The 72,089-nt window shown below is 35.6% G+C and overlaps 4 annotated features.

The window, feature by feature from the left end:
* Positions 7,050–7,551: an enhancer, noted in NCBI's record as "H3K4me1 hESC enhancer chr11:81164979-81165480 (GRCh37/hg19 assembly coordinates)". NCBI's record gives its function as "activates a minimal SCP1, AML or CMV promoter by ChIP-STARR-seq in naive H9 embryonic stem cells {active_cell/tissue: H9 hESC(naive)}" and the evidence as "EXISTENCE:reporter gene assay evidence [ECO:0000049][PMID:30033119]".
* Positions 17,747–18,248: an enhancer, noted in NCBI's record as "NANOG hESC enhancer chr11:81154282-81154783 (GRCh37/hg19 assembly coordinates)". NCBI's record gives its function as "activates a minimal SCP1, AML or CMV promoter by ChIP-STARR-seq in primed H9 embryonic stem cells {active_cell/tissue: H9 hESC(primed)}" and the evidence as "EXISTENCE:reporter gene assay evidence [ECO:0000049][PMID:30033119]".
* Positions 39,362–40,173: an enhancer, noted in NCBI's record as "OCT4-NANOG-H3K27ac hESC enhancer chr11:81132357-81133168 (GRCh37/hg19 assembly coordinates)". NCBI's record gives its function as "activates a minimal SCP1, AML or CMV promoter by ChIP-STARR-seq in primed H9 embryonic stem cells {active_cell/tissue: H9 hESC(primed)}" and the evidence as "EXISTENCE:reporter gene assay evidence [ECO:0000049][PMID:30033119]".
* Positions 40,174–40,987: an enhancer, noted in NCBI's record as "OCT4-NANOG-H3K27ac hESC enhancer chr11:81131543-81132356 (GRCh37/hg19 assembly coordinates)". NCBI's record gives its function as "activates a minimal SCP1, AML or CMV promoter by ChIP-STARR-seq in naive and primed H9 embryonic stem cells {active_cell/tissue: H9 hESC(naive and primed)}" and the evidence as "EXISTENCE:reporter gene assay evidence [ECO:0000049][PMID:30033119]".

The raw sequence follows: 72,089 nt of genomic DNA, 5'->3' as shown, positions 1-72,089 counted from the left end.
ATCACATCAACCTCCAGTTATTTAACGTATGTTATATTCTATGAACTCAACCTGTAGGATGGCTGATTCACCCAGTAACCTGACACAATTGCCATTAACTATTTCTCACAGTGAAGAAACCAAAATAAGGAGTTCAGGCTCATCATTGGGTCCCAAGTTACATAGCCAGCAAGTAGCAGAACCCAGAAAAGAACTACAAACTATTTTAATTTCAGTAATGACCACAGCAATATTAATAAAATATAATACTATGAAAAAGAAAACATGTATTGAACACCTTATCTTAATTTAGATACTCTACATGAGTTAACTCATTTACAAAAATTACTTTAAGTTACAAGCTATTATTATTATTGTCCTTTAACAAATGAGAAATGGAAGCCATAAGGGTTTAACTAACAATTCCCAAGCTCTTACAAACAGTGAATAACAGGGCGTATTCATATCCATACATTCTGATTCCAGAGCTTGCACTCTTCGTCAACAAACTTTCTTCAGGTAGATTCAGTAAACCCCTATGTTGTACTTAAAACAAACATTGTACCATTTACATTCTACCCCTATTGTATTTTTTATATCAAACGATTCAGTAAAAGGGGGTGGCAAGAGGTGAAAAGACTTACCCAAGTTCAAAATAATTATTAACTGACAAACCAAAACTAGTACCCAAGTATTCTGACACCCAATCTAGAATTGTCTACCTTGTCTTATATCAGTGATAAAGAAGAAAAGCAAAAAAAAAAATCTGTGCATGAAATTTATATAATTTAATATTTTTCAAGCTTACGGAGCTGTGGTTTTTCTTATTTGAATGTATTTCAGAGAGGCGAAAGAATACAAATTGCTTCAAAATACTTTACTGCTCTGTGTATGAAGCTCATCATTTTCTTATCCTCTATTCTGTATTTCATATGCACTTGGAGAATAATTGCAGCCTGAACTTAGACAATGTTTCTTTTTTCTCTCTTTGTGCTTATATCAAAAATGCCTATCCACTGCCCCTTCATTTTTTAAAATAAGAGTGACAATTTGTCATATCTGTTTGGGCCTGTAAGGCTAGGGTGAGGATTATTTAATCAGCACTTTAGTGTGAAAGATGGCTTAGACAGCCTTCAATTTGTACTATGCCGGTTAGGCACAGTCTGTTCAAACTGGACAGACGCTCTCTGTGAGCTGAAAATTATGAAACCTTTGGTTGGAATCTTATGCATCCAACGGATAAGGAAAACAAACATCTATTTGATTGGCTATGATATGCCAAGAGCTGAACATACAATCAGAATTCACTGGTTTCAATTTTTCTTGCACTGTGGTGATGCTGAAGCACATAATTAAGTTTGCATGGGGTAAGAATACATGTGACGGTAATAGAAGTTGCTGGGGCAGAGTGGAAGGAATGGAAGCTTTGAGACCTGGAGATTTAGTTCTGCTTTAAACATTTGTACTTGGTAACTCTGTGACTATTGGCAAATATTCTGACCCCTTTGATTCTTAGCTCTTTCTTTTGTGAAGTGGGCATAATTTTGGTGTGTGGTGCCACATGACAATGGCTAGAAGGGGGTGCACTACCCCACATGTTAACAGTGCTTCTTCCCATGAGATTAATGCTCATAGCATGCCATTATTTTCAATGCCCATACTCATCAAATATCAAACTGTTGTAGGAAAATTATTTCACAATTTACATAATTGAACCTATGTAAAATCATGTTTGTGTTTATCACATTTTCACCAGCAATTTTTCTCACAATGGTGGTATGTTATGTTGAAAAAAAATAGCAGCATGCATTGTAACTTTATGATAAGAGGGAGCTCATGCTATATTCTTTCCTGTTAAACTCTTTAAAATCTCTTCTGAGGTTTTAAATAAATTAAGACATATCATATTAAGGGACAGTCTAGAGCAGTTGGCACAGAAGTATTCAACGTTTTGCATCTCAATTAACAAATACTGTGCCTCCTTTCTTCCCTGTAATTTACAGTTAAATGTCAGCATGACCATGGAATGCAGATCCTAACCAGTAGTTCCATTTATGTATCCATTTCTTAGTCAGAGGTCAATACAAAGTTGCCACATTAAGTGCATGATTATTTTTCTGGATGTCAGAACAGTTTTCCCAAATATTTATTAATCAAAGATCCAACTATAATTATCAGATGTTATTAAACAAGATAAAAAATAAATCATGTTGGAATAGTTTTCAAAAAATAGGGTTAAATGTATAAAAATCATATTCCAAGGCAACCAGGAAAGTCAGTCAGTCTGAAAATCCTGCTCATTAAGAGGCCGCATCATAAAGAGGATATCACATTTTAGCCATAGTGACTGAATGCATTAAATGCAGAGAACCCATGCATAAGCCTTGTAGTGTTCTAGTCATTCAACAAATATTTACTGAGTACCTACTGACTGCCAGACACTATACTATATACTGGTTGTATTAGTCCGTTCTCGCATTGCTATAAAGAACTACCTGAGACTAGGTAATTTATAAAGAAAAACAGTTTAGCCGGGCACAGTGGCTCACACCTCTAATCCTAGCACTTTGGGAGGCTGAGGTGGGTGGATCACCTGAGATGTAGAGTTTGAGACCAGCTGATCAACATGGTGAAACCCTATCTCTACTAAAAATACAAAAAATTAGCCCGGTGTGGTGGCGCATGCCTGTAATCCCAGCTACTTGGAAGGTTGAGGTAGGAGAATTGCTTGAACCCTGGAGGCGGAGGTTGCAGTGAGCTGAGATAGTGCTTTGCACTCCAGCCTGGGCAGAAAGAGCAAAACTGCATCTCAAAAAAAAAAAAAAAAAAAAAAAAATGCCTACGGTTCTGTAGGCTGTACAGGAAGCATAGCAGGGAGACCTCAGGGAACTTACAATCATGGCAGAAGTTGAAGGGGAAGCCTGCTTTTCCTACATGGATGGAGCAGGAGCAAGAGAGAGAAGGGAGAAGTGCTGTATACTTTTAAACAACCAGATCTCGTGAGAACTCACTATCATGAGAATAGCAAAGGGGAAATCTGCCCCATAATCTAATCACCTCCCAACAGGCCCTTCCTCCAATACTGGGGATTAAAATTCTACATGAGATTTGTGTCCAACAAGGGGGACACAAATCCAAACTATATTACTGGGGATACAGCAGTGAACAAAACATATAAAAAAAAAGTTATGTGGTGAAGCTTCCATTCTAAAAAATTAAATAGAACATAAATAATATATATAAGTACTATATATTATGTTTGATAAAAATGAATATCAATAAGACATTATATATTGTCATATCAAGAAAAAATGATGTAACAAATCATGGAGGTATTGACATTTTAAATGAATAGCTGAGCTGTCACTGAGAAAGGGCCTTTTAAGTCAATAACTGAAGGAAGTGAGGGTTGTGCCTTGAGAACATCTAAAGGAAGACCATTTCAGGCAGAGGGACTAGCAGGTGAAAGGGGCCTGGAGACCATGAGGGCATGCTCAGTGTGTTGAGGGAAATCAGCAAGCACAGCACAGCATGGCAGCAGCAAGAAGGCAGCAGGAGGAGATGAGGTAGGGGGAGGAGGGGTGAAGGGCAGTGAGGACCTTGGGAACATAGTAAGGACATCAGTATTTTCTGTGACTGTGGCAAGAAGTTTCTGAAGGGAGTCAACAAATGCTTCCATATTGACCTTAAGTCAGGTTTGGGCCCCTTAAAGTTAGATTTTTGAGCAGATTAGAGGTATGACCTGACTTTCAGGGGTGCAGACCTAATTTAAGCTCAATATGAAAGCATTTATTTACCCTGTAATGAGTCCTCTAATTGCACTAGTCCTCTAATTCTACATCCACTCTGTCACTTTCAACCTAAAAAGGAAAAAAATAAATAAATAAAAGGAAAGAAAAGAAAAGAATATTACACTGATAGAGCGTCTTTGTTGTAAAACAGATGTGTAGATACTGGCTATCCTAAGTCACCTCCTCAGGGCATTAATGGTCTCTTCTTCCAGATGCCTATCTCTTTCTATTTATTTTGAAGGCGATTTTTATCATCATCATCATTCTCATTAAATTATTTTAGTTTATCTAAGAGCTTGCAGCCACTTGGGAAGAATAGAGTTTTTCACACAATTAAGTTAAAATTCTATAACTGGGACTATAACCTTAATATGATTCCTCTTCCCATGAAATGATATTAGAGATCTGGAAGTGACAGATAAAATATGGTGGACACATTTTCTTTAACATGTTTGGGGTGACTCAAACTGTTTGATTCATCAGATAATTATGTGTTTGTGTGTAAATGTATATATGTATTTCTGCATGTGTGTGTGTATATATATATATGGATAATTCTTAATGAGAAAGAGTGTTAATACTTACTGTCTTTTAAATGTCAGGGACTTGACATATCTTAGAACATTCAGTCTTCCCTTCCCATATGTTACATTTAGATTTATATCCCCATTATCTATATGAGAAAACAGAAGATTACGGAAATGAAAGAACTTACCCAAAGGATTTTAAGCCATATTCTAGTGGACTCTAAATGCAATGATATTTTTTTTCATTTTACTTTCTTTTTTTCATTATTATACTTTAAGTTCTAGGGTACATGTGCACAACATGCAGGTTTGTTGTGCACATGTACCCTAGAACTTAGGGTATACATGTGCCATGTTGGTTTGCTCTACCCATCAACTCATCATTTACATTAGGTATTTCTCCTAATGCTATCCCTCCCCCAGCCTCCCACCCCATGACAGGCCCCCAGTATGTGATGTTCCCCACCCTGTGTCCATGTGTTCTCATTGTTCAACTCCCACCTATGAGTGAGAACATGAGGTGTTTGGTTTTCGATCCTTGTGATAGTTTGCTTAGAATGATGGCTTCCAGCTTCATCCATGTCCCTGCAAAGGACATGAATTCATCCTTTTTTATGGCTGCATAGTATTCCATGGTGTATATGTGCCACATTTTGTAAATCCAGTCTATCACTGATGGACATTTGGGTTGGTTCCAAGTCTTTGCTATTATGAATAGTGCCGCAATAAACATACGTGTGCATGTGTCTTTATAGCAGCATGGTTTATAATCCTTTGGGTATATACCCAGTAATGGGATGGCTGGGTCAAATGGTATTTCTAGTTCTAGATCCTTGAACTAGATCCTTGAACTGTCTTCCACAATGGTTGAACTAATTTACACTCCCACCAATAGTGTAAAATCGTTCCTAATTCTCCACATCCTCTCCAGCATCTGTTGTTCCCTGACTTTTTAATGATCGCTATTCTAACTAACTGGTGTGAGATGGTATCTCATTGTGGTTTTGATTTGCATTTCTCTGATGGTCAGTGATGATGAGCATTTTTTCATGTTTGTTGGCTACATATATGTCTTCTTTTGAGAACTGTCTGTTCGTATCCTTTGTCCACTTTTTGATGGAGTTGTTTGTAAATTTGTTTGAGTTCTTTGTAGATTCTGGCTATTAGCCCTTTGTCAGATGGGTAGATTGCAAAGATTTTCTCCCATTCTGAGGTTGCATCTTCACTCTGATGATAGTTTCTTTTGCTGTGCAGTAGCTCTTTAGTTTAGTTAGATCCCATTTGTCAATTTTGGCTTTTGTTGCCATTGCTTTTGGTGTTTTAGTCAATAGACATGCGCATTTTACTTTCATAGATACCTGAAAGCTATGCCAACCTTTCCCTCCTTATTTTTATTATTGGTCTAGCAAAGTCTCTACATTATTTCCTAATATGTTTTAAGGGCTCCACAATCTTTCCTGCCACAGTGATCCAGACAGCCAGTTCCAGGCAGATGAAATCAGACCGTGAGATGGAACACATTTCCCATAGTAGTGAGTGTTTATAATTGTACGTTCTTTCAGTATCCATTTTTAAATATAAGTTTAGCTTTCTCATACCAGAAGCAGGGCTCTGTCACCCTTGACACAGTTTCTAATACTATACCCCACCCAAGTGGCTGCAGTCACTGGCTGGAGGTAAAACTTAGTGACATCTCTCCTGCCTAGCAAGCTAGGCACCCAGCTTTCTTACCACTTCCTTTAAAAGGATCATGCAGACATTAACCTGTAAACTAAAAGTGACTGGCCCTGTCATAGATGATGTTCTGGAACTAGTGCCTACTTGCTTTAAACCTACCAATTAATTACCTGCAAGAAACCTGTGTGGATAATGTCTTGGACCCAATAAAGCCATTGGCCCATGGTTCCCTAATGTCTCTCTCTCTCTCTCCCTCTCTCTCTTTCTCTCTCTCTCTCTGCCTTTTCTCCCTGACCCTCATGTATGTGGCTTCCACGGTGCATTGTACCCTCTAAGGTCTGTAATTACTAAAAACTCTTAAACTTTCACACCGTGGTTGTGTCACAAAAGCTCCACCAGAAAACTGGCCCCTGACTTTTAAGCAAACTGCTCCAGCCCAGATGGGAGCTATGTTGGTGAATCCACTGGTGAAGCCTCTGGTGGCTGCTGGGGACAGTAGGTACCAGCTGAGTTCATTGAGAGACTTGAATAGTTTCATTCACAACACTCATCTTTCCTTGTACTATCACACATTGCTCTTCATTTTTTTTCCTTTCTAATGATAAGCACTTTTCTCCACAATTAACTGGAGAATATAATGCTATAGCAGGCTCAACATCACTTAGTAATTGCTTTAACAGCCGTCAGAAAGGAGGCCTTTGTTCTCAAGAAATTAACACCATCACCTACAATTTGCAGAAGCTAGTAAATGAAGGATCTTCCTTGATGCCTCTCTTTCCCTTATACCCCACACTCAATCCATCACAATACCCTCTCAACTCTACCTCTAAAATATATTTTGAGTTTGACCCCTTCTCTCTGTCTCCACTGCCACCAACGTATTTCAGCCCATGAGCATATCTAGCCTGAATTACTGCAACAGCCTCCCAACTGGTCTCCATTCTTCTATACTTATCTTTCTCTACAAAAATGTATCTATAACACTGCTAGAATTATCTTCTTTTTTTTTTTTTGAGACGGAGTTTCGCTCTGTCGCCCAGGCTGGAGTGCAGTGGCGCGATCTCGGCTCAACTGCAAGCTCCGCCTCCCGGGTTCACGCCATTCTCCTCCCTCAGCCTCCCGTGTAGCTGGGACTACAGGCGCGCGCCACCACGCCCGGCTAATTTTTTTTTTGTATTTTTAGTAGAGACGGGGTTTCACCGTGTTAGCCAGGATGGTCTCGATCTCCTGACCTCGTGATCCGCCCGTCTCGGCCTCCCAAAGTGCTGGGATTACAGGTGTGAGCCACCGCGCCCGGCCAACACTGCTAGAATTATCTTCTTACAAATATAAATCAAGTCACTGTCTTAGAAAATTTCAAACTTGTTAACCTAGACGCAAAACCTGAACTACCTTGCACCTGCTTGCTTCTGTGAATGTGATTTCTACATTTCTCTCTCTTCCTCTCTATGCTCCCTTGACACAAGCTACCTTTTTGTGATCGCAAAGAGCCAAAAGCTCATTCCTACGTAAGTCTTTCTTCTTGGTGTTTCCTCTGCTATCCAGCTCTTGTCCTGGTCTATTTCTTTCTTTTTTGTCAAGTTTCAGGTCAAATATTTTTATCCAGAGAGCATTCCCTGACTCCTATCTGTTGCAATTCTCTTATTTTCACCCCTTCATATATAACTACTTGAAGTCACCTAATTCACCTGTTCACTTACCTATTGTCTATCTCTTTAAGTCAAGCTCCATTAGAAAAGACTTTCTATATCTCTCAATCAACTTCATACCTCTGGTGCCTGCACCAGATCCACAGCAAGGACTCAATCACTATTTCCTACATGAATGAATAGCAAGTAACAGAGTGGTTAGAGCAACTGGTCGCAATATCTATTCTATCCTTATATGTATGACAGAAGCTTCCTGTCCTCTCTGACCATCACTGCTGAGATAATAGAGCAAACCTGGAGCATGAAGCTGATGTGTAAAGCAGGGTGAATAGATGATAATGTACCATTTTATTTGAAATTATCTGTTTGGTCCATAATTGAAGGAAACTCCTCTATATTAAGACTGTTGTCTGTACATATTAAATCCTGCCCTGGGCACAAGCTTTATTGATGTCATAATGACAGCCTGCCTGGTCCTCCTGGATTCAGTAAGTCCTGCTTTGTCAATATCTTCCCATTTCACCTCTCACTTTAGATAATTGCATATCGTCCCCAAAGACTAGTCCAAGCAGCCTTTACAGTATTTGTGCTTGAGTTTTGCAGCTTAGTTTTCAGAATATCTGCCTTGCAGTTTTCATATAGATTTCATAACTTGATTTGGAAAAAAAAATGTCCTGTGAGACAGGTAGTATTGGACTGTAGATATAAACATGTTTGTAAGAGCAGGCTTTGTCAGCTCCCTCTTTCTAATTTAGTCACCAGACAGGGACTTTCTCCAGCTCATGAGTATTAATACTCCAGCAAGACTCAGATATGCTCAGCTTTCCAAATGCAATTAGCAAATGCACCTAGCTCTTTGTTTCCTCTGGGCCTTTTCAGATGCTTTGGCTTCTGCCTGAAAGAGATTTTATCCTTTATCTCTCCTTCTTGGCTAGCTCTCCTCGAACTTTCGGGTCTTAGTTTCACTGTCATTTTCTTAAAAATCTTTCCCTCTCTTTAGAAAACTTAAGAAACCTCAGCCCCATTCTGATAAAACTAGGATTGCTATTAGTTTGCATGAACTTCCATAACAAACACAATCTCCCTGTCATATATTTTACACTTTAGTCACTTAGTTGAGCTCAATGAGGGCAGGAACAGAATCTGTGTCCTTTGAGCCATCTTCTGCACACAGTAATGATTTAATAAATACTAGATGAATAAATGGATGACTGAGTCATTTCTAGCCATTCCTGCTTCCAATTGACAGTGTAGATGTCATCAAAGGGTGATCTCTATGAAGGCAAGAAGCAATTTTTCAAGGATTTGCTTGCGCCCTTCACAGTGCCCTAAACACTAATCACAAAGCAAGTGTTTAATAAAAGTCACAGTTAATTGCATTGAAAATCAAATAAAGCATGATAGTGTCACTTTGTAAAAAAATGTTCAAGCTCTACAATTTTCTTATGCACACTTTCTTCTGTTTGTTTTATACTTCAAGAAAAAAGTTTAAAAATGTTTCACAATAGCTGAAGAAAAAAATTAGATAAAGGTATTGGTGATTTAGAAGTAATAATTGCTTTTATTGAGCTTCTTGGAAATTGATGTTGAGATTGAGAGACACATGGAAATAGATTAAAAGAACACTGGGGTCATCTCCACTGAGGGATCAATCCTCGCAAGGATCTGAGGGCAGGAGCAAGAAGGTGCAGGGAGATGGGGTGGGTAGAGGGTGGGCGGGGAAAGCCAGGCAGGCAGGTTCAGAGGCAGTGGGCCTGCAAGAGGGTAAAGGCCAGAGGTGAGAGGGCCTGCAGGTCCTGTTGGGAATTTGGTGCTTATCTTACATCAGTAGAAAGCTGCTTGAACGTTATCAAGCTGTGAAAAGAACACTCTGGCTTCATAAAACAGATTTAATGTGGTAGTGGTTTGGAATTGGGGACTAATAATGAAGAAAGAAGAAAGAAAGAGAGAGAGAAAGAAAGAAAAAGAAGAGAGAGAAAAGACAGAAAGAGAAAAGAAAGAAAGAGAGAGAGGAAGGAGGGAGGGAAGGAAGGAAGGAAGGGATAAAAAGAGATGGATTTTTGTGATATATAAGAAGCAAATTGGTAAATGTATTTAGGGTTACCAAGAATATTAATTCCTATTTTCTTGATCAAGCAGAAAATAAACATTTTACTGTTTTTAGTGCTACCATTTTTATCAAGAGATTTCTATGTTCTGGGCCTTTCTTGTTCATTGCTTGGAAGGGATCTGTTCACTCTTTTTCTTATTCTGAGCCTTCTACCCTAATAGTAACAAGTATCTTATGGACTATTAAATTTATTACTATGTCCCCTATTACTTTTGATATGACTAGTATTTTATGGGCCCAGTTTGGATGAAAATGTGACTGAATTATTTAGTACAGTAATAGTGATTGTTATAGAGTGATTGATATTAAAATAAATATGACTGAAGGAGTAGGTAATCATTAAATCTCTCTGCTTCTGAAATTTATTTTTTTCCTTTTTTCTGTTATGAATTTGCCTTCTCATTAGGCACTACTGCGTGACAAGTTTCATAGGGAGACAAGATTCTTTGATGGTAAAAATGGCACTCAAGTCTATAACATCCAGTAAATATAAAAAATGAAATGTAATAGCAAATACACTCATAGATGCCTTTGCATTTTAAACTCTTCATGATCTAACCCCAGCTACCTCTCCATGTTCAGTCCCTATCGTTCTCTCAAATACCATTTTTACAGAGTCATAGCGAAGTGTTTTATAGTTTCTGCATCAAGTAATGTTTATTAGTTCTTTAGTGGCTTAGTACCTGTTCTTCCCATTGTTTTGTGCCCTTTCTACCTTTTGCAAAGTGCCTGGCACACTATCAATACTCAATACCTGTTATTACTATTATTATTATTATTACATTAACAATAACAGAAATTTAAACAGAGTAATATTCACACCTAGAAAGCATTTTAGAAATATCATTTTAGCTGTAACTTGGAGAAGGATGGTTTGTAGACCATGGGAAATCCAGGAAAAAGGTGATGACAATCACAACAAATTTAGGAGCAATAGAAATCAAAATGGAAACACAGATTGGGTTAACTACTAAGTAGAAGCAGAAATAATTAGCGACATCCAGATGAATGAGTTTAGTATGACTCTGATATGGTTTGGATCTGTGTCCCCACCCAAATCTCATGTGGAAATATAATCCCCAATGCTGGAGGTGGGAACTGGTGGGAGGTGATTGGATCATAGGGACAGTTTCTCATAGTCTAACACTGTCCCCATTCCCCCTTGGAACTGTCATCACTATAGTAAGTTCTCATGAGATGTGGTCGTTTAAAAGTGTTTGGCACCTCCTCCCTCTCCCTCTTGTTCCTCCTGCCATGTAAGATGCCTGCTTCCATTTTGCCTTCCGCCATGAGTAAAAGCTCCATGAAGCCTCTCCCGAAGTAGATGCTGCCATGCTTTCTGTATAGCCTGCAGAACCATAAGACAATTAAACATCTTTTTTTTTAATAAATTACCCAGTCTGAGGTATTTCTTTAAAGAGGTGCAAGGAAAGACTAATACAGACTCTCAAGTTTCTAGCTGAAACACTGTGTTGGTGGTGGTATCTTTCATTGGGATAAACTGTGAGTGGTGGAATAGCATGCTCAGTTTTGTATGTATTGGATTTGTGTTGTCTGTGGGGCAGACAACTAAACGCCTAAGGGACAGTTAAACATGAACATTAGTTAATAACAATACTATTAGCGATTTTAGAAATAGGTATATATAAGGTAAGTGACTGTCTAATTCTGCAAAGGAGGAAATCATTGATATGTCTAATGCTAATAATGAAGAGGACAACTGCATTAGTCAGCTTAGGCTGCCGTAACAAAATGACATCGACTGGGTGACTCAAACAGTAGGAATTTATTTCTCACAGTTCTGAAGGCTGGGAAGTCCAAGATTAAGGTGCCAACCAATTCAATTCTCTGGTAAGAAATCTCTTTCTAACCTGCAGATGGCTAATGGTTGCCTTCTTAGAGAGAGAGAGAGAGAGAAAGAGAGAGAGAGGAAGATTTCTGGTATTTCCTCTGAGGGCGTTAATTTCATTATGAGTACCTCATGACCTCATCTAAACCTAATTGACTCCAAAAGTCCCCGTCCATCTCCAAATACTATCTCACTGGAAGTTAGGGCTTAAATATATTAATTTGGTGGGGTGGGACACATAAGTTATTTCATAGCCACAATGTTTATTTTGGTTAGTAAATTGCTCAAGGATACTCAGCTAATAAGTGCCAAGTTTCATTTTAACTCAGCCCCACCTAACCACATTGCCTTTTCTATTGCATTTTATTGTCTTTTATACATGGCAAAGGAGATGAAGTAGAAAACTTCAGCATGAGCAAGATTAGCTACCATGCCTTTTAGCAGATAAAGGGGCTCCACCACCCAACAAAATGTCTTGGACATCTTCTATGTATCAGAAAGTGTGCTCAGTGTTTGGGATAGGACAGCAAACCAGGTAGTCCATTTTCCAGCATTCTGCAAGAAGCATAATGTCCCAAAGAGACTGAGGGTTATGTAGGTTAATTGTAGTTTTATGTAATCCTTGCAGGAGACTTTCAGTGTTTGATAATGGCAATGAAAACACAGGAAAAAATACTTATTACCTTTTATTTTTCTTCTGTTATACAGTGTCATTGCATCTCCTAAACTGCTCTCACCAATTCTTTCATAACTGTGAAAAATTACCAAAACAGAAAAGCAACATTTTTTTTTTTCATATTCTGGAGAGGTTGGGAAAATTTACTGGATTCAGCTAGGAAGCTTTATTGTTCAATTTCCTCCAGATCCTCCTTCTTCCTTTCTTGCAAGAGTGAGCACACAGATCTACTCTGTTGTTCTGTATTTGGGAGTATTTTGACACTGAAATGTTTCAGTTGTTTCACATAAATCTCTCTCACCCTTTTAATACTAGTTCAGAAATGCAACTTCATCAGTCCTGAAGCTGAAAGAAAATAGAAAAAGAAGAATGTCATAGCAAGGATTAGGAAGATAAAGTGTAAAATCAGCTCATTACTGAGTTTCTACAATAGCCTCAGCACAGTTCTAGGTAATGAAAAAGAACAAAAGAGACACATCTATTCAAAAACGGAACAGTGTTAAACGCACTCAGTGTCTTATGCCCTCAAAACTCACAAAGACTCACAAGCTAGGCATTTCTATCTTATTTTAAATATAAGGAAACAAACATTTTGAGAATAGGTAAGTTATTTGTCCTAGGTCATACAGCTCCTGGGATTCATAGTCATGTTTTATCAAATTGGGAATGAGTACATAGGGCGAGGTGATGACAATATTTACCCTGACTTAAAAAAAGTCAGATATATTTCAGTAGTTGAAATGGACGTTCATAATGTAACATTAAATACAAAGTGTTTTATGGTAACAATTGCTAAATTACATAATTTGGACTATAAGTGCTCTTAAAATTAAGAGGGAAGGAGAAGGTATCAGGGATTAATGAGTCTTAAAGTTGGAGTCAGCAAAGTAGTTGTCACTGAGGTCTTGAAAATCAAGGTGATCTTAGGATGAAAACTATGTTGGCAAGCAGAGTATAGGGTGTCTGCAGTGGTTGCAACATCAAGAGGGAATGAAGGGCGTTGAGCATAAGGGTAGCATGTTGGCAATGGAGAGACTTTGCCCCTTAGCCAAAGGGTGGACTCAAGTACCCAGGATCACAGTGAATGAAGTTCTGTGTCTTCTACACAATCCACTTCCAAATAGACTGACATTTTGATATTCTTGCTTCTATAGACACATTCTACCTTAGCTGTGTTCTGGGTCAGTATTCTCTTAACCATTATCTGATCTAGGATGTTAGGACTCCTGGTTGTTACATTTGTATAGTATCAGCCAGCAAAATCTACCTCCTGTAAGAAACAGCTTATTCTTTAAAATAGAGATCATCTTATTCTTTAAAATAGAGATCATCCTTGTTTGCTGATGCATTACTCTCATCGTTCTTCAATAATTACCCATATGTTAAGAAAGATTTTGAGTGCGATTGGCATTCCTGTCTTAATTATTGTCTGTGGCAAATAATTTTTCATTATTCGGATGACACTGTATTTCCGGGTTCTGATGAGTTGTTTGTTCTGGATTGATGCATTGCAATTTTGCAAGAAGTTGCGAAGTTGAATTGCAAATTGATTTTAAAATAACTTAAAAAATGCATTCCAAGCAGCATAATGCTCTTAGGGGATAATATTTACTTGAAAGCGTCATAGGAAAAAAAAATATATATATATATTTGTTGCCATTTAACTATAAATGCTAATTGATTATTCACAAGTAGGTCATCTGTCTTCCAATCCCTACACACTAACTGTTTTGTCAAATTAACTTTCAGAAACTTGTTTTGTTTTAACATTTTATTGACTGTCCATCCAATTCATTGTTTATACTGAAAAAGAAAACTTACCTAACAGGTAGGTAATATTGAAAATAAAATTCTAAGCAGTGTTCCAACAAATATATAATTGTAGTCTCTGAATAGATCTTAATTCCATTGAGAAAACAAGCATGTTTTTTCACATTTGTTTGACTATACTTTTCAGAACCGACCTTTATTTACCTAATCCCTCTGTCCAATGAGATAAAGCAGAGAGGTATATCAATTAAATCAAAACTGGTTTCTAACTTCTTATGCTTATAGACAGTTGTGCCAGATTAAGTTCTGTTCATAAACTCAGTTGATGTTTCTAGGGGGATAGGAAGGATGCCAACCTTTCAAGAGTATACAAAAGCAGAATTTAACTTGCATCCAGTACATAGCCTTCTTTCTCCTCCATGGAGGAGTGTAAAGTGATTTTTGTCAGAATTTCATCATGGAGAAATAGAGAAAACTAAGGAAAAGCAGGATTATAACAATCAGTTTACATAGTCCCAGTTCACCATCTTGTCTTAGGAGCACCTGCTTAGCCAACATATATTTAGCAAGGGCCTGAGATGTAACACACATCTTGCCATAGCTAGAGTGCAAAACCAAAACATGAACTCTCATTACTGTGGCTTCTTCTCTTACTGTAAAGTGGTTGGTGCATACACTTGATCTGGTATTTAAAAAATGGTGGGAGAAATGTTGGTTGAAAATATAGCTTTGAGCCATACTTTATTGCATCTCAAATGCCATTCTAAAGAGAATTATTTATTCTGCAATAGAGATACAGAAAAATATTTATTCTGTTTTACACACATACACACACACACACACACACACACACATGCAAGTCTATTTACTGATCACCTATTATGTGTCATGTCTAAGCTGGGCTCTGTCTGTATAAGATGAATTATAAAAGACCCTGGTCTTCACTGAGCTCATAATCTCAGGTGAGGCAGGAGATAGTATATATATACACATACATAGCAAAAGTTTCAATCTTCCTCTATCTGTACCGCCCCTCCAACCCCACATTCCAACAAATTATCATGCCACATCCATAGAGCTGTTACACCCTCTATCTGGATGGTCTGAATAGATGGATTTTCTTGTAGTCTTTCCCTTTACCAACCTTTCCACGCAGTTCAAGTTATAAAACCAAAATATTTCTCATGTGTTTCAAAATGTTGCCATGGCTTCATATTACACTTTCAGTAAAATCTAAATCATTTGCCTTGGCTTGCAAGGCCTCAGGATATTCAGATCTTGTGAACTTCACCAGACATTTCTGGCCACTTACAATACTCATTTCTTGAGCTACAGTCTCACTGAGATCTCTGTAATTTCTCAACCACATTAAGCTCTTTTCCACCTCCAGTTATTTGTAGGTGGTCTCCTTCTGCATTGAACTCTGTCTCCTTGGTTCTTTGCCCAGGTTCTACTCATATAACAAGCCTTGGGTTCAAAGTCATAGCCTCAGAGAACACGTCTTTGGTTAACACTAATAGGTCCACCTTCTATTCTGTTAATTCTGTCATTGAACTCAGGCCACTTCTTACATGTAGTCATCCCAGTTTATCTTCACACATGTGTGTGTCTATGTTTTCAGTGTTTGTCTGTACCACTAATTTATAAGATTCAGTAGATATGAGCATTTTCTCTTTCATTCCCTAGTTTTTACCCAGGAAAAGCATAGGCACTTAATAAATAACTCTTTTTTTAAAATTATACTTTAAGTTTTAGAGTACATGAGCACAACGTGCAGGTTTTTTACATATGTATACATGTGCCATGTTGGTGTGCTGCACCCATTAACTCGTCATTTAATATTGGGTATATCTCCTAACGCTATCCCTCCCCCCTCCCCCCACCCCACAACAGGCCCCGGTGTGTGATGTTCCTAATAAATAACTCGTAAATTGATTATGTAAAGAAGTGATCATTTAATGAAGTTGCCTTTTTGCAAAACAAGAAAACATAGAACTCTGCTTGTTACATCATCTTTGTTTCTTGCTCTCTCATTCCTATTTTCAACCTTAGGAAAAACCAGGAACCCAGGAAATTTAAAATTTGGTTTAAATCAAGTATATTTAGAGAAGGGTCTAGATAATGTACCACCTAGAAAAGTCCTGCCTAATAGAAATATAATGTCAGAAATATATACAAATTAATTTTTTAGTAGTCACATTAACAAAAATAAAAAGAAACACGAAGAATCAACGTTAACATATTTTAATTTATTATATATAAATATTTTAATATGAAAATTAGTATAAAATTATTAAGATATATAGTTTTTCTTATTAAATCTTTGAAATCCAGTGTGCATTATACATTTATAATATATCTTAATTTGTATGCTAAATTGTCATCACAGATACTTTATCTGCATTAAAATTTTATAAAATTTACAGTTGAAAAAGTAGGTTCACATGTCAAAATTATTCCAAATGCACTCACAAGATTTCTAATAATTAATATGGTAGCAGTCTTTACAGCTAAATTAAAATTAATTAAAATTAAGTTAAATTAAAAATTCATTTTCTTAGTCTCACTAGTCACTTTTCAAGTATTCAGTAGCCACATGTGAGTAACTACTACCATAGCAGATGGCAAGATTGAAAGTAGGAGAGTGCAAATGCATGTGTGTACATTTTTTTTCTGAAGTTATACAGAGTGTAACATTCTAATAAAAGATGTTTATCTTTTACACACTTACAGTAACAGGGCCAGTTTTGTTCTCTGGTAAAATGCCTAATGAAAGTGATTGTGATGATGAACCAGCATTCAGAGAGTTATACTATTTAATAGTAAGAGTCTTGAAAAGACAATTGCTTATTGATTGATTCAAATCAGATGCCTAAGATTCTAACACACCAGATAAGCATTATTTGAGGTTCTGTTCCCCGAATTCTCTGCTGTTGTCTGCTCAACCACCACTGAGTGTCACTGTGGGCTGAGAAGCCCATCAGAAATCAACAACTAAGAGAGCCACCTGAAATGAGAGGAAAAGGGAATGAAATGAATGATGATCTTTTTATTCTCCAGGGTTTCTTTGCTTCTCTCTTCACTTCTGACACTAGTATACTTCTAAATCCATGACAAGTACATGAGGAAAATTAAATCAGAGCACAAAACCACTAAGGAACAGCTCAGTAGATAAATATCACCTATCTTTGAGGAACCTGAAGTTGCCATAATGGTCAATGCGGAGTTGATTAATGTCATGAAAATAAGATTTACTCCTTTAAGGCTATATCATTAGCATCAAAAAGAAGGCCTTACCTTTGATGCCTTTTCTGATAAATGGCTATTATTTTTATTAGTTTGCTTATCTGTTGCGGGAAGTCAGGGACCCCAAATGGAGGGACCTGCTGAAGCCGTGACAGAAGAACATAAATTGTGAAGATTTCATGGACATTTATCACTTCCCCAATCAATACTCTTATAATTTCCTATGCCTGTCTTTACTTTAATCTCTTAATCCTGTCATCTTTGTAAACTGAGGATGTATGTCGCCTCAGGACCCTGTGATGATTGTGTTAACTGCACAAATTGTTTGTAAAGCATGTGTGTTTGAACAATATGAAATCTGGGCACCTTGAAAAAAAGAACAGAATAACAGTGATGTTCAGGGAACAAGGGAGATAACCATTAGGTCTGACTGCCTTGGAGCCAGGCAGGACAGAGCCATATTTCTCTTATTGCCAAAAACGAGTAAGAGAAATATCACTGAATTCTTTCCCCAGTAAGGAATATTAATAATTAACAGCCCTGGGAAAAGAATGCATTCCCGGGGGGGCCCTCTAAAATGGCCACTCTGGGGGTGTCTGCCTTATGCAGTTTCAGATAAGGGATGAAACACGCCCTGGCCTCCTGCAGCACCCCCAGGCTTGCTAGGATTAGGAAATTCCAGCCTGGTGAATTCTAGTCAGACTGGTTGTCTGCTCTTGAACCCTGTTAAGATGTTTATCAATGACAATGTGTGCACAGTGGGACATGGAACTTCATTAGTAATTCTAGTTTCACCCTGACCTTGTGATCTCACCCTGACCTTCGGCCTTGTGAACTTTTGTTGCCCTCGAAGCATGTGATCTCTGTGACCCACACCCTATTTGTACACTCCCTCCCCTTTGAAAATTGCTAATAAAAACTTGCTGGTTTTACGGCTCAGGGGGCATCACGGAGCCTGCCAACATGTGATGTCTCCCCCGGACACCCAGCTTTAAAATTTCTCTCTTTCGTACTCTTTCCCTTTATTTCTCAGACCAGCTGACACTTAGGGAAAATAGAAAAGAACCTACATTGAAATATTGGGGGATGGTTCCCCCTATATCTGGCGCCATTTTGAAGAATAGGACTTCTGATTTTTGATATTGTTGTTATTCCCTTTTTAATGGTAATCATTTATAAATGTAAATTACAGGGCATACATATTTTAATTACTTGGAAAAGAAGATCTGGAAGTTGTACTATATGTATGAAATATATACATTTAATTTAGCACAATTTTTGATTGAAAATTAAATATAATTCTGTACTTTCTGTTAGATTTGGTGAATATGAAAAGCAAAGATTCCATACTCAGCTGTTATTGTTAGACATAGGCAAATATATGCTAGTTTCAAAAGAAGTAAACATCTACAAAATTCAAATGTGTAAGTAATATTTTAATCTGGGGATTTATATATTGGGAAACTATGCAAGGAAGAGTGTCTGATGGTCACTACAGAAATAATCTAGGAATATTCTTCCAGTGGCATTTGCTTATACTGAATCAAAAGGATAACATTAAAATGGAAGTCAAGAAAGGTGCTTTTGTTGGCATTAAAACTCGTAAAATTGAGAAACAGTTTTTTTTTTTATTTGTTTATTGATTTTGTTATAGTTTTGAATATATGCTTCCAGACTTTTGGAGGAGGTACATGATAAATATATTGCTAATCATCAAATATATATTTTCCTTAACCTTTTCAAATAATTGTTTCACTCAAGAGTGATCAAATGAGAAAAGTAGCTGAAATGTATTTCTCTCTCTTTCCTTTAAATCTCAGCAGTTTGAGACCCTGAAAGAGTGAGAATCTATCAATCCAAAATAACCCCACCTTAGGGAGACAAAGTGACACAGAAGCAAACAGACATGCTTCATATGGCAAACACATGGAGACCAAGATTAGTAAATACTCTATCTGGCTATAATTGTATCTGTGTCCACAATGGAGGATGAGGAGAGGTGAATTTCACAATGATAAAATAGAAAGCTTCTAAATTTTGGTTGTTTGGAAAGTGGGGAACATCTTCAAGTATCATCAACTAACTACTGAATACTTACTACATCCTCAGCATCTGAACATCACTTTTTAATCATCCTCACCATAGCTGTGTGAACTAGGGATGGTTAACTCCAATTTATATGTAACAAACCAAGATTCAGAGAGGTTCTGTAATTAATCCAAGGTTTCACAATTAGTAATTGTTGGAACCAGGATTTATTCTTGGGTCTGACACCAAAGATTTTCCTGTTAACCAGTACTCCAATTCTAGTTCCCTATATTAATTTAGATAGTTCCATATAGGAAGGCATTTGCCATCAGCATATGACCATTATCTTAAACAAGTATTAGAAAGATGGACTAACCTACGAAAATAGAAATTTCTGTTGATAGGCTGCAGAAAAGAAACTCCATCAACTTACTTCTCTCATTTCTCTTCAACACTACCTTTAAGCTCAACTTATTGAAACTTCTAAGACAACATTTTCATGTATTATATGAATTTGATAATATACATTTTATAAACTTATTGTGAAAATGAAACTTACTACTTCTAAAGCAACTACCAAGGCTTATCACATCAAGAGTTCTCAATACATGGTACCTTTGATTGTCTTCTTAAATCACTTTCTTAACGGTGCCTTTCTTGAGAATCTAAAATGACTAAGTACAGATATTTTAATTCAGGCATTACCAATTCCTGTCTATAAATCAGTTTTATTTTCCATTTGGAATGTTACAGCTTCATTTTGTTAGAAGCAATTGAACAATTAATTGTCTTTCTATGTATGTATGTGTGTATGTATGTATGTATGTATGTATGTATCTATCTATCTATCTGTCTGTCTGTCTGTCTGTCTGTCTATCTATCTATCTGTCTATCTATCTAACTATCTGTTCTCTTCACCCACCAGTTTTATTCTTCAAGAGATTTCAGAGGGCTTTTGGTTTGGAGATTTAACAGTTTTCCAATAAAGACAAGATTCACTAATTTTGTTGTATATATTTAACATGTATGACAGGGTATTCTGATATATATGTATATAGTGAAATTATTACTACAGTCAAGCAAATTCACATATCCATCACCTCACATAGTTATCTCCATGCGTGTGTGTTTGTGTGCGTGTGTGTGTGTGTAGTAAGAGCACTTAAAAGCTCTCAGCAAATTTCTATTATACAACACATTATTATTGACTACAATCCTCGTGATGTATGTTAGATCGCTATACTGATTTATCCTATATAACTGCAATTTTCTATCCTTTGAAAGATTAGCTAAATTTATTTGTTTGCTTGTTTTTTTCTCAGTATCATGGTGACTAATAGAAAGGTAGAGCCGACCACTTGTAAAAGTTGCAGAGATTGGAAGACACTGGAAAGTAATGATGTGTCTATAGGGTCATGCTGTGGAGTACAGAGAACGGTAATTCCAGAAAGAAATGGAGTGATCGTTACACAGTGTCTTTAACAGCAAGTACTCAAATAAGATAATAAATGGCAAGAGATTAGCAATGAAGTCCTTTCCTTGGAACTGTGAAAGTTCTCGTAAAATATGCTGTATCATCTTTACATCCAATGTGTCTGTAATGTAGAACACATGATAATATAAATAAATTCTAATCTGGATAAACAGTACACTGCACTGTGAGTACATTATCATTAGTGTACACAGGAGGAGTGGGAAGAGCAGGGAGAAATACAGCATTTGTTGAGGAGTTTTCTTCAGAGCTTGGTAATTAATGCATTCTCTCTCAATGTTAATTCCCTTTTACTTAATTCTCTGAATCACTCTGTGATATGGTTTGGCTGTGTCCCCACCCAAATCTCATCTTGAATTGTAGCTCCCATAATCCCCATGTGTTGTGGGAGGGACCCAGTGACAGGTAATGGGAGTGAGTCTTTCCCATGATGTACTCATGATAGTGAATAAGTCTCACATGATCTGATGCTTTTCTAAAGGGCAGTTTCCCTGCACACGCCCTTCCACCTGCTGCCATGTAAGATGTGTCTTTGCTCCTCTTTTGCCTTCTGCCATGATTGTGATACCTTCTCCAGACCTGTGGAATTGTGAGTCCATTAAACCTCTTTTTATTTATAAATTACTCAGTCTTGGGTATTTCTTCATAGCAGTATGAAAATTGACTACTACACTCTATAAAATCAGTGGTAATATTCCCATTTTAGAGATGAGTAAAATAAAGATAAAAAATAAGACATATTCACAGGAATATATCATTAGTAAGTGGTAGAGTTTCAATATAAAGTCTTGGTCCATTTATTCTACAGCCATATTCTTTACAATACTCTAATGGCTTTCAAGTATATGTTTAACTTACAAACTTTTTTTCAAGTAAAATATTTCACAGAAACATTTATAAGACAGATAAAAGCGCTGCTTCTCTGTTTGGTGCAGGGGTGAGGATCCTGATGGGCTGCCCTCTCAAGCCCCATCCCTCACCTCCTCATGACTCTTGATCCACATCTGTAGCTTTTCTGAGAGTTCTGTAGAGCACAGTTTAAAGATGAGGGTATCACATCATATGTACTCTCAAACAGATCACAAATTCTTGAGTTCTTTGCTTACATAGCCATATGACTTTAGATAATTAAATAATGTCTTTGCTTTAGAATTGTGCATCCTAAAATGAAATGATTTTTAAGTGGAAAAGAAGCAGTACAAATAATAAAAAGAAACTTGCCTGAGGGTACATTTGGAATATTATAAAACTTGCACTATGATAGGTGCAAAGACTTCTAGGTAGTTGTCTTTTGGGCCAGGATATAATACAGAAACTATTAAGCCACTCTTCCTCTTTCTTTAGTAGGTGTTCTCTTTTATTTTAAGAACTTCAACTAAACCTTCAAAATACCTTCTTTCTCTTTCTAGTATAATATTAATAGTAGAATGTTGGCTTGTTCCTTACACCTCACAAGTCAACTGAATCATGGAGACATCTAACTTCCCTGAGTACTTTGATTTGCAAAATAATACGTTTCTGGCAATTGAATCTCCAGCTATTTTTTTGTGGAGGAATACTGCATCCCAGCTAGCTGTACCCCACTGCTCATGTTTGATCTTCACGGATTTCTTTGCAGGCTGGAGAAAGGGAGAATTCTCGATGCCCTTTGTGCCCTGAACAAAGGAGATAGCATAGACATCTTCAAACTAGTTTCTAGATCTACAAATATGAGTGTACAGGCTGCCCTTTCTTACTCTTGTCTTCTTCCCAGAGTGTTCAGGGCTGTTCCCAAACAGAAACTGTTTTCCTCAGTCTATTTATTACAGTGTCTCTCCAATTACCAGATATCCAAGAATGTACAGGGATTCGTCTATAGATGCCTCTTTGACATAATACGTTTAATCCTCAATTTGACCAAATCTATTGCAAAACATATTCACTTATTATTACAAGAAAACACGGGTACAATCTAAGGAGACCTCACCCTGGGGTTTTCACGAAGCCATACTCTTTGCCCTAATGTCTATCTGAGAATAAGCAAATCAATGCTGGTCAATGAAAAAAAAAAGTAAAAGGATCAATTTATTAATTGTAATTTAAAAATCTATAAAGAAAGAGAGGGAAAAAGAGAAGAGGTGGGAAACTGAACTGTATTGAATATCTATAATGCATTAGTCATTGTGCTATATATAATAGTCAATAAAAATGGAGAAAGAGTTACGCCTATACAATTGCCACAAAAGTTGTACTAAGTTCCCATCGCCTGTGTCACCATAGCATTACATGCATACATCAATTGCAGTACCTGTTATGCTGAACCTAAACTGACAGTCTTTCCACATTTCTTTTATTTCTTAATTGACACTTAATAATGATACATATTTATGAGGTACATTGTGATATTGTGATGCATATAATGTATAGTGATCAGATCAGTGTAATTAGCTCAGACATTTATCATTTCTTTATGTTGGGAACATTCAATATTCTCCTCCTGGCTATTTGAAACATTATAATATATGCTGTGAGTTCCTCAAGAGCTTATCCACCTATGTTAGCTAAAACCACCTATATTAGCTAAAAACCTATCATTGTACATTCTGTTACCCTGAAGTGAAGTCAGAAGGAAACTAGACAGAAGTGTTTTGCAAACCTCCGTGTTGCATACCCTCCCCCCAAGAACCAGCTACAATTCCAGGTAGACAATTCATAACAATGACAGACGTATCACTTACATTGCAAATTAAGTCTTCTGTACCTCTATCAATAATAGTTAGTAATCAGTTCCTATAGATAACTGCTAAGGTGCTAAGGTCTTCCCTTAATCAGTCTAGATTTTTATCTGTAAAGGTTAAGTTTTTTGCCCTTAACAGAATCTTTTATGGACAAACATTATATGCAATCATCTCTGTTGAAAATCATTCTCATATATCAAAATATATAGAAATATATGTTTATATTCCAGTTAGCCACATTTCTAAAATTTTGTTACTATATTTATTTATTGAATGAGAACTTACTGAGTATAGAATATTATTATTCTCCTCTGCCTTGGGAATATGAGTAAAGGAAAAGGAAGACTAAACTAAAAGACAAGTAAGAGATATGTTCCAGTAAAATGACAATAACAAAATATTGTGCTACAGATATAAAACAGTTGCTTTAGAGACATAGAGTGAAGGAATACTAAATTAGACTAATGACTCAGGAAAGGTCTTGAGGAGGTAAAACTTGAGTGGAACAGAAATTTTCCGTGGTAATTACATAGATATTCTAGATAAATAAAAGTGCCATTGCTCTGAATGACTAGAACCAGGAATCGCCATTTTAGAGAGATTAGTCTAGAAATGTCAGATATGTTTTTAAAATATGCTACTTCAATGATAAAAGCATACCTAAGAATAAGAGTAGTATCATCTTGGAATTAGATATTATTAGCTTTCCATTAGTAACATATATTTTGGGTATTTTCCCCAAGAAAAGGGATTTATTACCCGAGAAAGTAAAACCTAAGAATAAGAGTAGTATCATCTTGGAATTAGATATTATTAGCTTTCCATTAGTAACATATATTTTGGGTATTTTCCCCAAGAAAAGGGATTTATTACCCGAGAAAGTAAAACTCTTGGCTCATCACATAAGAATTTCTAAGATACTCAGAGAAAGACTTGTAATTTGGGAGAGGGGTAGGGTTTTGCTCTGGTTTTTCTTTATTCAATGATTCCATGTTGATGTGTAGAAATTGTGTAGGTTTTCCACAATCTGTTGAGCAAGGAGACAAGCCCTGTAAAGAAATGATAAGAGTCTAATGCAAAAGTACCTATACTAGCATCATGGTGGAAAGTTAAAATTTAGAAAGAGAGGCACTATAGAAAAATGTAAGAATTCAATGAAGTGATTCTTTTTCCCAGTTGTTTATTAATTACTGTTTGTGGAATTGTGAAAACGGCATGTGATTGGCACCGTGGAAACCAGGACGCGGGGGCTGGTGCAACCCCTCACTGTCTGTGAAATCTCGGATTTATCACTTAACCCCCCTCAGCCTCTGTTTCTCATCTATGAAGTGATGGTGATACGTTTACGTGAGCTGTAGATTTGTGAACATTAAACCCATAGGTTAACACTTGGTGAATCAAAGTGCAGTACAAATACCATCTACCACGGCACCAATGACTATATCCTAATATTAATCTAAATAAGCAATTGCTGTGTAAGTATATTCCATACTTGCTATAACCAAAAGAGCTTGAAGTGCATTTACAATATTTAAAAATGATGATGATGACAAAGATAACATTACCACTGCCACTACCAACAACCAGAGAAGACACTAAACAAGTTATATCACAAATTAAAACCAATGAGGAACATGTTGTGGATTAGTGTTAAGCCTATTACTCATCAAACTAAAGAGACTAAGTCTGACTCTGTTACCCAGGCTGGAGTGCAGGGGCACAATCTTGGTTCACTGCAACCTCTGCCTCCTGGGTTCAGACGATTCTCCTGCCTCAGCCTCCCGAGTAGCTAGGACTACAGGCACCCACCACACCTGGCTAATTTTCATTTTTTTAGTAGAGATGGGTGTCACCATGTTGGCTAGTCTGGTCTTGAACTCCTGTGTTCAAGTGATCCACCCGCCTCGGCTTCCCAAAATGCTGGGATTAAGGGCATGAGCCACTGCACCCGGCCTCTTTGTTTTTTAATCTGAACAATGTATTTAGCTACTTAGAGTCTTAGCTACCTCATCAATAAAATGGAAATAAGAATGTATCCCTTATTTCATGTATGCCAATGTGTGTGCAGAGTAAGAGAGAGACAGAGGGCACAGAAGAGAAAAAAGATGGTTAACTGGGCATGGTGGTGCGAGCCTGTGGTCCCAGCTACTTGGGAGGGTGAGGTAGGGGGATTGCTTAAGCCTAGGAAGCAGAGGTTGCAGGGAGCTAATATCATGCCACTGCACTCCAGCCTAGGCAACAGATTGAGAGCCTGTCCCAAAACAAAACAAAACATGAAACAAAGAGAAAGGGGATGGTATGTAATAATATACATGTGATTCACACAGCACCAGCTGAATAAGCCATGTTAAATACAGCAAGTCTTCACTTAACATCGTTGATGGGTTTTTAGAAACACTGAATTTAATTAAATCAACCTATAATCTCGAAAATATTGCTTACTTCAATGTCATTTTATTGTAGTGTTAATGAGAAAAAATTGGTTTTGATAGATATCACCTTATTTAAAGTTAATATTTCCAAGAACCTATCAACAATGGCCAGTGAGAACTCACTATATGTGTACATTTCCGTTGGCCCTTAGAAAATAATCTCATAGTATTGGTCTAATTACAATGCCTTTGTAAAGAAAAAACGAACACATTTTTGTTGCCTGTGACAAAGCTTTTAGAGCATTCATAAGAAGATAGGCTATCCTTCGCCCGAGTGAGAGCAGAAGGCTCTCAGGAGGGCCCCTGATTAAATATGTAGTATAATCATTTGTTTTCAGGTGGCATCAGTGTTGGAAGCACACTTCTTCAGCACTAGGAAATGATTTACATCAAAGCTGTATTGGCCCTGAAGGTTCCTTCCCACATTCCTGAGTTTCAAGACATAATCATTTATTTGAAGGGATCAGAGAGGATGTCCTGTCTCTGACATAGAGGATACTTCTTCCAGGAGTCTCCATGCAAGGCCAAGAGCCCTCACCTCACCCCTGGGCTCACACATGCCTTACAATGAAAAGGCAGTCTTCCAGCCAGAATCTAATGCTTGAGAGATTTGGATGGGTTAAGTGGTTGACTTTTTTTACTTCCATAGATCAACATTAACCTTCATGGATTCCTAAGGAGAAGATGTGCTCCTCCACTTATTCTGATTAATATTTTAAATTCAAGATTTTGAAATTTGAAAACATAGGCTTTAGAGTCACACAGACCTGGTTTAAATTTGGCACTGCCATTTACTAGCTTTATAGATTCAGAGAAGTAATTTATACTCCTTAAACCTTAGTTCTCTAATTGTTAAATTGACACAAGATTAATCTCACATGGCTGTGCAGAGAAGTGACTGCATATTTGTGAAATATCTACATGAATGCCTAGGAACACATATGAAGTCAGAGCTCAAAAATATGTATCTATTGTTGTCAGTAATAATTATAAAACCAGAAACTAACATTTAGACTCTTTCTGTGGGCCACAGATTGTGTAACTTACTTTCATGTATAACTTTACGAAAGTTTAAACACCCAACTTGGAAGACTGAAAACCTACCACCTACTTTGCTAAGTAATTTAACCTTTTAAAAACTCTGTTTCTGGCCAGGTGCAGTGTCACACCTATAGTCCAAGCACTTTGAGAGGCCAAGGTGAGGGGATAGCTTAAGACAAGGAGTTTAAGACCAGCCTGAGAAACATGGCACGTGCCTGTAGTCCCAGCTACTTGGGAGGCTGAGATGGAGGGATTGTTGAGCCCAGGAGTTCAAGGCTGCAGTGAATCATGATCATGCCACTGCACTCCAGTCTTGGCGGCAGAGCAAGACTGTGTCTCAAAACAAACAAACAAACAAACAAAAAAATCTGTTTCTTCATCAAGAGATGAAGAAGGTTTCAGAACCAAATTTAAATTATTGTTAGTGGATATTCAATACAATGGGTAATTAAAAGTGCTTGGCAAAATATCTGGCATATGGCACACATTTAAAAATGTTTTTATTATGTTATTATCTGTGATGATGATTGTCATCTTCACGTATTAGGTGGTATGACAAAATGCGGCAAAGAAGGTGATTTGTCTCACATAATTATCAATTCCTTTTAACTATTGTGTGGTAGAAAAATCAGTTTGGAATCAAAGTTCTACAGTGAAAAATAGTTCCTCGTATAGGGCTGTTTGATCTTAAGCAAATGATCTATTGAGCCTCAGAATCTTCCTCAACCATAAAGTGAGAAAATGTATTAGCTTTCTCAAACCGCTGTGTCAAATTAGTCCTGCATCCCATCATGACATGTCAATCAATAAGGATGGTCCTGCAAGATTATAATGGAGTTGAGAAAATTCTATGGCCTAGTGATCTCATACCTGTTGTGACATTGTAATGCAACACATTACTGGTGTGTATGTGATAATGCTGGTGTAAATGAACTTACTGGGCTGCCAGTCATATAAAAATATAGCACATATAATTATATACAGTACGTAATACTTGACAATGTTAATAAATGTCTCTGTCACTGATTTATGCACTTACTATACTATGCTTTTTATGGTTATTTTGGAGTGTATCCTTTCTGTATGTCTTTCTAAAAAAGTTAACTGTGAAACAGCCTGAGGCAGGTCCTTCAGGAGGTATTCTAGAAAAAGGCATTGTTATCACAGGCAATGCCAGCTCTATGCATGTTACTGTCCCTGGGAGACATTCCAGTGGGACAAGATGTGAAGGTGGAAGACAGTGATATTGATGATCCTGACCCTGGGTAGGCCTCAGCTAACGTGTGTGTCTTTGTTTTTAACAAAAACATTTAAAAAGTAAAAGTAAAAAGTATTAAAAATAGAAAAAAGTTTATAAAATAAGGATGTAAATAAATAAATTATTTTTGTATAGCTGTACAATGTGTTGGTGTTTTAAGCTAAGTATTATTACAAGAGTCAAAACACTTAAAAAATTAAAAAGTCTAGGCCGGGCGCGGTGGCTCACGCCTGTAATCCCAGCACTTTGGGAGGCTGAGGCGGGCGGATCACGAGGTCAGGAGATCGAGACCATCCCGGCTAAAACGGTGAAACCCCGTCTCTACTAAAAATACAAAAAATTAGCCGGGCGTAGTGGCGGGCGCCTGTAGTCCCAGCTACTTGGGAGGCTGAGGCAGGAGAATGGCGTGAACCCGGGAGGCGGAGCTTGCAGTGAGCCGAGATCCCGCCACTGCACTCCAGCCTGGGCGACAGAGCGAGACTCCGTCTCAAAATAAATAAATAAATAAATAAATAAATAAAAATAAAAAAAAATAAAAAGTCTATAAAAATATTATAGTAAGCTAAAGTTAATTATTAAAATAGAAAAAATATAAATGTAATGTAGACTAATTGTACAGTGTTTATAAAGTTTACAGTAGTGCACAGTAATGTCCTAAGGCTTCACAGTCACTCACCACTCAGTGACTCGCCCAGAGAAACTTCCAGTCCTACAAGCTCATTCATGTCAGGTGTTCTATACATGTGTACTATTTTTTAAATATTTCATATTTTATTTTTAGCATATCTTTTCTATGTTTAGATATATTTAGATTTACTGTTGTGTTACAGTTGCCTAAAGTATTTAGTACAGTACATACCATACAGGTTTGTAGCCTAGGTGTGTGGTAGGCTATACCATCTAGGTTTGTGTCAGTACACTCTATGATGTTCACACAAGGACAAACTTGCTTAAGGATGCTGTTTTTCAGAATGTATTCCTGTGATTAAGCTTTGCATCACTGTACCTCCAATTTAGCTGCTTAAACCACCACCTGTTTATTATCTCACAATTGCTGTAGGTCAGGTGTCCAGTGTGGTGTGGCTACATTTCTTATGATCTTGTATGTCTGAAGTCAAAGCGTTGACCTGGCTAAGCCATCTTCTGGAGGCTGGGGAAGTATCTGCTTCCAAATTCACTCAGGATTTTGGCAGAATTCAGTTCCATAAGTTGTAGGATTGAAGTCATTTTTTTTAAAAATTATTTTAATTTTTATGCTGGTTGCCCTTAACATTTAGAGGCCTTTCTCTGGTCCTTTCATGTGGCCTCCTGCATCTCAGAACCAGCAAAGACACATGGAATCCTTATCATGCTTGGAATCTCACTGACTTTCCCTATTACTGCCTCTCTGCCTTCAGCTATAGAAAGCTCTCTGTCTTTAAGGGCTTTTTTATATTACATTTAGCTGTATATTTCAGAGTAATCTCTCACTTTCAAGGCCTATGACCTTAATTAAAGATACAAAGTTTCTTTGCCATATAATACATGATATTCACACTTCCTGCGGATTCAGACATAAGTGTCTTTGGGACAAGATTCTGCCAACTGCAGGAAATAATAATTACCTTACAGTGAGCCATGATGAATCAAGAGATAGCATGTGTAAAATTATTTATTTTATCAACACAAGTAGTTTCTCAATAAATATTTATTTTTATTTTCTTTCCTGTTTACCTAAATTACATTAGATATCTAAAAGATAATGTCTTCATATTTCAACATGGAAGAGAGCATTTTGAAATTTTGTAAGATTTATACACATTAAAGTTGTTATGGTTATTCAATGTATAAGGACATATGCAGCAAACACAATGACTTGATATTGAAGCATTCTGAGATAGACTACTGGATGTGGATATTCCAAATGAAAAATCACCAATGGCAATCATCACATTGAGAACTAAGTATGTGACCCGAGGTTCGTTTCCTTTCCTTTCAGATTTGCCAATATAATAGCCTAGAGAGATGTATAAATGATTCCTGTTTTTCTGTTGTTATTGCTCTTCTGCTTTACTATTTCCCCTCCACTAAAAAGCTATATTTTGTCAGATTTAGAACTTTACCATGTATTATTTATTTTCTCAGAACAGATGTGGAAAGAAATGCATACTATATTCACATTCATAATAATTTTGCCTGTATAAAACAAAGAAATAAAAAATAATCAATTGATGTACTATTAATTTGTATAATATTAAACCTGCAGTATTTACACAGCCAGATTCACAGGTTCATATATAAAAAAGGATAAAAAAGGGCATCTTTCTAAAAATACTTTTTTCTTTTTATTCTTATAAAGTGAGAAACATTCAATGTATTATTTGCAATAAAAAATAAACACTAGGAAAGGAACTAAAATTAAATATAATTCCATTACCTAGAGCAGAGAGAGATAACCGCATATGACAAAGGTTCATTTCATATTTGTGATCACACTCTTTCAGTGTAATACATAATATTATAACCCAATAATTTTCTTCATATTCTCAAAACTCTTGAAAATATGTTTTGTATGACTGCTTAATATCCATTGAAAATATTTTATTTCAGTAATTTTAATTAGCAGTTATTTTCTTAGCTGATGAAGTTTGTTGTGTGGCATTGAGCTGCAGCTGGGGTTAGAAAGATGGGACTAAGATATCCTCCCTCAAAGTACTATGTGGGAACAAACAAACAAACAAAACAGGTAGAGAAGAAAATATACCATGGTTTAAACTTCTAAGCATATCAATTAGGATGACAATGTAAATGTACTTCACTAGTAAGCAGTCATATAATTTTTCCATTCAGATTGCCACTTTAAACTTCAAATATTTTACAAGGAAGCACAACAGTTTTTTAAATTTGCAGCTCTATGGTCAATGTCAATAATTTGTACTAGTTTAGTTGGGTTTATTAATGAATATTAAATTACCTTAGGACCCTTAAGTAATTTAAGAATCCTAAAACGTCAGTTCATTTTACAGTATCAGGATGGTAATGACCATAAATAATAGTCACCTTCTTTGTGAGGACTCTAATCTTAATTACATGTTTGCTCCATACACTTATCTAGCTGGAATTTTATGATCCAAATGTGATTTACAACTATAAATTAAATAATTATGTAAGGCACTCTCAGGGCTGCAGGCACCTGGTGATGTGAAATTTGATCAATCTTGTGGAGCTTAATGTCTCCTATGAATGGAAACCAGCTCAGGAATTCATAGCCTGTTTTATTGTCTCCTGCAGCCTGGACATTTAGAACAGACAAAAAGACAGAAAAATATATTATCTGTCTCAAATCTGTGGCAGCCAAGTGAAAAGATTTAGAAAGTCATATAAGTTACTCTAAAAAGAAGAGTACGGAAACAATTTGGACTGGATGCTTTAGAAGAAATGAACCAGAATAACTCTTGTCCAGTGGTCCATAGAAATATCTGCCTAGCACTTTACCTTCACACAACTGCAGAGGACCATATGTTAATTCAAATCTGCTTACAAACAAAAATATTTAAATTCAGTAGCCATCCACCCCACCTCCAACTGTTCTCTCACATGCGTTTGAATTATAGTCGTGAAGAGAATAAACAAGTACCGTATATGCACAAAGCAAGGGTGAAGGAATGTGGCAAAATTTATTATACAGATACACACAAGATGCAATGGCAAAACAGAGTAAAAAGAATCACCATGTTATTTAAGAGGCTGGAGGTCTTAGAGACCACCTAAAATCTTTTCATGTCAGAGTAAACCAAGGCTCAGAGTGGTTGTGGCTTGCTCCACGAGAGGCTGCTCAGGCTATGACTCCCCTGGCTATTCAGCTGAATTTCAGTTGCTGTTGTCACTGAACTGTCCCTCTCCTTCCCCCCACCACTCCCACTCTTAGCAACGTAGACGATAACTTCCTATTTCCTCCCCAAAGAAATTTTTCTCTGCTGTGAAACCTATCATTTGATCAAGAAAGAAAGTTCCCCCATCTTCTTTTACCTTTCAGCCTATAATCACTGTTTTTTTTTAATAAATATTACCTTAAGTTCTAATGGAAATTAAGATAATCGAAATAGATATGAACAAGTTCAGCATCCTTTGTCCAGTTGAACCAACAAAACACTAGGGCAAAAAGACAATAAGTAAATAAACTAACATAGTGAAAAGTGTTGTGAAGGAAATAAATCAAGCAGTAGACTAGTTGGGAGTGGGGTTACATAGTACATGGGATAGTGTGACCAGGGAAGGCCTCTGGCGGGAGATAGCATTGCAAGAGGTGGCATGAAAGATGAAACTTAAAATGTGAGAGGAAAGGCTGGCTATATAGTATCGTACTCTCATATCCTCAAACTTATTACACAACCTCTATTATTCTCCTCAGATTGAATAATATAGAGGTCCCCAGACGGTAGCTTTGTCTTTATCTTAACACAAAATCTGCAAACTTGAACACAGCTGCAACCATCTTTTCCTCCTTCTGTCATATTACCACGACATGGAGTTCTATCTGCTCTCTTCTATGTGTCATAGATAAATGACTAACATTGTTACTCTGTTACAATATAAAAATTGTAAACGTTGTTACTGAAATGCCAGGGGTTCCATCTAGGTCTCAAATGTTTGCAGCACAGGAAACCAATCACCAAGACAACAAGTATTGCCAGGGAAGCAGGCTTTTCATTTGGGTGACGTCAGCTGTAGAGGTGGGAGCCAAACCTCAAACCTGTGTAACTCAACTGAATATATTGGAGATTTGTACAGCAGGTAAGGAATGTATTAGCTATGTACAGGAAAACAGGAATTACGGAGGGGTAAGGAAGCAATCGTGATGAATGAGGGGTTTTACTTCTCATTGGCTGGATGCGTGAGCTGGTAAGTTTCAGTTCCTGACCTGAGGGTCAGTTTCCTGGGAAATAAACACAAATGTAAGTTTCGAATTTTAAGACTGGGAGGGTCAATTTCTATATTTATTCAAAAAACTATAAACATTAATTCTATGGTATAATATTCCTTTCAATGCGTTGTGTTTTGTCCACTAAGTCTAATATAACACAATTCTTGACACAAATTCCATTGCTTAATGCAGGTCTACTTTTTGTAATATCTTTCCATTTGTCCATCTATTCAAGAAACAAGGCCAGGTTTCATGGCTCACACCTTTAGTCCTAGAATCAAACTCAGATCTGGGCTACTCATTGCATGAAAGCCAAAAACCCAAGAGACGAGCTTTAGTGAAAGGAAAATTAGCATTATGGGAGAAGTCATCAACTTGGGAGAGGCAGTGAAATAGCATTCAAAGACCACTTCTCTAAGTTGTTTCTCTGGATCAGGGATTTTTAAAGGAAATTAGGGAAAATGATGATCAAAACATTATTGTGAAAAATGAGCTGTCTCAAGTGGGCAGTTAATTATTGCTTTCTTGGTCAGTGTTCTGTGACCTTCCACAGTTGCTATTAGCCTATTCTTATCAGACTGGTCAGCCCATTCCCAGAGTTATTGGTAGAGGTGTTTTCTTTATCTCTGTTGAAGGTCCTATTTTCCTGAGGTTGTTTGAAGTGAATAATCTACAAACTCAAGCAAGGCAATAATTACATTCAAGTAAGCAAGTTTTTCTCTAAAATGGAGTCAGTATTGTTACAATCCCAGCACTTTAGAAGGCTGATGTGGGAGAATTGCTTGAGCCCAGGAGTTCCAGACCAGGCTGGGCAACATGACAAGATCTTGTCTCTGCCAAAATAATAATAATAATAATAATAATAATAATAATAATAATAATAAATTAAAAATTAGCTGGGTGATGGTGTGCCCTGTAGTGTTAGTCAGGAGGCTGAGGCAGGAGGATTTCTTCAGCCCAAGAGTTCAAGACCAGTCTGGGCAATGCAGTGAGACCCCATCTCTAAAAAAAAAAAAAAAAAAAGAAAGACATGTATACTAAGCACCTATGGTATGTCTGAAACCAGTGAGGCACTTGAGATTCAATATTGAGAAGAGACCAAAGCTGTACCCTTAGCCATCTTGTCACCTGGTATAGTTTGGATGTTTGTCCCTTCCAAATCTCTTGTTGAAATATGATTCCCAATGTTGGAGGTGGACCTGATGCGAGGTGATTAGATCATGAGGGTGGATCTCCCATGAGTAGTTTAACACCATTCTCTTGGTGACAAATGAGTTATCATTCTGAGTTCATGTGAGAACTCACTATTTAAAAGTGTGTGGCACCTCCCTACTTGCTCTCACTTGCTCCTACTCTCACCATGTGAGATGTCTGCTCCCCCTTTGGTTTTCTCCATGACTGTAAGCTTCCTGAGATCCTCACCGGAAACAGGCAGCACCATGCTTCCTGCAAACCTGCAGAACTGTGAGCCAATTAAACCTCTTTTCTTTGTAAATCACTCAGCCTCAGGTATTTATTTATAGCAAAACAAGAACAGCCGAACACACCATCTACCATGGAAGTTCATGTGGAGCTCTCATCTTGTTTACTAATGAGAGTTGAATCTCTTATTGTGGGCCTTGCACCTGCTGTTTTAAAATATGCAACCTAGTGACTATAATCACTAGTCACTTTCTTCAGGCTTGCTTTTCTCCTTTCCAAGAAGCAGGAGGTAAAGAACATTATTCCTTCCTCAGAGATTTTGGGAGGATTACATTAGACCCATAAATGTAAACATGCCAGTAAATTACAAACTGTTGTATGAGAGTAGTGTAACACTTCTTTCTAATATAATACAGTGGCAAGGACCACTGTTCCTTGTTCCCACTCAGTAGAAAGAATTGATCATCATCCTCATCACTACCAAATATTTACTGAGGGCTTACCACTATCAAGGCTTTGTGTGTAGCCTTCTATCTAGTGGATCAGAGGGAGTACTTTAATAGACTGTACTTTTCAGATTGTTCAGGAGAAACAGAATAATATATTTTGTATCATCAAATAAGCCTAAGATTGCTAGGGTGATCAGAGTCACTAGAATTACAGAAACAGAACATTTTCTATGTCTAAGGGTTCGTTTTATTATACTAGGTATATATATATATATTTCATTTTGCCTTTATGAATTGTTTTCTACAGAAGCAGATTATTAAAAAACAGCTTTTTTCCCTTCTTTTTTCTATTTTTTTCATCTGGGTAAATAATGTATCTTGGGTGATATCATTCTTGCCAAGGAAAAAACAATTGGATTCTTTCTAATAAGAGGAAACAAGATTACACTGGAATGTATGTCACTAAAATTTAAGTTTTATAGACAAGGAAGTTATATCATTGTGTAAAATTCTTTATAACTGTCTCCTAAGATAGCCTAAAGAGAAATAAAATGCAAAGTGGCATGGAAAGTAGGACCTATATCTGTAGCATATTACAAGGCTTGCAATATTGCTTGCTTTCAGTATATGTTTTAGCTTCCAAAAAGCTTCACCAATACTCAATAAAGCTTTCAACAAGTGAAGCCAGTTACTGGACTTCTGAACTATAGGTGCAAAATCTAAGCTAAAATCAACGAATTCATGCTCTGGAGCAATATTTTCTAGACCTTCCTAGAGTTCCACATTCTTAAATTCACCATTCACCATCCTAAAGAACCCAAAACCACACATGACAAGCAAAAGGTTCTCAGCATGGATGAAGTCACACCCAGAAATCTGGAAGCAGCTTATTATTTTGTCTAAAAATTTCTGCTAGAGTAAGGTTAATTAAATAAGTAAAAGATTTACACATTTGAGTTGTGTATGGATTAGCATGGATATTTCCATGCTAAGTATATTAACTCAGTAGGTTTACTAGATTTTCAAAAGTGATTTGTTTTTTGGTTCTAATCTGTAATAATTGTGATAAATGTTTATAGATACCCTTGCTTACCTCTCCTTGGTAATCAGCATATCAGCCAAAAACAGACTAAAAAATGTTCTAATTGTGGACTTTATTACCTGAGTATCTTTCATGGCCCTTTTCTATTCAGTTATCCTAGTTTTGGCCTTTTACAATCTAATTTACCCTCGTGTTACAATTCCTAACTGGTCTCCTTTGACAGGCTTTCTGTCTCTTACTCCGTACAACACAGGACTACCACATCAGTATTAATAAAGCACAGAATACAGTGTCAACTTCCTAGCATAGTTACAATGTACTCAATAATCTAGTCTGATCCCACCTACTAATCTCTGTAATTCATCCATTTCTGTACTGGTGAGCTACTTCCTCTACTCTGCACATATTCACATATTCCTATTTATGCACCTTTATGTGCATTGGCTAGAATGTTCTTGTCATTATCTCCATCTCTGATTATAAGGATTTGAATAGACAGAGTACACGCTGAATGTAGAACAATCCTGCTAAAATCCTTAAGAATAAATTCCATGTATATAAAATACAATATGATTTTATTCTGCCCTTGTCACATTCCTCATTCCCTGACAATATACAATACGCAAAACCATGCTTATCTTTCCAACTTTGATATCATGTGCTTTTTAGGTGTTGTTTGTATGTGATTGGATGAGTAAAGGCTCTTTTATGCCACCCCACCATGCTGACCTACTTGGACTTTGTCTCAGTCTAGAACATCTGTCCTTTTACCATATTTCTCTTCTCACAAAGATTTTACCCCATTAATTAATTTTCTTTCCTTCAAAATTAAGTTTAACTGTTATTTCTTCTGAAAATCACTCTCTAAAAACTCTATGGCAGGGTCAGGTTTTCCATGATGTAAACGGATATATTTGTGTCACTGTAATAACTTCTATACTATTTAATTTCCTGCCTTTCCTTGCATGTTAAATTCCATGAATGCAATAATTATTTTACATGAGAATTTTCAGTGCTAAATATAATATCTGGCATCAAATAAGACATACAATCAATGTTTTTCAATATGTTGGATTTACAAATATGTATTTCCTAAGTTGTGATCTAGATCACATACTAAACTTTCATGAACTCCTTCCTATTTTTATTCATTAGAAGAATTTTCTACCTCCTCTGAGTACCCACATATTTTTTATTGCATTTATAATGTGTCCCACAGTATCTCAATTTATAGACATGTTTATTTTCCCAAACTAGATTGTGAAACATTTTAGTAAGAAGGACTGTGTTTAAATCATCTTTATACTCTCTTATTTCCCTATTCCTGGCACAGAATTTAGAATGTGGCAAGCATTCAATAGTGTTGAATGAATGGATGGTTAGCTAATGAACACCATCTTTAAAAATATGCTCACTATTATTTGCTAGTTATGTATGAGTATTGCCAAACATCATTTAGCCCAAATTCAATTTGATGATGAAGTCTTTACACTGATAATCATAGAGAAACATCTTATAGCGTCAACAGTATTGGTAGTGGTGGTGGTAGAGTTGGTGTGATGCATTGGTGGTGGAAATGCCAATTACATTGGCAAAGAACTTAACGGTTTCTCTAAAATCATTAACTTGTCACTGATCCTGACTAAAGCCTTTGAAAGCAAGCAGTGTGAGGAGTCTTTTTTTTTTTTTCTCCCTATAGGATTTATTTTCAGTTTCTTTAGCAAATCTTTATTCAGTAACTACCACATTCCAGGCATTATATTGAACCCAGGATTGTCCTGTTGACACAGGAACAGAAAACTGGAGACTATTCTTTGAGATATAATCATATTTTAATGATGAAAACATTGTATCTAACAGAAATAATTTTCCTAACCTTGGGTCACAAAGTAGTGCATCAAGATAATTTAGCGGAGGAATTTTCTATCAATTAAGGTACAAAATTAAGAAATAACGGATTCTCATATTTTGTTGCATCATATTCTTTCCTAAATGATTATGTCATCAACCCAGAGGCAGAATATAAGTAAGCAAAATTTTTATAGTATGTGTGAACACTTTCCAGTGAAGATTAGGATTATACTAAGAAAGAAGAAAGATATTTATTTACTGAGATTTGTTGACATTCTGCTACTGACATAAGATCTAACAGACAATTTCAAGACTGTATAATGAAAGTTAGTATCAAATTTGAAAATTTTCCTGATGTTTGAGGAATGAGTCTTCGACTAATTGTCAAGAGGGCTTCATGAAATAACAGCTCTTGAGAGTCAAAACAGACCATTAAGCAAAAGAAAGAGTTCCTATTGTGTAAATACATTATATATAAATTATTTATTTCTTAATGATCCCCATAAGATTTGTATCCACTCAGATGTAATATGTATACTTTATATTATATAAAAGGTTACATAACACATGCTATAATATGTAATGCTTATTTTCTCTTAGTATTTTTTTTTGTTGCTGTTTTTCTGTTAAATAACAATAAGTTTTATGTAGATTCCCTGACTGTGAAGTAGTACCAGGGAAAAAAAAAATCTCACACTTGTGTGGAAATTTGCTATATAGAATACACAAATAGAATAAAACATATGTGGATAATTGGGGAAGAGTTATATTAGAAATGGTGAACATCTGTCTGAAGCACAGATGTTAACTGCTATTTGGAGAAGACAACATATTAATTCATAGCAATTATTTCAAATGGTTGGAGGATTTCAGGTTGACAAGACACATTTTTCTTTTACCTTTTTATTTTTTCATGCCAGCAGGTATTCCACAGAAATATTCAAGCAATTCACTGTGGAAAAATGGCAGGCCCATCATTTAGAACTCTCTCTGTGATTCTGACATGTTGGTGATGTAATAGATGTGAGAGCAGTCAATCTGTCCCAGCCTGACTTAGCTAGTCCTGAAGTATTGTATAAGGATGTACAAAATAGCAAGGAGAAACTGTTAATAATAATAATGATGATGATGATGGCTAACATTTGTATAGTGCTTACTCTTGCTTTATATAAATCAATACATTTCATCTTTACAATATTCCCATGAGGTAACTATTATTATTATCCTCACTTTATAATTTAAGAAACTGAAACACAGATAAGTAAGTGGAATAGGCGGTACCTGGTGGAGCTGGGGACCAACTCAGGCAGTCTGCTTTCAAGTGTCTGTGTTTTTAACCAGTAAGCTGTATCTTGAAATATGTCAATGCATATATGTGCATGCATATAGGCTATGTACATTTCAGTATATGTGTGTACTTCTGTCGGTGTGTATAAATCATAAACTGTTGTGATAAGTCCTCCTTTATGTCTACTTATTAGTACCTTTTCTTAAATGTGCCATCTGACTTTAATTAATATAAATAACTATTTATGTAGTCATTCATGCATCATTTGCGTAATATATGATGTATATTATTGGTGAATATATGCATCAGTAAATTAACGGCTGAAAGGATTAATCAATCAATAGATGCTAGAATGTAAGAATTAAAAATATAAGTAATGAAAAAGTAACTGAAGATTAACTGAATAAATTAATTCCAATTTTCTTTCTTTTTTTTTTTTTTGAGACTGAGTCCCGTTCTGTCGCTCAGGCTGGAGTGCAGTGGCGCGATCTCCGCTCACTGCAAGCTCCGCCTCCCGGGTTGAAGGGATTCTCCTGCCTCAGCCTCCGGAGTAGCTGGGACCACAGGCGCCCGCTACCACGCTGGGCTAATTCTTTGTATTTTTAGTAGAGACGGGGTTCCACTGTGTTAGCCAGGATGGTCTGGAACTCCTGACCTGGTGATCCGCCCACCTCGGCCTCCCAAAATGCTGAGATTATGGGATTGAGCCACCGCGCCCGGCCTTAATTCCCATTTTCAAGGAATTCTTTTTATTAAGCATGAAATTTAGGTCAGATACAGAGCAGAGAAAAAGGAGAGAGGCCTCTGAACTCAGAGTGCTCATAGTGTAGTTGTTTTGCAAAACAAAGGGCAGAGACTCATCAGCCCAGCAGTATTACAAAGAAAAGCTAGGCTGCAAAGGAGATAGTAATCATTCCTAAGTGGTGCCTGACTACCTGCATATCAGAACCAACTAGAAACCTTCAAAAAAAAAAAAAAAAAAAAAAGATCCATCGCCAGTGTCCCACTCTAGGCCAATTAAATCCAAATATTGGGGGCTAAATTCTACATATGTGAAATTGTCGCAGATGATTTTAATGTACAGCCACAATTGCGAAGCAATGGTGAGAGCTAGGAAAAAGTCTGGAAGGCTTTATAGAGCAGACAATATTCTCATTGAATCTTGACAGGCCAAACCTTTGCCAGGCTAGAACAATGCAGGGTAGTGGATAAGTATGGGATCAGGACTGGAGAGGGGAGGGTAGGAAGGGTGAGAAAAGGGGAAGGAGAGAATTGCTGTGCATGGAGAGACTTCTTGGCAGAGGAGTTTTAAAGCTGCTCTCTCCTTCTGAAGCCCTATGAGCCTTGGGCCCTTTGTCTTGTGCTGTGTGCCTTTTAATCCTGCCAGACAAGGATTAAAATACTCAGTCAGGCTCACGATGTTCTGAACTTATTTAAGATAATGGCCTTTATCAATTGTGGCTCTCCCCCTGCAGGCCTCATAGGACTTTTCAGCTTCAACTTTGACTTCAGACTCATACTTCCCTAAATAGCTTTTAAATGGATTTTAAAATGCTCCATCTAAATTACTTAAAGTCTTACCTCAGCCACCCCATCAATTTCTAGAGAATGAGCTCTTGCCAACAATCAAGATTTTGTAGCACTTTGCAAGACAAGTAAAAACTACAGCCCTTGTCCTCTAAGGAGTTTACCTCAGTGAGTTAGGTGTGACCAGGTGCTTAAAAATACATAAAATGCCATGATTTGAAATTGGATCTAGAAATGCTGAATCTGAGATCCCTGACTTTAGAGCTGTTAGCTACTTTATTGAGCTTTTCATACAATTTCAATCTGACAATATGGAGGCTGTAACCTTTGGTGTTGCTCAGAATAAGAGACTCCAGCACTTTGAAAATCATCTAAAGAGAGTCATTAGATGTTTTGACTATTGTCTTTGTTAGAAAATAACAATAGCTAATGACTCTAATAGCCAGAACTGTTGAATACTGCATATGTGTTAGGCAATATTCTTTTTTTAAATTTTATTTTATTTTATTTTTTATGATACTTTAAGATTTAGGGTACATGTTCTTAACACTTTTTATGCATTAATTTATTAAATGCTTTCAGCAATACTATGAGAGAGGCAATTTATAATTTTCAATTGATATGTGAGGAATTCGTATCACAGAGGTTACATAACTTGTTCAAAGGCTCTAGGCTTTTAAGGGGCAGATCTGGGATACAAATCCAAGCAGTCTGGTTCCAGTGCCTGTGTGCTTAATGTAAAACCAGACATGATTTGTGTCTGGGTCCTCATGCCCTTAACATTTTGACATTCTAAATACCTAAGAGTACTTTGCAAAGTGATTACCCAGATGCCTGACACAGTAAATACTCAATACATACTAAGCATTATGGTAATAGTATTTTCTAAATATTTTTAAAAGAGAGATGAAATTATAATTTGAGTAATCTATCATGTTTTTGAGTTCTACAGTCATTATTTTATTACTTTTCACAGAAAACTTGAACTGTAGATATAGCCAGGTTCATTTTATAGGTATAGAATTGGGAACTCAGTGAACAAATCATTAGTCTAAGGTCACACAACCAAAAAGCGGTATAACTGGAATTGGAGCTAGGGTTAACCTGGGGTTTTTCCTCTGAAATGGTCCTCCTTCTAACAGTTGACTGGTTAGTCTTCTCATTTAGATTGGCACATAAAGAGGGTAAAACTTCACCTTCAAATAACTTTTAGCTGCAGAGTTCAAATTTATCATTGTGTCTACAACATACAATATAAAGGATCATAGAATATTTAATGTACACTAGAGCAGCAACTGAAAGGATGAAGTCAAAATTAATTAGTTAAACTTTTAAATATTTACCTATGGCTACAAAATGAATTGTGTGTGAAGAATATTTTGATCCAAGGGAATTTAAAAATATTACCAAAAATGTAAAAATTAGAATATTGATGATTTCCAACACAGATAGTTCAACGACATAGAATAAAAACAATGTGTACCTAAAAACATATAGTTCAAAGGAGGAAGTTTACATGTGAACATGAGTGCCTAAATAGGGCAGTGCCTACTATCTGACCAGTTTGCTTGCTGGCACTTCCTGAGCTATACGTTGATTGGTGAGACTGTCTGTCTGTCCGTCTACCTATCTATATGTATATTTCAGTGAAAATGCCTAAACAGCATAAAAATAGGTTATTCCTTTATAATACATCTGATATGAGTATGAACTGTGCAAATAGCAGCAAATAATAGCTCCCAATTTTGAATGCCTATGAATGATTGACACCATTTTAGATGCTTTATTACATGACCTCATTTAATAACTATAGCAATCATATTTTCTCCATTTTGTAACTAAATAAATTGAAGTTCTGAAAGTTTGGCTAACTTACTCAAGCTCACACAGGTAATGTTAGATATAGGATCTGATTCTACCCTCACTTCTTCCAGTTTTCCACCGCCTCCGAAGAAATCAGAGACTTTTTAAAAGTTCTAAGGTTCGGGGAGGTGGGGGAGATTTTCTTTCTTTCCTCTTGTGTTTTTTTTTTTCTATCTTTCTTATTTTTTTAATTACTATTTCCTGAAACCCAATAGTAACCATTCACATTTTCTTTATCCTCAACAACAAAGGTGTATGCTGCTTACATAACAGTCTTCTGAGCTTACCAGCATAAGGCATGGCATAACGAGCCAAGTTACAAATAGATGTGCATTTATCACACCTCTTTTCATAACTCTAGTCCTTTTTCTTCTGATAAAGGGTGCTCTGGACATTATTAAGGAAATAGTTCTGAATATCCCTCAATTTATTGAGTCATTTATTTTTATTTATAAGCACTGCTCTTTAGTAAAACATGTCCTGCAATCTGCCTCAGAATTGTGCCACACCAGGGTTTTAGGCTGCTTTGAGACTGAACCTAGTTAATACAGACTTGGCAAGTTTGCTGTTATAAGTAGCTTGGTTTGTGTTTGGTTGGCTGATTGCTTTTGATTTGCTTTGCTATTCCTATGGACTGGTTACATTTCTTTTGATTTTAGTACTTGTTCCATTCTTATTTTCAGGAGACTCTGATTAGTAAGTCAGGGTGAGGTCCCAAAATTTGTATTTGTAGAAATGTCCTACATTTGGAAACCAACTCCAAACAGAGGTTACTATTCTTCACTACAAAATCCCACCAATGACTCCTTTCAACCGTTCCCTCCTATGTATATAACAGTGTCTTCTTCCATCACACAACAAAGGATAAGAACAAGTGCCTTCCAATACTTAGAAACTTCATTTCATACTTGCTTCTATAAAATATGAAAGCAGTTACACAAAAATGGCTCGATCATTTTTAAAGTGTCAGGTCTTTGCTCTCTTAGGATTCTTTCCTGCAGAAGAACATTTATATTTCTTCTAGTTCCCCTAATAACAATACTGCAAAAATAAAATAAAATAAAAAAGACTTTTTATGTCTCTAGTCCATTGCCAACTTTAATTCATGACAGTCAGTATTAATTCAGGCCTAAGGCCCCTAAGGAAGATAATAGATGCCTAGACCTTTTTTTTTTTTTTTTTTTACCACCTCTACTGCTTCTACATTTGATTTTCTCATGTTTCATCAAGGTTTGCTAAATCTATTTAGTCCAGATTTCAGCCTCAGGCATCTCTAAATGTGTTAGTTTAATACTTTGTCATCTCGTCTTTGCATTTTTCATCTAGAATAGATAGTTTAATATTAAGAAACCACAATAAACTGTTTCATGACAAGGAAAAGATTGATTCTGGGAACCTCCCTCAAAAACACAAAATTGATTTTTCTCAATTTGTGCTGAAATCATAGAATGCTTGGTGAAACGTATCTACAAGATCTCCCCTTTAGGGATACTGGTATGAAAAGAATGTTTACAGTATTTTCCTCACTGTGTTTCAGCCTGTGAGATAGGAAAGGTTATACAAATTAGGAGATTTCCATGAGTCCAGCACAGGGAAAGGCTAGAAAGATGGTACCAGAAAAAGACCAGAGAAATCATGTAGGGCTAACATCACTGAGCTCTCTGATCTTAGAAAAGTCACTTACACTTTCAGAATCTTAATTTCCTTATCTATAAAATGAAAATAATAATATGCTAAGTTATTGATGGGAGTTGCTGAGGTAAATATATTATTTATATAATTATTTTAAAGTAATTTTTATATATTAAAAATATATATTATTTTTATATGTATAAATTATATATATACATCTTTTAATTTGAGAAAGTTCTGGCTCTATTGCTGAGGCTGGAGTGCAGTGGCATATCTCAGCTCACTGCAACCTCTGCCTCCTGGGCTTAAGCCATCCTCCCAACTCAGCCTCCAGAGCAGCTGGGACTACAGGTGCATACCACCACTCCCAGCTAATTCTCATATTCTTTTGTAGAGATGGGGTTTCACCATGTTGCCCAGGCTGGTCTCAAACTCCTGGGCTCAAGCAATCCACCTGCTTCAGTCTCCCTAAGTTCTGGGATTACAGTTGTGAACCACCACACCTGGCCAAAATAGAATTTTTAAATAGCTAAAAACAGGGCTCTCCTGCAATCCTACTTCTAGATACACATCTTGAGTGAATAAAATCAGTATGTTGAAGAGATAGCTGCACTCTTGTGTTTTATTGCACCATTAATCATAATAGCCAAGATATGGAAACAACCTAAGTGTTCATAGATGAATGGATAAAGAAAATGTGAGCTATAACACACATACACACACACACACACACACACACACACACAGAGGGATATTATTCAGCATTAAAAAGGAAGTCCTGTCATTTATGATAATGTGAATGAACTTACAAGACATTATGCTCAGTGAAACAAGCCAAACACAGAAGGACGTATACTACATGATCTCACTTACAATGCGAAATATAAGAAACTAAAATTTATGGACACAGAGAGCAGAATGGTGGTTGGAAGGAGCTGGAGATAGGGAAAATGGGAGATGGTCAACTTATACAAACTTGCAGTTATATGACAAGTTAAGTTTTAGAGAACTAATGTATGGCATGGTGACTATAGTTAATAATGTATACTTGAAATTCGCAAAGAGACAAAATCTTAAATATTCTCATCACACACACACAAAGTTAACTATGTGAGGTGAAAGGTATGCCAGTTAGCTTGATTGTAGCAATCATTTCACAGTATTTCTGTATATTAAAACATCACATCATACACTTTGAATATATCTATTTTTTGTCAATTATACCCTCAATAAAGCATATAAAAGACTTTCATACAAGACTCCCATACAAATATAGAATGACCATGTGTCACCAATTTATTAAATAATTAATAGGAACACCAGAAAGACTATAAAACTAGTACCAAAGTACCAAGAGCAGTTGAGCTGTGCATTTACAAGAATTTTGTCTTAATAAACAATCATTACTAATATTACAATAAGATTTTCAGGTTATATGCAAAACTAGTTAATATCATACAGGACAATAAAAGTATAATACACTTGAGTTACCCTTTTTTTTTTTTTAGGAGGAGAGATGTTTCTATTTGACACCACAAATTTGCAAGTTAACATGTAGCTACACAGTATCCGGGTTCCAATCAAATAGCAAAGTAAGATGAAGATATATTATCCTAGATCTGTGCTTCTCAAAAGGTGGTTCTGGGACTCCTAGGAGTCCTCAGACCCTTTCAGAAGATCTACACGATAAAAACGATTTTATTTTTATTTATTTTTTATTTTTGAGACGGAGTGTAGCTCTGTCGCCCAGGCTGGAGTGGTGCAGTGGCGCCATCTTGGCTCACTGCAAGCTCCGCCTCCTGGGTTCACGCCATTCTCCTGCCTCAGCCTCCCGAGTAGCTGGGACTACAGGCACCCACCACCACGCCCAGATAATTTTTTGTATTTTTAGTAGAGATGGGGTTTTACCCTGTTAGCCAGGATGGTCTCGATCTCCTGGCCTCGTGACCTGCCTGCCTCAGCCTCCCAAAGTGCTGGGATTACAGGCATGAGCCACCGTGCCCGGCCCTATTTTCTTAATAATACTAACATATTATTTGAGTTTTTCACTTTGGTTCATCCATGAACAGTGTTTTCCAGAAGCTACATGATGTATGACGTAATAACAGATTTAGAATAGAAACACAGAGGAGAATCCAGGTATCTTCTCTTAAGCCAGATATTAATGAGACTTGCAGAAATCTTAAGTCAATCCTACTCTTTCATTAATTTGTATATGTTTGGGAAATATCTTTCCCTTATAGAAACAAAATTTATGTTAGCATGAAATGGGTTTTATTTTACAATTAATACATATTTTTAAAATTATCTGTTTAGAATTCTAGTGTAGTAAAAATTACTAGATATAACCCACCAAATGCAAACATTTTTGGATAGTCAACATTTTAAGAGTATAAATGGGTCCTGAGACCAAAATGTTTTGGCTCTCCTGTCTTAGAGAATTAAATAAAATTGGTTTAATAATACACCAGAATCCAATGAAAAAGTGCACATTTTACTCTATTTTGCCCGAATTCTGCATTTTGGACAATATTTCTTGGCAGAGGGGATAACAAAGTGCCTGCTATAAGAGTAGAAGTTCAATTATCATTCCTCTTTTAATTCTTCTTCTGGCTGTTGCTAGTGGACAAATCTAGTTACAAAACAACTAATATTTTGAGTTTGAGGTAGGATAATGTAGGAGAGAATCCTTCATTATTTACGGCAATCCACACCACTGCCAGTTAGGTACTTATAGCTAAGTTTGAAGTTGCTGAGGAAAGAACCACTGTGGCCTTTGCATTCCTGAAAATTTACATGCAAAGTTTGACAACTAGCGAGTTGTGTGGTCAGACGTTTCTGCTTCCTCATAAAATGAACATTTCTTGGATATCCAATGACCCGCTACCCATTGGTCATTGTGTGGGACAATATAAATCTGAAGAAACATAAGGCCAAGGCGTGGATTAAGGAGTTTACCAGAAAATTGGAACAAATTTCCCAAGAAAACCCTTAGGAAACCAATGTGTAACTTGTGATGTGAAACCTTTCAGGGGGCTTCCCGTGGCCCAAAGCCCTACAAAATGTGCCCATTGCTACTTCCTGGGATCTCGGCCTTAGAGTCACTCCCTCTGGAAACTTGGCGAATATATCAGACAAGGTTAAGTCCTCCAGCCATCCACTTTTAGAGCACCCTGTACTTTGTAGCTCACTGGGCAACTGTATTTCATTAAATATTTGTGTAAATTGTTGTCTGATAACTCTTCTGACATTCTGTTGGTGATCGCAGTGCAGGATGAAATTCTGTCTGTTTTGTTCACTACTGTAGGCAGCTTTCCTTTTACAGTGCCTGGCACAGAGAGGGTGAGAAATACTTACCAAATGAATAAGATGTTCTGATGTACAGAGGATGTAGAAGTTAATACAGAGGTGGAATGGGGTGGGAGCATAGGTGGGGAATATAAAAAAAAAAGATCAGTAATGAAAAGATCTCTAAGCACAGAAATTCGTATACACGTAGCCTAAGATGTGAAAAAGAAAGTTCTGAAAGTACTGAGTGGGTTATTGTTTTTGAAGCTTGAGTATTTAATATGGTAAAGAGAATAAGGGGAACAAAGTTTCATTTTATCCATCTGAAGTCATTTATTTATTACACCAATTCACTTACTTTCTTAATCGTTAACCGTTTATCTATTACCCATTACATGTGAAAGATCCTGGTCATCAAGAGTTGATATTTCAGTTAAGGATATAAAATATTTAATGTGGAAATGACAAAATAGTAATTACAATGTAAAATATAAAACAGAGCTTGGAAATTTTATTATAGGTTTATATAAATCTGGTAATATTTTTATGGAAAGCTACTAGTATTTCTTCTTAGCAAAGATAATGTTTTATTAGATATTATATGCCCAACACCTAACATAATACTTGACATAAAATTCATGCTTGGGAAATGCTTCCACTTTCAAATTGTGTAACGAACAAATGAAATAAAATAGAGAGATGGGAATGAAAGCAAACAAAATTTATTGTAGTTATCATCATAGTCATCACCACTACTGTCATCATCATCTTCATTATCACATTAACTATATTTATTGAATTTTATCTATGTGCTAGGTACCAAGCATTGTACTATGCAGTTTGCATAAATTATCTCAAATTGTATTCACAGTTCTTCAAAGTAAGAATATCTTATCATTTTCAGATGAGGAAACTGATATACAGAAAGTTCAAGTTATCTTTTCAAGTTTGACAGCTAGCAAAGTTTAGAGTTTAGGTTTGTCTGACAGCAATGACTGCCCGATTACCACTAAATCATTGTAGAAAAAAAAAATAAGATGCTGTATCCTAACTATAAACATGATTTATTTATAGTCTTAAGTTATAAATGAATTTGAACAAAGCAGATCTATTTCAGAAAGAGTAAAGCACAGATATGGTCCTCAGACATGCAGTACTCCATCATTCTAACAATACTCAATTTTCAATATTGTCAGAATATTATAATTAAAAATATTAATTGTAAGTACACATATGCTAACATGCAGTGATCCTTTGGGGTAAAAATGTTTGCTTTCTTGTATGTCAAATGTAATATGTCAGGGATCTGGCCATTTTAGAGTCAATTATATTTTTAATTCATATTTTCTTAATGGACTTTCTTAATGGCAAGCAGAGTCCATTTAAGATAAAAAACAGCAACATAATTTTATTAGCCATTAAAAACAATTGAATGTAAATTTTCTATCATGGGTCCTTATATAATGAATATTAGCATTTGAGGTTATTCCTATCATGTGTTTTTAATGAGATAAGTGAAACACTAATTTAAGAAAGTGATCATCCTTTAACCTGTAAAAAGACATAAATACACTCTTTACCATCATATGAATGTGGTGATGATTTATATTTCATCTATTAAACTACATAAAAATAGATAGTTTAATAAATTTCTTTATGCCCAGTTACTAATTTCTCCTGTACATATCATTAAAATTAAGTATGCCAGGAAATTTGGAACTATATCAGAAATTGAGGTCAATTAGGGACTCGTTATGAAGGAACAGTGAAATTGATTTGCAACTGTATCTTTTTGGGCTTCCATTTTCTAATGTTAATAATAAAATCTTAAATCTGACAAAGAGAGTCATTAAAGTACTGCACAGGGAGGGTTATTCATTACTTCAAAAGTGTATTATCTGGAACTTATTCCCTTCTGCTACCAAGATTTGTCATGTCCAAGAGATTAATGACATTGAATATGAACTATATAATTGATTGGCTGACATCAGTTACTATGATCCACATTCTCAGTAGATTTATGTGCCTTAGTGTTGTTCTTTTATTCCTTAAAAAAATTCTCCTAAGGAGCAAGTATTACCTTTAGAAGATTAGTGCAGCCTATGGTGTAGTCTGTTTCCTATATACAGAAACTAGTCCAATATGGTATCATGGTGAAAAAATAGCTCTCAGAGTGAATGTGTACATTAGTGGTGCATATGCATGTATGATGTTGCACACAACTCTCATTAAATAATCAAAATGGCCATGGATAAAATCAAAAGAAGGTCATGCAGGGCACTTCAGGACACCATGAGATTTTCAGCCAGACTGAAAGACAGGCTATGTATCCAAAGTCTACACTAGAATCAAGGATGTTAATAAGGTATAGGCATGTCCACTATCTCATACAACACAAATGTGTTAGTTTTTTATTCCTATTACCAAAGACTTAGCAGCGTAAAATAGCACCTGTTTAGTATCTCATGGTTCTGTAGGTCGGAAGTGCAACAGAGTGGCTAGATTCTCTGCTCAGCATCCCACAAGGCTGAAATAAAGGTGCTGCTGGGCTGCAGTTCTGATCTGGGGAGTAGGCTTGTAGGCCCACTGCTAATTGGCATATCTCAGTTCTCATGCTTTTCACATGGCTCTCTCCATCTTCCAATCAACATAGTCCTGTTGAGTCTTTCTTGGGCACTGAACCTCTCTGACTGCCCATTTTGCCTTTTAAGGATTTCTGTGAATACAGTGAGGTAACCCAGATAATGCAAGATCATCTCCCTATTTTAAAGTCAGTTGATGAGTAATTTTAACTGCATACACAAAGTCCTTTTTGCCATGTGAAGAAAAAAACACAACCATGGAAGTAACAAGAAGGAACAGAAATTACTTGGTATGGAGGAAGAAGGAAAACAAAATTCTGCCTTCTACAACTAGAAACTTGAGAGATACATGTTTAGAGAGCATAAAACTTGAATTTCGCACAATGAGAAGTAATTTTGAGAATACATTAAGCAACAGTGTTGTCCTGATTAAAAATAGAGATTGCCAAAGATGTTCGCATAATTATGAATGACAGATTTGTACAGAATGGAAAAATAAAAGGGGGATCACATTTAGAGGGTGTTTGTGATATTTGAGGCTAATGTAATCTACTCTCAGTGGCAGGATGCCTGGTTACAAGCTGGAGGGATCATCAGTATAAAAGATGTGGCTATTAGACCTTTGTCAGATAGATAGATTGCAAAAATTTTCTCCCATTAAGTAGGTTGCCTGTTCTCACTCATAAGTGGAAATTGAACAATGAGAATGCATGGATACAGAGAGGGGAGCATCACACACTGGGGCCTGTCAGGGGGTTGGGAGAAAGGGAAGGGAGAGCATTAAGACAAATACCTAATGCATGTGGAGCTTAAAACCTAGATGATGGGTTGATAGGTGCAGCAAACCACCATGGCACATGTATACCTATGTTACAAACCTGCGCGTTCAGCACATGTATCCCAGAACTTACAGTTAAAACAAAACAAGCAAACAAAAAAAGCTGTGGGAAGGATTGACTCTTAAGTAGCATATGTTTTGTTTCCCTTAAATATTGGAAAATAATGTTAGTTTTCATTCTTTAGTTCACACAGCTCATATCTAAACCATAAAAAAGTAATTGAAAGAATCTTTTTATGCATGAAATATGTTTTAATAAGTAGAAAAAAATTGCCAACTTGTAGCTTTACCTACATTTTATTCAATCTGACAACTGCAAAATGAATAAAAGAATCTCTGAATTTTGATTAAACTGTAAATGCCTTTGAATTATTGTTATCATCAATTGAGATTGTTGACAATGTACTTAGCACTAGATAAGACACGGGAGACATAACTTTTACCCAAGGGTTTTTAAACCCACATTGTATTAAAAGCATGCTGTGTAAAATGTAATTCATTTCAACTTCACCAAAATTTTTCATTTAAAATTCTATTTATGGTGCTAGCCAAAGAAGTACTTACACTTTAAAGTAAAGCAAGTAAAGCATTCTAGTGTGATTTTTTAAAGCATATTGCAAATAAAGCCGTTTCCTTCCAATAAAGAGGACTTCTATTTTATAGACTGCAATTTTAATTCCAGATAGTCATTTATGAAAGTATTTGCCAATAGGAATAGAGAAATCAAGGTGACTTTGAATGATTCAGTTTAAATCATCCCAATAAAAAAATCCGCATTAAATTATCATCCTCATACTGAGAAAGCCGTATATTTAGCTGAGGGAACTGACTTTATTTAGTGGCCGTTCTGAACTACAAAGTATGCTAGATGATTTCCACATTTTAATAAATCCTCAAAATGTCATAAAATTTTAATATGTGTATTCCTTTTTATAGAAGAAAAAAATGGGATTCAAGGAGTTTAAATCAAACATTGAAGATCTTCCACAGTTGACCCAAGTCAGATTTCCTACTTGCTCATTCACACTTCTTTCCTATAAAAAGTGTCATTCATGAGCAATCTCATAAAAAGTCATCGGATTTTTCTTATGTTAATTTGAAATCCTGAACGAGACAGTCTATATGGAGTTATTTAGATTTCCTATTTTATTGACTACTTCACTATTCATAATCCAGATATTTGAGTACCAAGAAACTGACTAAAATTATGAATCATTGAAACTATTGAGATAATTATTTTATTAATTTTATAAGCCATCTTATTGGCTTGTTTGTAGAAGGGTTTGTGAACCAGGTCTAAAAGATAGTGTGCCTTACTTCTGTTACCCTGTCATTGATAAGAATTCAGTCAAATCACCATATAAAGTACAAAGCAAGTTAGGGAATAAATGTAGACTCAGGGAAAAAAAAGGGTAAACAGTTTTTGCCTTTCTAAGTAGCTAGCACGCTCTATTACATTTTTTTTTATTATACTTTAACTTCTGGGGTAAATGTGCAGAACGTGCAGGTTTGTTACATAGGTATACATGTGCCATGGTGGTTTGCTGCACCCATCAACCCATCATCTACATTAGGTTATTTCTCCTAATGCTATCCCTCCCCTAGTCCTCCACCCCCTGACAGGCCCTGGTGTGTGATGTTCCCCTCCCTGTGTCCAGGTGTTCTCATTGATCAACTCCCACTTATGAGTGAGAACATGCGGTGTTTGGTTTTCTCTTCTTGTGTTAGTTAGCTGAGAATGATGGTTTCCAGCTTCATCCATGTCTCTGCAAAGAACATGAACTCATCCTTTGTTATGGCTGCATAGTATTCTATAGTGTATACGTGCCACATTTTCTTTATCCAGTCTATCATTGATGGGTATTTGGGTTGGTTCCAAGTCTTTGCTATTGTGAACAGTGCTGCAATAAACATACATGTGCATGTGTCTTTGTAGTAGAATGATTTATAATCCTTTGGGTATAGGCCCAGTAATGGGATTGCTGGGTCAAATGGTATTTCTAGTTCTAGATCCTTGAGAAATTGCCGCACTGTCTTTCCCAATGGTTGAACTAATTTACACTCCCACCAACAGTGTAAAAGCATTCCTATTTCTCCACATCCTCTCCAGCATCTGTTGTTTCCTGACTTTTTGATGACGTTTTACAATATCTTCTGGTCCCACTCAATCAACTACTTCCCTTCTTCACATAAAAACCCTTTCTAGCCCTTCAAGACCCATCTCAGGTATGTTTTCCTTCAGAAGATTTTCCCCCAACTTCCTGAATAGATGCTTCCTCTTTGAGCTTTTATTATATCTTGTGCATGCTAAAATCCCAGAATTTTTCATACTATATTTGAATCTGTCCCCAGAAAATGAGTTTCATCTTTGCATTTCCAAAATTTGGCTTAATACCTTGAATTCAAAGTACTGATTGAGTGAGTGCATCAAAGATTCCAAAAGCATCAGTTTTCCCTGGATTGAAAGTAAAATAAATAACATGTTTATTTGAATTGTTTTGTTTTCAGTGTACTAAATCTATTATTCTAATTAGATTTGGAGATAACCTAGACAGACTCACTTCAATGAATCTTGAATTTTATCTTCGTACTTCTTCAAAGCATCGGAGCAGAGTACAACAGTTATTACATAAACATTTACTACTAAATAGATTTGTTAGTCCTTGCTTAATAGTAAGGCCTAACGTGCTTTATACTATGGATGGAGTCAACAAAAGTTTGTTAAATAGATGAATGAATACGTTATTGCCTTACCAGATTTTATGCATCCCAGTAGATCAGCTTTTTCAGGTTCCCTTCTAAGAATAATGCACACAAAAGGAAAAAATACAATTAAAAAAACAATTATATTGAGTAAAATCCCTCCTTTATTAAACTTTAAAAACAAAATATACTGATGTACTTAATAATGACTGTACTTGCAAAATAGCAATGGGCATAAATAATGCTTCAAGGTGTCTTCAATAACTATAATGTGCTCTATAATTGACTTGGATCATCAATGTTTTTTAATTAAATCACATGAAGCATTGATTATATTATAACCACTTTGCTAAGTAAAATAGTATTCTGTTTCACACAGTAACTCATTTAAATTCAATTCTTCCATGGAGGAAAGCCAAATATTATAATCCTTAGATCACTTAGGATTTGCTAAGTAACAAACTACTATTAATAGTAATGCCTCGAAAAACAACCATTTATTTTACTATTTTGCAGGTTGGCAATCTTCACTGGGCTAAAGTGCAAGGCCCTTCTGGTCCCAGCTGGCTCACTGATGAGTATATGGACAGCAGAGGGGGCTGGCTAGGTATTGACTATTCTATGATGGCCTCAGCTAGAACACCTAATTTCCACTCCATATGGTTTTCCAACCTCTGTAGGCTACCTGCAGCTTGTTTTACATGCTGGCTAGGCTGGTTACCAAGACAGCATAGAAGTGGAAATGGTCTTTTGTGGCCTTTACTAGGGACTAGCACAAGATCACTTCTGCTGTAGTCTCTTTGTTGGTCAAAGCAAGGCCAACCCAGATTCAAGAGGTAGAAAAATAAACTTCAGTTTCTGACAAGAAGAACAGCAAGTGAACGGGTATAGATATTGAAAGTAGAAAAACTGAAGTCATTTTCTGCAAAAAAATCTAGCACATCTATTCTACGGATGGATGTATTTAGGATTAAATTAAATATTACTTGATTGATAACCTAAGTAGTAGATTTATTTAACTCTGGGGCTCCCCTATTCAAATCCATTTTTTTTCACTAAGTAGAACAACATCTTTCTAATAATATTCTAAAGCTTCTTTCTTCTGTGACAGATAATTTATGTGTGTGTCCAGAAATTTTAAAAGGTTAAATGGTTGCAATTATTTTTGACTTCATATTGTTTGCCTCTTTAATTCAGCCCAAATTCTTGTGGGTTGTGTTATGAAAACAATGTGAAACTATATTAAAATACCCCATTAAGTAACATATGATAATATGTTTAATGTCACAGTAACTTGTTCTTGTATCACTATATGAAGAGACAAACAGAGGGAGGGGGGATAGGGATGAGAAGGAACACAGAGTGCTCCACTGGGCAGGCATCACAGAGTGACAATAGTAACGAAGGAAATGTGCTTTATGTTCAGAGAATTCCTTCCTCTGATGGGTTTCCATAGCTCTGAAGTTTTCAGATTAGGAGTCTTCTATATTAGTTAGTAAATATGACTTGTCAAGATCACCAGAAAGCCAAGGACGGAAACGAGAACTTCATTTAAATATTTTACTCCAAAGAACCAAGTTAATCAATGACTTTGACAGGGTATATTTACCAATAAAGTATTCTTAATTGAGGCCTTCTTAGGTGAAGTCCAAGACTGACAAAATTTTACTGTACCTTAAAGCCAGATAATGTGTATTTAAATACACACACACACACACACACACACACACACACGGCAATCATGTTCAAATACTTTTGAAAAAATAGTGCATTTATTTATACTGTGCTTAAAATTAAAATTATGTTTCTTCTGTTTTCTTAATACAGCCCTATCAATATTTTTGTGTAGTTGACATACCCAGCATTATTTTGTCTCATTTTGCCATATGAGGAAATTGAGATTAATCTCAGCTGAGGTTAAGACAGAGGAAATCACTTTCCCACCACTTCCTGGTAGACACATTTTAAAACACTTTTAAATGCAATTCATCTCCCCATATTCGAAAAAGAAATTTAATATTAACTATTTGGAATTATATTGTCAAATGTTTACTTTACGTTTTCTCTCTCTCTTTCCAAAGGCTTAAAGACTTTAGGATTATACAACAGGAAAATATGAGAAAAGTGTGTAAAGATTGTATGGAGGGGTTGAGTGAATAAAAGAGCATATTCTTTTTATTTCTTTTTTTAGAGATAGGGTCTTGCTCTGTTGCCCAGGCTAGAGTGCAGTGGTGCGATCATAGCTCACTGCAGCCTCAACTCCTTGTCTCAAGCGATCCTCCTGGCTCAAGCAAACCTTCATATGTCATAACATGCCAGAAGTTATCACATTTGTGAGAGACAGAACAAGATGAGTCAAACTTATATTTTTATACAGAACCCTCACCTCTGGTAATAGCATTGACACATTCGTAAGGGCAGGGCCCCATGACCCAAACATCTCTCCTTTAAGCCCATCTCCCAGTATTGCTGCATTGGGTATCAAGTTTCCAACACGCTAACTTTGGGGGATACACTCAAATCATAACATCCGGAGAAAAAATCTTCTTCATAATTAGAGGTAAACTTAATTTTCAGAAAGAAAATTTATTACCAAATAAAATAACATTCTAAAGGGAATTTTTCAAAGTACATATTTTTCTAAAGGGGAGGTCAAAAAATGCAGTAAGAATGTGAGAAGAAAAGGAAAGGTAAACATGTGAGTAAATCTATACCACTTATGACTCTAACAAATGCTGATAATTATTCCTTAGTTTTAAAAATAATAAGAATTAAAATTGTGTCCACAATGACACAGAAAGATTGAGGAAATAAATAAAGTGACCTAAAAAGTTCTTCTTCCGTCCTTGAAGCAATAAAGGTTCTAAATAAAAGTAGTTAGGAAAAAATGTATATACTCTGTACTTCCTAAGTCACTCACTAAAATATTAAAAATTATCTGTGTAAGTAGCAATATATTAAAAGAAAAAAATTATAATGAAATAGCTAATTCCAAAAAGTCAATAAAAATAGAAAGAAGGAAAAAAGGTAAAAAACAAAAAGAAAACCATAAGATGATTTATTTAAACTCATCTATAGCTGTAATTACATTTAATGTAAATGAACTAAATATTCCACATAAGGTTAGGATTGTCACACCAATTAAAAATACAAAATTCAACTTTATATCGCTTATAAGAAACCATCTTAAATATAAGGACAAAAGAAGATAAAAATAAAGTGGGAAAGTTGTGTATGTATTATCAAAACGTTAATGAAAGAAAGCTTGTTTTCCCTATAGTACTTTCAGACTATATAGATTTTAAAGTGAGAATTCTGATTAGACATAAAAAGGAAAATTTCTAATTTCTGAAGGTATAATTCCACAAATTAAGCATAACAAATTCTCCATGTGTTTTTGCTTAATACTGTAGGATAAGAATATGTAAATTAAAACTAATAGAAGTATAAAAAAGGAATTACTAATCACAGTGGGAGAGTTTAATGTGTCTCCCTCAGTAACAATAAAATGAATATATAAAAAGATAATTTAAAAATTTCAAATCATGATTAACATACTTGACCTTATTTACCTATATAAAAATTCAGTTAATAATACAGAACACATTTCTTTTCAAAATTCAACTGGAATATTTACCCAAAGTAACTAAAGAATGGGCTATAAGGCAAGCCTCAACAAATATGAAAGTAATAAAATCATATAGAATAGTTTTTTTACCACGGCAAATTTAATCTAAATATCCATATCATAAATATAACAGAAAAATTTCTATATGCACAGTAACAATGCTCTTCTTAATTATGGGACAAAAAATAAGAGTAAAATTAGAAAATATCTTTAATGAATCATAATGAAAATACTACATATCAAAATTCCCAAGATGAAGCCAAAATAGTCAAAAAGTGAGAAATGTACAATTTTCAGTGTGTATATTAGAAATGATAATGCTAAAAAAAAAAATGGCTATAGTATCCATGTCAGTAAACTGAAATTAATAAGAGGATTAAAAAGTAGAAAGAAGAGCAATAATAAATATAAGGACAAAAATTAATGAAAAAAATATGCAAAAGAGTAATATTAACAAAGCCAAAAGTTAATTATTTACCAAGATAAATAAAAGTTGTATGTTTAGTAAATCATAGAAAGGTGAAAAAAAAAAAAAAGAAAAGAACAGATGGCGTAAATTGTCACTATCAGATATGAAAAAAATGGAGCATCACTTCAGATTATAAACATATACTGTAACTACAGTAAGAGAATATTATGAATACCTTTAAGTAAATAAATCTAAAATTTTAAGGTAATATGGAAGAATTCCTAGAAAAATACAACTTGTCAAAACCGACAAAAATGAAATGGAATAGCTAAGTAGTCATATACCAGTTAAACAAATGTATTTCATAATTTAAGTATTTCGCTGTGAAAACTCCAGATTCTGGTGACTTCATTTGCAAATTATACTAAATTTTAAAGAAGAAATTATACAAATTCCACAAAAATTTCCAGGGAACAGAAAAATAAAAAGGAAACATTTTGCTGTTTATTTTCTGAAGCTGGCCAAAACTACCCTAACCAGATCTTAAATTAAGAAAGTATGTAGTCTGATCTCTCTCATGACTAGTAATAAAAATCTTAAACAAAATATTAGCAAACCCAATCTAGAGATATGTCAAATAGTAACACATCAAAACCAAAATGAGTATAACCCGGTATTCAAGGTAAGTATAAGTAATTTAATATCAATCAATGCAATTCACATCATTAGACTAAAAGATAAGAGTTAGAAAGTTCACTTTCTAAGTAACAGAAAGCAGTGATGGCTGACATATATGAGTAATGGCAAAGATGGTATGAGATGAGATATGTTTGGAGATGTAACCAGCTTTTGTCTGACCTCATGTTCTTAGTAAGAAGTCTGGATTCTAATCTTTGAACAAAGTAAATTGTCATGGCTACAGACTACTTCTAGGCTACATAAGGTGATGGGCTATGACTTTCAACTTACTTCTTGCCCTAGGTGTGCTCAACCCAATGGATTGATCGGACTGTGCCTGCACGTAGTAGGCATCAGTGACTCTTGCTCTAAGTTAATGAAGTTAAACCACTGTTTCTCAACCCTGACCATACATTAGTACCCCCTGAGGAGCTTTTAAATATCTAGATGCCCAGACCTCAGCCAAAGCCAGTTAAATCATTATTCCTATAATTAGGGAAAAGGTATTTGTATTTTAAATATCCCAAAGTGATTACCATGTGTAGCCATGGTTGAGGACCACTGAGTTAAAGATTAACAATATTCACAAGGCTATTGAGAGGATTCAATTAGATAATCTGTGTAACATTTCTAAATACTAGCTCTACTATAGGCTGTACTGCATTCTAGAGCTTTATATGTCTCTTGAAGGATTTTCTGGTTTTGTGTTAGACCACACCTGTATGCCGAAGACATTATTTTTTTAAGAAAGCCTGCCTTTGTAGATCCTCTATAGATCACGTGTCAAAGAACCATTCTCTTTAAGAACCATTCTCTTTAAAAATAATTTCCCAGCTTTCTACTGCAGAGTGACAAAAAATTAGATTACTAAGGAAAAGACCACTAAGGAAATTTCCAACATCAACTTCACATGGAATTTGTAAGAATAATACATCTGTAGACGTAAAGAGGCAGCTGAAACTCCAGCTCCAAGGGTCTGAGTCAGGATTAGCAAGTGTAAACAATTATGAAGAGAACTAAGGCCAAGTGTCTGATAATTAGATGTCACTCATGTTATTGCATTTTTTTCTCAAATTCAAATACCTTGTTCTCTTTCAATAACTACGTAGTGGGATGAAATGCTATTTTAATTTTAATTGTAACTCAGAATCCTAAAATAATTTATCTTCATTTATCAAATCATTAACCCACCTTTGATAGCAGATTTGGTCATAACAAACAGCAGAGAGAAATGAACACATAGAAAATAAAAGTAGAATTCTGAAATGCCTTTCACTTCTTTTCTCTTACAAGATTATAAAACCAAGTATTACTTAAACAAGGAGAAAAATGTATATATTGATAAAGTAAGAACTTTTGCATTTAGGTTTGACAGTATTATTTACAGAACTTTCTATAAAATTTAGACAACAAAGAAGACCAAAATTTCAGAATTTTCAGAAACGTCAGACCAAAATTTCTAGCCAGAAATTGAACCATCATTCTTGTAAGAATAAAGCATTAGAAACATTTTATAAACATTTTTCCAAGTTCTGCTCCTTTTTTACAAAACGAGAAAGAGAATGACTGGGCTTCCCTTTGAAGCTACAGCAGCAAGGATGGGAGATATTTAAAGTAGGTACAGTGGTAGCTATGAGCCATGTAGGGACTGATGTCCAAAGAAATAAAGACAGAAGTCTTTAAAAAAAAAAAAAAAAAAAGAACAGTATTTAGGGAACACCAATTACTGTAGGCATTAGGAAACAAAAGGTGAATAAGGCACAGAAGGTCTCTGTTTTCCCAGATTGTATAATCTAGTGAGGAATAGGCCATTCTATGGTGAATACCGTAAAATGTGACAGTGTACAGATTGCTGTAGTGAGCACGTCGAATCTAGGAAGTCGGGGCAGGCTTCATACAAAGGACATTCTTTAGTACCTGAAAACAAGAAGTAACTATTTATCCAGAAGGAGATTTGGAGAAGAACATAGAGAGGCATGTTCCAGATAAAGGAAAAAGAATGTGTCAAGACTCAATGATGAGAGAATGCGAGCACAGCTGAGAGATTGAAAGAAGTTCAGAATGCCTGGAATAGGATTGAAAGAAAGAGTAACAGAGGTAGTTTCAAGACATGCTTAAGAAGTAGAATTAAGAGAAAATTCTACCATACTTAGTTAAGGAGTGTATATGTGATACTAAAGACAATGGGCCCCAGTGAACAATTTTTAAAAGGAGGTGTAGAATCATCAGATTTGTATGTAAGAAAAATTATTCTAGCTATTGTGTGTACAAAGAATTAGAAAGGGTCAAAAGCGAGGCACATTTTGAAGAGTGTGTGGAAGAGATAATGGTGGCTTAGATTGGAATGAAAAAAGATGGACAGATATGGTGAATAGTTTGGAGGTAGAATTGATGATCCAGTGATTAAATGGACATAGAAGGAGAAGGATATGTCAAGGATGACTCCCAGGTATCTAACTAGAGCAAAAAGAGCACATTGGTTACCAGATTTAGGCAGTAAGACTAATTCCAGAACTCACAACTAATGCACAGAGTTTATAGACAGAGAATTCTTCACTGGGTTAGGAAATGATTGAACAACTTGGTTCTTCCTTTGGATACCCTGCCTTTTTCACTGAGTTGTTCAAACTGAATGTAATAGTATATATGAAATGATTGAGGACTCTATACCACTGCCAAATACAATGACAGTTGTGCAAGGGGGACAGGGGTGAGGAGATCTGTTTCCTTTGGATCAGATACCATATAGTAAGTAGAAATAGAAAGACTGATTCTTCCATAGGAGAGAAATGAAAATCTGCTCAGGATTTGACTCTAGTTCTAGGCAAGATGTGTCATGAACTTGAGATAGTTGTCTTGCAGCTGGTAGATTTCTGGGTGTGGGGATATTAGAAAAGTTCATATCAGCCCTAATCAGTATTGAGTTATGAGCAGCAAAATCAATTTCAGACACCAATGCCTAGTGGGGCAAGGCATGCTTAAGAATAACTTACACACCATGTAAGGCTGATCCTACATCTTCTGTTTCTGCAAGGGATTAGTAGCTGGAAATACTGAACAAACAAGGTCACGCAAATCAATTTATGGTCCCAGCAAAGGGAGACTACATAAAACAAGCAGAGAATAAAATATTCTGAAAACGTGGCAATGATCAGTTAATATGTCAGGGAAAGCCAATGGCTTTGGAATTGATGCTAGATGTTCTTAGGAAAATTATAATGTCAAATTTAAATATAAGAAGAGTAACTCATTCCAGCACCTCTAGCAATGAAGAGAACGTTTCAAGAATATAGGATTTCTATCATAAATGTTTTAGGGGATGATTTTGTAAGCTACATAATAATATTTTCACTATTCAAAGTAAGTAGGAGTCTGTTAATAGAGAATGCACTTCGGTGTCTCTTGGAAAGCAAATGTGGAAAAAAAAAATCCTGTAAGAATAAAAGGCATCAGTACGACAGAGGTGTTCACTTTCCAAATACAATCTACTTCTATGTTCAAAACTTTTTAAAGCATTCATATGCTAGTCCAGCAAATGTTTAAAGCTTACTCTATGTTCAACCAAGGCCAGGATAACTAAGAAGAAACTATCTGTACTGAAAGAGCACAAGATTCTCTTAGCAACAATTATAACACAATGAGAGGAGTAAATGAGAGTAAAACTAGCAAAATAATGTGGCATCCAGACATCCAAAGGAGAGGTGCCTAACAGCTTGGGGAGTTTGAGAAAGATTTCACTTAGCAGCCAAAGTGCAGGGTCATGAAGGATGAAGAGTAGTTCACCAAGTGAAAAAGGAAGGACAGGGTGCTCTGGATCACCATAATGGCATTGAGTGGCAGAGGAGAACAACAGGTTTAGGAAAAAATGAGGAGTTTGTTGTTTAAGGAGACAGAGCTTGGGAACATATTATAAAGTACCTTTTATGCCTTGTTAAGGGATAAGGGATTGCAGCTTCATACAACAAAACGTGAGGAATAATGAATAGGACTTAACAATGAAATAACCAATTATTTTTGGTAAGATACTGAGGTGTTGCTGAGGAGGTGTGATCAGAGGGTAAAGTAAACAGTAGTAGAGACAGGTTAGAAATTGTCTAAAAAATCCGAATAAGAGAGGGTAAGAGTCTACACTTAAACAGAGGCAGTAACACAGAGAAAACTCAGGCCAGAAGACAGAATTGACAATTAATACAGAATTGACAAGAGATATGATTTGTAAATATCTACTTAGCTCACAATGCCTCATAATTATTAATAATAGATTCAGTAGCTTGGATGAGAAGACCAGAGTTCTACCCAGAATTTGCACTGTTTTTGGTTGAGGCCAGGCCTTCTCATGCCTGGTGATTTGTTTAGTAATTTTACATACTTATTTGTGGTTCTCCTCACTCTCACCCCCAATTTTTTGTCTGTAATAATTTTAAAGTGGGAAACTCTACAAATTTTTAAAAATGGTTCAAGTTATTTTATAAAATAGTTGAATAATTTAGAACAACTAAAAGAAAGAGGCTTACAGACCTAAAGCAGCAGGAGTTTATAAATGAAAATACATGGTAGACAAGCTGAGTTCCTTCTTTTGATAAATGCTCAAAATTAATGGGTAGAAGGGAGAATATGATATATTTAGGCATTAGCAAAACATCTGATACTATGTTTGATGATATTTTACTTGCAAATTTGTTTTAAATGAGCTTAGATGACAAGAAAATCAGTCAGATTAGAATTGAGGAAAGGGTTATAAACAAGAAGTAACAAATGCTGGATCTGGTCTTATTTAACATTTTTATTAAAAATCTGGTATGAGGAAGTAAATGGCATATTAATAGAAATGCCAAATGACACTAAATTTACAGGATTACAAAGTGCGCAGATTGCAAACTGAGGAGAAGGAAATTGACTAAAATATAATAAAGATTTGAATATAAGCAGAAAGAAAAATAGACACAAGTTTTATTTCAATAATCAGCTATGTAAACATTTAAACTGGAAAAAAATGGCAAAGGCAGTTGATAGAGTATCAGAAGAGATGAGTTCTAGTCCCAATTTAGGTAATTCCTAGGTGGTTGACTTAGTGCAAGTGGTTCAACTCCTCTGTAACATTGGTTTTTCCCAAGTGTAATGTTAAGAGATTGTACAAGTAATTGTCTATAGTTCCTTCCATCCATAAAATTCTTTTTTTAGTTTTCTTCACCTTTTCTCCTTTCACGTAAGCCATTAAAGCTATTCCTCTTATGCTGAGGACACTGCTTTATAAAGAAATCTTTTAAGGCTTCTCTGTCCAACTAGGGTCATTAATATTTTTAAGATGACACAGCTTTTCTCTGTAGAGCCATGTGCTGTCGTACTTGATAATGCAAGCTTTAGCTTTGGTAGAGTGCATGTCATCTTATTTTGGTTGAGAGGGGATGATAAGTTAGAGGTTGTTTATAAGATTGCACTCTTTACAATTTAGGGAGCTGTTACTTATGTAATAATGTAATTTATGACACATTGCTTTGAATACATTTTTGTCTTGTTTTATTTAGTTGTCAAAGGCTGTTCATATATATTGACTCATTAAAATGGTTACTAACCCTGGGAAGAAGGCAAAGTAGGTAACACTATCCTCATTTTGTGTCAAACGAAAACAAAAACTGAGATAAAGTTACTAATGATTTACCAGGGTTACAGTTAGGATCAAAGCCTTAACAAGAACTTTTGCTTGTCTAGTGGTATTTCTATTTTACAGCATAATCTTACACATTGATTTAGAATATGTTCTTTGACTTAATAAAGCCATGTTTCCAGACCTTTGATAGCGTGAATAAGTATAAGGAAATTATTTCTTCTAAGCACTGAGATAATAGGCAGCTTGCACATCAGTTACAGGTAGCATATTAGGGGTAGCGGTATTAAGATTTATTACTTCTGATAGTATGTGAATGCTAATGATAAATTCCAGCAGAAGTTCTATAGAGATAAAAGAGTTTCTTCATGGATTTCAGAAATGATTGGAACATTTCATTAAAACAGATTGCTGATGGATTCCCACTGACTGCACTTCAGCAGGATTTACAAAACCGACTAGTATGTGGCTCAATATTATTCTTTCCTCAAGTTTATGAACTTCATACCCCAGTTCTGGGTGGTTTTCCTTTTTTTCCTTTTTTGAAAATGCTATCGACGTGGAAATTCTTTTGTGGGACATAACATCAGTGAGATTGCTTGTCAAGACCTTGCTCTATCACCAGAACTAAGTTCAGTGCCAGGCACACAGATGTCACTCAATGAATATTTGTTAAATGACTAAATGACACTTTTACATAAAGTTTCCATTTAATGCTGTCATAGAAATTTTCCAGGACCTCAATTATAATTCATACCAAATATATTTCTTTACATTTTACAAATAGGACTTTATCTCCATTTAAACTTTAGGGTTTTCAACGTCACTGTTTTTTTTTTGAATAACCATAATTCCTTCATAGGCCTGTTGTGCATTATATAAAATTAGTAGAGTGATTGATCTAGTAGGCCCCTAATACATGTTAGTTCTTTTCATTTAGTTTATTTTTCTACCTCACTGAATAATAGGTGATAAGCCAAATAATATGCTTCTGAAACTGTACTCAAAGTTCTTCACATTACTCTTTTACTATCTTATTGAAAAAATCAGCATAAACAATTCTGAACCGCTATACATTTTAAAGCTTATAAAGACTAATAATGTGCTTTGAGGATGGGTTATTAGGCAGCGATCCCTCCCTAAAGCACCTCCTCGTGGTATACACTGAGACCTTAAAAAGCAAAGTGTTCTTGAAGAGTTGTATAATTTTGCTTTGAAGACATGCCTTTCCCATACTCTTTATTTTGACCCTTTGTGTTTGTCTTTCAGCCACAAAGATCTTAGAATTGTGATGTACAAGTTACATTTTTGACTGAACTAATACAAGGAAAGGTACAAAAATTAGCTAAAAAGAAAGCTCTTCTACTGTAGAAACTTGTGTAATTTTCTCCATGACTTTTTAGAATTTTTTTATTAACAATATGTCTTATCCTTATTAGGATGATTACTGGTAGCTTGACATGAGCATTTATAAAGGTATCTTTTTGAAGCCTTCAGCTTTCAGATTTTCCTTTTGGTTTTGGAAGCCTGTGGACACTGCTGAGTTGATCTTCCATTCTTGTACCCACTACCCTGTTCATTATTAGTGGCACCTGGGACTCTTACTTAGATCAGGATAGCAAAATTCAGAACACTGAAGGATCAAACTGCAATACAATTGAGCCTCTGTGCCCTAGGTATTGAGGACAACCTAGGATAATTTGATAATGGCTAGAAATCAGCTAACTAGAGAAAACACCAGGTAATCAGAACACAACAGAAGGGGAGGAAGATGGCAGATGGTATAGATCAAGTTTTGAAAAGCTCGCAGACAAAGGAGGAGGTATATGCTCCTGATGTAAATTCAGTACTCTTTTTGGGTCATTTCTCAGTAATGCCTGCCTCCTCTGTCCACCGTATGTATCTATCACATTGTCTCTACCTACGTCAGAAGTATCCAATTCCCCAAACCACTAGCATGATTACTGTTCAGTTTCTGAGTTAATCTTGGCACATGACAGGAAGAGTGATAGTTAGAGAAGAGTGAATATAGTTGAGAGTTAATCATATCCACTAGCACCTAATTTCTTTAATATACAGCATTGATGTTTTCTCATTTTAAAAAGTGCTATTTAAGTGCTTCAAGCCCACTCACCATATTCCTTCCTGAGAGACTGCAACTCCTAAGCCTCCAATGTACCTGGGATACTCTTCAAGCCTTGTCACTTCTCCACCCATATTGGTAATCCAAATATTTGGTTTTATGACCCTGGCGTTATTTTTAACTTATTAATAGTGTCTTACCTCTGATTGTCCATTGAGTTCCTTGGACTGATAAAAAGTTTCAAACATTTTGTCCCCATTTGCCTTTGTTTCTCCCTGTCCACATGTTCTGTTATTATAGGGAAGTGGTTCCTTGACCTGTAATTCCATCCTAATCCCATAGTCTAAATGGCCAGACATGTCCACAGAAGGACTCAGAGAAGTTCCCGCTCCAATGAGAAATCATCTTTTATCTCATTGTATCTTTTTTATGGTGATCATTTGTTTTCATTTTATTTTTCTAATGATACATGAAAAGAAATTTAGGGTAACCTTTTAATAACTAAAGAGGTATAGTATATTTTGCTTTCTAGTTACTTGCACATCATACTAACTTGAATATGTCTGTTGATGGTATTTTAATCCACTTATTATTTTTCATTCATTCAACTCTATTATTTACTCTCTTATATAATATTTATTAGATTTTGTCAATTGTAAAATATCTAGAATATAGCCAGAATGGAAAGAAGAAATGCCCATTAACTAACATTAGCCTCAGTATCTGCCAGAGGTATCATAAGGATAAAGTGCCCTTCCACTGCCCATCACCTTCAGAAAAGGTCTCTCATATCTATACTTAGATACAGTTCTGATTCTAATCAGCAGATTCTATTATAGGCCTTTACGTTAAAAAAAAAAAAAAACTGAGGGAGAGAAAAAAATGCTGATGAAGACAATAAAAATAAATGAGGCTTCTTGCTTCTTGACGTCTTTAGCACTTTCTGTGGCTTCCTGAGTGAGCAGCAGTGGCAGACAATAGCTAAAAGATTGTGTGCAAGATAATGAGAAAAATAAATGCATCCTCAGATGCAGCCAACAGAAACTGCTGTTAACATTCATTATCCAGGGTCTTGAATGCTCCCAAGATGATGTTATTAATTTGCAGAATGAGCTAAGAAGTGTGAAAGAAAGCTGATGTTTGCTTATAACCTTCTTGACCATCACTTTGAATATTAACCAAGGGGGTCAAATGTATTATTACTTAGATACTGTATTTTTTTAATGGTAGTGATGCCAGCAGGCAGTATTGTATCAGCATATACTCTTATAACTACTAGAGAAAAAAGAATGAAAAAACATGCGTGAATGTATATGTATATCCAACTTTAGCCGGCAATTTGGCCAATGTCCAATGTGCAATTTTTATGTAACTCTTACAGATTCTAGAACTCTTCTCAATTTTCTAGGTTCTTAACTACCTAAAGATGCAGTATTTTCTGTTTTAAAAAGCTTATAAAAATGTTTTGATTGTGTTGATTGACACACAAGATGGACTATTCAATTCAAAAACTTAGTGCTAAATCAAAAAAACAAAAATCCTTTTCAGCAGTGTTTCCCTACGTCTCAACATGTCTTATCTCCAAAATCTATCCTTTCCAGTCCCCATGATGCATACCACAATCCATTTAAAATAAGATCATGTTTGCCTTATTAAAACTTTTTCAGATGTAACACAAAATCATTCAAATTTCAGACATGTCTACTTTTCTCCATTTTACATTTTCTGATTCGCTTATACTACATTTTAGATACCAGATATGGAATACCAAAATCCTGACAGAAGACAAGGATAGGCTACTGATTTAGGAAAACATTCCTCAAAGTATAGTCTGGGGGACGGGGTCTCAAGACCCCTTTAGAAGATCCATGAGCTTCAAAACTATTCAAAACCCTCATTCTTTCATGAGAATATAGTGGAAGTTGTCCAAGGGATATATGATATGTGATGGTGCCCCAGATTACATACAAAAGCAGACAGGAGAAATCAGCTGTCTTTTTCTGAAGCCACATATAGAAGCTTTCAAAAATGAAAATCAATGCCACTCATGACACTAAATTGATTTTTGAAATATAAAGTTATTTTTCATGAAAAATATCCTTTGTCTAAATACATATTGAGTTAATTGCTGTTATTTTAAATGATTTTAAAACATTTATTTTATAAATCAGTTTTAAATTACAATATAATAAATATTAATAAATATAACCCGTGTAAGTAAACTCTTTAAGATTTTCCATAATTTTAAGTTTGCAAAAATGTACTGAGATAAAAAATTTTTGAAAACCATTGCTTCAGATACAAACAACAACAAAAATCATTGCACAATTGTGCCATTCAGCATTGTGGAAACATAGCCCTTCAAGCAGATTCTGATGTAAATATGGAAAAAAGAATGATATTTTGTTATTCAAGGTAAATACCAGGACTCTTCTATTTATGATTAAACATTCCTGTTTTTAATTCCCATGACAATAATTCCTTAATATGTTACATTTTGTCCAATCTTTGAATATACATTAAATATCATTGCTTAAAAGCCATAGATTTAGGCTGGGAGCAGCACTTTGGGAGGCCAAGGTGGGCGGATCACGAGTTCAGGAGACTGAGACCATCCTGGCTAACACGGTGAAACCCCGTCTCTACTAAAAATATAAAAAATTAGCCGGGTGTGGTGGCGGGCGCCTGTAGTCCCAGCTACTCGGGAGGCTGAGGCAGGAGAATGGCGTGAACCTGGGAGGCGGAGGTTGCAGTGAGCTGAGATCACGCCACTGCACTCCAGCCTGGGCGACAGAGGAAGAATCTGTCTCAAAAAAAAAAAAAAAAAAAAAAAAAAAAAGCCATAGATTTATAAATTAGGGTTTCAGCTATTTGTGAATAATGCCACAATTTCACAGCAGGCAATAATTTGTAACTTTTTATAGCCCACACTGTCAAGGAGAATAGAAAGTCACAGTACCTAGCTGATGAATCAACTTATCTAACGCTGAGTAATTACCCTTAATATGCCTTAATCATTTTATTTTTCTTAACATCCATTTGGAATTTATAAACATTTTTGTTAAAAAAAAATCAAGCGAAATAAATCTTACCAGATATTGATAAAACAATAACCTTTAACATGATGAAGTTCTCTCTTGAAAACAGAGATCCAGCAGTTCTTGATTGCAGCCTGGGAATCTGCACACTGGTAAATTTTCATTTTATTCTAACATAAAAACCATTATGAATTTTTGACTGAGAAATATACATTTGCACACACACAAAGTATATCAACCACCTAAAACATGCATATTTCTATTATTTAACAGTAGAACAATAATGTTTCACCTCAGTAATTCAGTATTTAACACAATTTTAGCAGTAGAAATAAAAACTGAAATCCCAATCAATTATTCAGACTCATTTCCATAGGCAATTAAAAGAAACTTTGTGGAACCATGTAGAGGATAAAATATTTCATATGTTGTCATAGGAGAAGAGAAAAGAGAAACTAATTAATTCAATTTTAATAAATAGCAGATAGACTATTGATTTTGAATTATAATACCAGATTGAAGCCTCATTGCTATCAAGTTTTTATACCTTGGACATGTCCCCTGATATTTCTGAGCTCAATTTCCATGTTGGTTTAATAACAACAATAAGTCCTCCCCATCTACTTTGTCTACTTAAATAGCTGTTATAGTTAAAATGATATATGTACATTTTATATTGCACATAAAAATGAGGTTTTTAGTAACAGGAGTAATAATGGTGATATTTTTAAAAATATGAGGATATTCATTCATCTTAGTTCTCATCTTAGAAAACTAAAAAGTGCAATATGTTTTCCAACCATCATTCCATTTGTGAAACTGTTGCCTAAAAACCTTGTAAAGCGGACTGAGCTGAAATGACTAGATGAAATAAAAATTTCAGAATGTGCTTTTGTGGTTTCTATTTGCACATTAAACACCACTTCTCATATGACTGAATATGGCATTATTTTTCCAAAGGAAACATAGTGTTTATCAAATGAAATTAAACAGTTTTCAATTGAACTGCTTACATCATTTGCATTGACTGCTGTATCCTCAGCTCCTAAAACACAGTAAATAGTAAGGAGGATATGATTCTGCCTAGAGAAAAAATCTGGATCTTCATGATACCGTTGTAATAGATGGTGATGATGATGATGATGATGATGATGATGATGATAGCAGATGCTGTTTACTGAGCATTAAGTTTCAAGGACTGTGCAAAATGCTTTACAAGCATTGCTTTATTTAACCTTTACAATAGTCCTGTGAGTTAGATCTCAATTTTATAAACTAAAAAAACTGATGTTTAGAAATATTAAATAGCTTCCTGGATACAAAGGGGAAGGAATAGTATGGAAAGCCAACATTCTTGAGTTCAAAGCCTGAGTTAATCACAGGTCAGCTTCAAATAATAATTTTTTTCATGGCCTAGAGTCATTGTGATACAACCACAAGGAGTGTTAATCCTAAAATTTAGCATGGCTCATCTGTGTCACATGCCAGATGCTGGAGCCTACACACACACACACACACACACACACACACACACACACACATTAATACTGTCCAAACAACTCTCTAGATTACGTATTGTTTTCCCTATTTAACAGCTGAACATGGCGAGACTTAGAAATATTAAGCAACTTGTTCCAAGTTCAGCCACTGTTTAACTGCATCAAAATCCAGATGAGATTGACTCTCATGCTGTTTGTTTTCTAGAGTACCTCTTATTACTACAGGAAACTGTTAGAACTATAAGACTCAAACTATGTAATAGTCGAGGTAAAAATAACTTATCCAGAGATCCCAGGATCTTTTTTCATTTACTCTGGCTCTTTGTCCACTAAAGACATCTCAATTTGGAACCCTTGGATTGTATGATTTTCAAAAAGCGTTTCAGTGCTAGAGCATCTTAATGTTCTATTACATTGGAAGTTTTGTCTAAGAAGAGAATGATACTGGGCTAAGCTCTAAGTCCAGGACTCATGCCTATTAATCTGGATCTGTCTCCAAAAATGTGGATTTCATGAAGCAAACACCCCTTATTTTCCCATTTCTTTATAATTCTTCATTCAATTAAAACAACCAAAGATACACCTGGTGCATTTCTAAATCTCTCTCAAATTGGCCAGACCGTTAAATTCATCGGAAGATCGTCCTAACGCCTCACGCCAAACCGCTTGTTTTATTATGTACAACAGAGGATACAATTTATTTCTTTGGTTTTAACAGCAACCTGCAAATGCCCATTTAAACCATGGTTTTCCAAAGGGAAGCCTTAAGTGTTTACAACACATTACACAGAATTGCTACTTTTTACATTTTTGCCGGATGAAGAAAGAGGGAAAAGATCATTTCTCTAGTCTGAACCTTCTACTCTATTTCACAGGTAGCTTCCTCTGGTCGAGGAAAATGGAATCAACTCCCTCATGTTATACTGGAATATCTGGGCACAAATTATTCTACGAGTAGACTTGATTATTCACAATAGTCTCATGTGGACTAATGTCAGAATCAGGTCCACATTTGCTATTGAATTTTTCACTAGATTTAATTCTTAGAAAAGATTGAGTTCAGGTTCTGCGAAGTTTTGCAAAGAAAATAACATAAATCCAAGGAATTTCTCTCTCTGTCTCTCCCCTCAGATATGAAAAGAGGATATCACTTATTATTTAGTTTTAAATCAAGTATTAATCTCATTAGATACTATGACCTGGGATTTTTAAGGAAGCTTCAAGATTGCTGGCTGTGCATTTTCAGAGAATAAGTCTTAGAAAACACTGGCACAAGTAAAAATGCAGAAAAAAAAATAAAAATAGATGCTACCTAGCCTCTAAGAAAGACTCCAGGCAATTTGATCCCCAGTTGCCTGCAGCAGCAATGCATCATTTGATTGACTTTCTCTCATGTTTTCTTTCATTTTTTGAAGCCCTTACTCCTGTTGTTGGGGCCACTGCCCAAAATAAACACCTACATAAGATCTAAAGTCTTAAATAAGCTCTATATTTTTGAAATACGAAGACTAAGATGTAA

Source organism: Homo sapiens, chromosome 11 (genome assembly GCF_000001405.40).
Source record: "Homo sapiens chromosome 11, GRCh38.p14 Primary Assembly".
Classification (NCBI taxonomy): domain Eukaryota; kingdom Metazoa; phylum Chordata; class Mammalia; order Primates; family Hominidae; genus Homo; species Homo sapiens.
Note: the sequence above shows the minus strand (reverse complement) of the source record. Positions and strands in the feature narration are given on the sequence as shown.